Below are 72,089 nucleotides of genomic sequence, written 5' to 3'. Positions count from 1 at the left end.
GGTGATAGTTAGGTAGAAAATGCTGGTGATAGTTAGGTAGAAAATGCAAACACCTGATAGTTCAGGTAGGAAACTCTAAAAAAAAGTGATACTCCAGGTGTGTTTTTTTAATCATTATCTCTTAATTTTTATTTTTTTTAAATTTCAATTAATGCCTTTAATTATCTGCGTGGAGTGTCAGTTGGCACCATTTTTAAACAAAAAAAAGTGGAAAAAATTTCATAAATATACGATTGGGTCACTTACATTATAAAAAAATAGCCCAAAACTTACATTGCAAAGCTCTAACCCAAAACTCCCCTCTTCTCCCCTCTCTCTCCACTGCCTCCTTCTTTTTCGCTTTTTTTTTTTTATTATTTTTTTTATTTATTTTTTTATTTTTCTTTTGTTGGAGTTCGCCACTGCCTCCTTTTTAATTTTTTTTTAAAATGTTTTATTTTTTTTAATTTTTTTAATAGAGTATTATAATTCATATACCCATATACACCCATACACTCATATACAATATCATACAACATTATAATCCATATATTCATATACAATATTATGCACTCATATACAATATTATACAAAAATTATAATCCATATACCCATATACATTCATATTGTTACACCTCGAAAAATTTTCCGTTGATGCACAGTGAATAGATTAACGAAGAGCACGAAGTGTACGGTATTTCAATAAGTAAGGAATGACATTTGATGACCCTAATTAAGATTTCAAAGACATTCGAGGTAAGAGAAGAAAGTTTGCCAAGAGAAGGCAAGGCATACGATATGTATCGAAAAGGATTTACGAGTAACAAGTCAATGATGATACAATGATGCTTTGGAGAAGAGTTATAACGTCCCTTGGATTGTTAATGAGGTGATAAACTAGTGTCAAGAAGGTTCCATAAGGATTGGAGATCAAACGAGTCGACGAGAATGAGTTCGGAAGAACTGGGCATTATACGGTCCAAAATACTGGCCGTATAAATTATACTGGCCGTATGTTTGGCCGTATAATCAGCCCAGATGGCCAGCATCACTGGACCAAATCTACGGCCAGACATACGGTCAGTATAATTTATACGGACCGTATGTTGGTCCGTAGATTTAGCGGGGAACAATTTGAGCATTATTAATAAAGCTATCAAGTTCATTTCATTTCATTTCCCTTTCACACCCCTTCTCTCTAAAATATTACTCCACACTTCTCCCACAAGAATTCAAGAGATATTAGTGATCAACTTCACCAAACCAAGTGAATCAAGTGTAAGAAACTCATTAAAGTTCATCCAAAACAAGGAATCCAAGTGAAGGTGAAACTAGGGTTTTGCTCAAGTGAAGTGTTTCCACCCAAGGGTAATTCCTACACCATCTAAGGTAAGTTTTATGGTATTTCCATGTTGTTTAAGGTATTGAGAAGTTGAAACACTTGGATTGTAGAAGAATATAGAAAATGGGCCATGAATGTGGGAATAGTGTCATTTTTTAGTAAAAGCTTGGATTGAGTCATGATTCTTGATGTGTTGTGATTATGATTATGTTATAAATGATGTTAAGAACATGGGATAGACATTGTATATGAGTGAATGAAATAGTGTGCTATGACTATGGATATGGATGACTTGAAGTGAATTGAGGAATATGGATAATGTAGGAGAATGAAGACTATTGTTATGATGTTGTGAACGTTATTATTGATGTTTGGGAGTTGATATATGTTATGGAGGAAGTCGTATAAATAAAGGAGATGCTGTCCAATTTTCTCTAGCTTTAGTCATGTATGCCAGCTATCGATTTTCTAATGTTAGTATAACTCTAATGAAGGTAGAAACGTGAGCATTGAAGGAGAACGTGCAAGTGTTAGTTGAACGAAAAGGTATGTAAGGCTAACCCTTCTTTCATAAGGCATGGTTCCTTGGCCAAATATCTATTCTTCTATGAGCCTATGATGTCCTCCAAATGATTCTATCTTTAAAAGCTACTAAGCTCATGATTCTCGATATGTTACGATTGTACTAAATTTCTCCTATGATGAGTAATCCCCTAGGGATAGATGTAATGAACGACGATAGTAATGATGCTAAAGGTGCTTATGAGCTTTTATGTATATGTGCCTATGTATGGCTATTATGAAACCCCGAGCTTATATGGCCGGGTAGAATAAATATATATATATATATTGCGCGCGCACCACTGCAGTTGGGTACGGATAACCTTGAGCCTTGGTAGGGCCATCTATGTATGACCCTGACCCTTGGTAGGGCTAGGTATGTGAAACACCGAACCTTCATGGTCGAGTATGCTATGTATATGATATGAATATGAATATGTAAATGAATACGAGTATGAATGGAAATATGACTACGAATACGAATATGGATATGGAATGTAAATGAGTTCGGATACGGATATGGATGTATGTACACAATCACGCATTAGAAATGGAAGTCCCTATGAAAAGCAAGTAAGTGTTATGACGATGATACTATTATCTCCCCTCCTATGCTCTTTCTTATGTTGTCTATTATGCTTTCATAATGATGTTGATCATGCTTTACATACTCAGTACATTTTTCGTACTGACGTTCTTTTGTTTGTGGACGCTGCGTCATGCCTGCAGGTGGCCAGGGAGATAGGCTTGATCCATAGCTTTATTACTCAGGGATTGTATAGCGGAGCTCTATTTCATTCGGAGCTACAGCTTTTGGTACTTATCTTTTTGTGTACATATTTATGGGCATGGCGGGGTCCTGTCCCGCCTATATGATATGACATACTGTCCTTAGAGGCTCGTAGACATGTGTATATGGTTAGATGTGTTTGGCCTTGTCGGCCTATATTTGGATATCATTTTGTTAGCCTCGTCGGCTTATGTATATCTATATGGGCATTGTTATTGATGATGAGATATATGTGTTGTTGCCCAATGGAATTAGTATGAGTAATGGATGTAAAGTATGATTTAGTTATGTGGCTCACCTAGATGTAAATGAGAAAGTATGATAAGAGGTGCCCGGGTGGGTTAGCACCGGGTGCCCGTTGCGGCCCTCCGGTTGGGTCGTGACAAAAGTGGTATCGAAGCGATTCCGCCCCTAGGCGTGTGTCTACGAGCTGTGTCCAGTAGAGTCTTGGTTATGGGTGTGTTGCGCGCCACACTTAAAAACAAGAGGCTGCGGGCATTTTAGGAATGAATGACCTTCTTTCTTCATAAAATCGTGCGATAGAGCTATGGTATAAGAACTTCCTTCTCCTTAACTGTGTGTTATGTATTTCAGAGATGCCTATAAAGAGAAAGGCTACGGCAGCACAAAAGGGCAAGACAATGGCAGAAAAGCGGGCTGAAAGAGTACCGCCAACGGTTGTAGAGGAGGGCGAGTCCCAGAATGCGGCTCAATCTCAATCCTCTCATTCAATGCCTAATTTCTGAGGAGCGTGAGGGAGCCTCAGCCCCAGCTCCAGCACCTCTAGTTCCTCCACCGGATGCTTCAGGCTAAGATGTAAAAGAGGCCATTCATTTGCTTACTCAATTGGTTACTGCCCAGACTTAGCGGCAAAGTACAGGGCAAGGTGATAGGGCTGTTAGTGCAAGGGCCCGTGATTTTATTAGCTTGAACCCTCCGGAATTCTTTGGATCAAAGCCGGATGAGGACCCTCAGAATTTTATTGATGGTATGTTGAGGACACTTCGGTTGATACATGCTTCGGACACCGAATCGGTAGAGCTAGCATCCTACATATTGAGGGATATTGCGGTTCATTGGTACACGGTTTGGATGGCTTCACGGGGAGCCAATGCGCCTCCCCCGGTATGGCAAGAATTTGTGGATGCCTTCCTCTGACATTATTTGCCTCTAAAGATTCGGCGAGCTAGAGCCGATAAGTTCTTGAATTTGAGGCAAGGAAGCATGAGTGCTTTAGAGTATAGTCTCCGCTTCAATTCTTTGGCTAGGTATGCTTTGGCCATGGTAGCGGATATGGGTGACCGAGTGCACCGATTTGTGAAGGGCCTAGGGCCACATTTGATGGATAGGTGCTTGACTGCGTCCCTTCAGGACAACATGGATATTTTACGCATTCAGGCCCATGCTCAGAATTTAGAAGAAAGCCTACAACAACAAAGGAGTGAGCGCGAGCATGATAGAGGGCATAACAAGCGGGCTAGATCTTCGGGTCCGATGAGTGAGTTTAGAGGCGGGCACAGGCAGCAGTTTTCTAGGCATTCAGGCCATTCTATGACTAGTGCGCCTCCACGATTTTCGGGCCAGAGATTTGATAGATCTACTCATTCCGGGCCGAATCAGAGCTTTTCGGGATCTTAGTTCAGGGGTGATTCGGGTCAGGCGAGGCCACCCGTGCCACGATGTTCCCAGTGTGAGAAATTACATTGGGGTCAGTGCCGATTGGGTTCAGAGGTTTGCTATTCATGTGATCGACCAAGCCATATTATGCGTGATTGCCCCTTAGTTGGTGGTAGAGGTAGGACCCAGCCTTCAGGGTCGATAGCCGGATCTTCATCATCCATATGCCCTATGGGGCCAGGTTCACATGCGCCAGTCGGCCATGGTAGAGGCATAGGGAGAGTCCCCAGTTCTAACGGTCCCCAGCACCGTATTTATGCTTTGGCTGAACGCCAAGATCTTGAGTCTTCTCCAGATGTTGTCACAGGTATATTATCGGTATTTTCTCATGATGTATATGCTTTGATAGATCCGGGCTCCACATTGTCATATGTTACTCCGTATATTTCGAGTTGATTTAGAGTCAAACCAGAGTCGATCAAACCTAGTGAGGTGTCTACACCCGTGGGCGAATCGGTAATAGCTAGCCGAGTATATAGAAGTTGTATAGTTGTGATTTGTGACCATCATACTATGGTTGACTTACATGAGTTAAAAATGGTGGATTTTGATGTTATTATGGGCATGGATTGGTTGGCTTCTTGCTATGCTAATGTTGATTGTAGAATGAAAACAGTTCGCTTCCAATTTTCGGGAGAACCAGTTTTAGTATGGAAAGGAAATACTGCGTCACCAAAAGGTAGGTTTATTTCCTATCTTAAGGCAAGAAAAATGATCACAAAGGGTTGCATTTATCATCTAGTTCGGGTTCAAGATGTAGAAGCTAAACCGCCGACTCTTCGGTCGATTCCGTAGTGAATGAGTTTGGATGTATTCCGGAAGAGCTTCCAGGCCTCCCTCCTGAGCGGGAGATTGATTTTGCTATTGATGTGTTGTCAGACACCAAGCCTATATCAATTCCACCTTATAGAATGTCTCCCGCAGAGTTGAAAAAGTTGAAGGAGCAATTGAAAGACTTGCTTGAGAAAGGCTTTATTAGGCCTAGTTCATCCCCGTGGGGAGCACCCGTATTGTTTGTCCAAAAGAAATATGGATCCTTGAGAATGTGCATTGACTATCGGCAACTGAATAAGGTGACGATTAAGAATAAATATCCTCTTCCGAGGATTGATGACTTATTTGACCAATTACAAGGCGCCAAATGGTTTTCGAAGATAGATTTGAGATCCGGGTATCATCAAGTGAGAGTTAGGGAGAAAGATATCCCTAAGACAGCCTTCAGAACAAGATATGGCCATTTTGAGTTCCGCGTAATGTCATTTGGGCTAACTAATGCACCGACAGTATTTATGGATTTGATGAACGATGTGTTCAGGCCCTTCCTAGATTTATTTGTGATTGTGTTCATCGACGATATCCTGGTGTATTCCAGATCCGAGACAGAACATGCGGAACATTTGCGTACTGTCCTTAGAGTTCTTCAAAGTCGAGAGTTGTTTGTAAAATTTTCTAAGTGTGAGTTTTGGTTGAACTCAGTGATATTTACGGGCACATTGTTTCAGCCGATGGTATTCGGGTAGATAACCAAAAGATTGAGGCCGTGAAGACTTGGCCAAGGCCCACAACTTTTATGGAGGTTCGTAGCTTTCTAGGCTTAGCAGGATATTACAGGAGATTCGTTGAAGGTTTTTCTTCTATTTCTACACCACTCACAAAGCTGACCCAGAAATCAGCAAAGTTTCAATAGACAAATGCTTGTGAACGTAGTTTGCAAGAGCTAAAAGATAGATTGACTTCTGCCCCAGTTCTGACACTTCCAGAGGGATTGGAAGGTTATGTTATTTATTGTGATGCTTCAGGCATTAGGCTAGGCTGTGTGTTGATGCAACATGGTAAGGTGATTGCGTATGCTTCAAGGCAATTACGAAAACATGAGAAAAATTACCCAACCCATGACCTTGAATTGACTGTAGTGATTCATGCATTAAAAATATGGAGACATTACTTGTATGGCGTTCATGTGGATATTTATACAGATCATAAGAGCCTTCAGTATATCTTCAAGCAAAAAGAGTTGAATTTGCGGCAACGACGATGGTTGAAATTGCTAAAAGATTATGATGTTGACATCACCTATATCACCCGTAAGGCAAATGTTGTGGTGATGCTCTTAGCCGTAGATCTATGGGAAGTTTGTGTGATGTACGACCGGAGAGAAAGGGAAATGGCTCGTGAGCTCCGGTAGTTAGCTAGCCTAGGAGTTCGAGTAGTGGACTCGGTAGCGGGGAACTACCATTCGAATTCGGCGGCTCGTCGCTAGTAGTGGAAGCGAAAGAGCGACAATACGAAGATCCCATGCTAATGCATTACGAGAGATACACTCCCTCGAAGGAGAAGTCATCATTTGAGATTGCGGAGACGGAGTTCTCCGATGCTTGAGGCGTTATGTGTTCCTGATGTGGCAGGACTACGCCACCAAATATTGAGAGAAGCCCATTGCTCCCGTTATTCTGTCCACCCCGGAGCAACGAAAATGTATCATGATCTTAAATCTATATATTGGTGGAATGGGATGAAGAAGGATATAGCGGAATTTGTAGCTCAATGTCCCAACTGTCAACAAGTGAAAATCGAGCACCAAAAGCCGGGCAGATTGTTGCAAGCTATAGAAATTCCAAGTTGGAAGTGGGAAGTAATTAACATGGACTTCATTACAGGCTCGCCCCGTTCTCGACGTAAGTATGACTCTATATGGGTGATTGTGGATAGACTCACAAAGTCAGCTCATTTCTTACCAGTCAGAACTACATATGTGGCAGAAGATTATGCAAAGCTTTATGTTAAAGAGATAGTGCGACTTCACGGTGTTCCAGTATCTATTATCTCTGATAGAGGAACTCAGTTTACAGCTAATTTTTGGAAGTCCTTCTAAGAGGGTTTGGGGACTCATGTGAGCCTTAGCACGGCATTTCATCCACAGACAGATGGACAAGATGAACGTAGTATTCAGACCCTTGAGGATATGCTACAGGCATGTATGATGGATTTTGGAGGTAATTGGGATGATCACTTACCACTTATTGAGTTTGCTTATAACAATAGTTATCATTCTAGCATCCAAATGGCACCGTATGAGGCTTTATATGGGCGAAAGTGTAGATCCCCAATTGGGTGGTTTGAAGTAGGAGAGACTAAATTGATAGGACCAGATTTGATCCAGCAAGCCATAGAAAAATTTAAGCTCATACAAAATCAGTTATTAGCAGCCTAAAGTCGTCAAAAGTCCTATGCAGATAATCGTCGCAGGGACTTAGAGTTTCAAGTTAAAGATTGGGTGTTCTTAAAAGTGTCACCAATGAAAGGTGTAATGAGATTTGGCAAAAAGGGGAAGCTTAGTCCCTGGTACATTGGGCCTTATGAGATTGTGCGCAAGGTAGGCAAAGTGGCTTACAAGTTAGGTCTACCTCCTGACTTGGAGTCAGTTCACCCATTTTTCCATATTTCGATGCTTCGTAAATATGTTGGAGATCCTACTAGGATCGTGCCAGTAAATGAAGTTCAAGTGACAGAAAATTTGACTTATGAAGAGGTACCCATTGCCATATTAGATAGGCAAGTACGGAGGCTTAGAAAAAAAGAAGTGGCCTCAGTTAAGGTTTTGTGGAGAAACAATAACCGAGAAGAGATGACATGGGAAGCGGAAGAAATTATGAAATCCAAGTACCCGCACTTATTTTAGCCCCCGGAAGATATCCAAGATGAGACATCAAGATCATAAGGTATGTATGTTTTTCCTTTTTATGCATTTGGGTCGTGTGTGGCCAAACTCTATTGCTATTATGTTGTGGCCCTGTGAGGCATTGTTATTATGGGTGACGGGATGGTAGTGCCATATTACGGGAAACTGCGCGAAATTTTTATAGAATCCCCGAGGACTTAATATTCGAGGACGAATGTTCTTAAGGGGGGGAGAATGTTACACCTCGAAAAATTTTCCGTTGATGCACAGTGAATAGATTAACGAAGAGCACGAAGTGTACGGTATTTTAATAAGTAAGGAATGACATTTGATGACCCTAATTAAGATTTCAAAGACATTCGAAGTAAGAGAAGAAAGTTTGCCAAGAGAAGGCAAGGCATACGATATGTATCGGAAAGGATTTACGAGTAACAAGTCAATGATGATATAATGATGCTTTAAAGAAGAGTTATAATGTCCCTTGGATTGTTAATGAGGTGATAAACTAGTGTCAAGAAGGTTCCATAAGGATTGGAGATCAAACGAGTCGACGAGAATGAGTTCGGAAGAACTGGGCATTATACGGCCCAACATACGGCCGTATAAATTATGCGACCGTATGTTTGGCCGTATAATCAGCCCAGATGGCCAGCCTCACTGGACCAAATCTATGGCCAGACATACGGTCAGTAAAATTTATACGGACCGTATGTTGGTCCGTAGATTTGGGGCGGGACAGATTTAAGCATTATTAATAAAGCTATCAAGTTCATTTCATTTCATTTCCCTTTCACACCCCTTCTCTCTAGAATATTACTCCACACTTCTCCCACAAGAATTCAAGAGATATTAGTGATCAACTTCACCAAACCAAGTGAATCAAGTGTAAGAAACTCATTAAAGTTCATCCAAGACAAGGAATCCAAGTGAAGGTGAAACTAGGGTTTCGCTCAAGTGAAATATTTCCACCCAAGGGTCATTCCTACACCATCTAAGGTAAGTTTTATGGTATTTCCATGTTTTTTAAGATATTGAGAAGTTGAAACACTTGGATTGTAGAAGAATATAGAAAATGGGCCATGAATGTGGGAATAGTGTCATTTTTTAGTAAAAGCTTGGATTGAGTCATGATTCTTGATGTGTTGTGATTATGATTATGTTATAAATGATATTAAGAGCATGGGATAGACATTGTATATGAGTGAATGAAATAGTGTGCTATGACCATGGATATGGATGACTTGAAGTGAATTGAGGAATATGGATAATGTAGGAGAATGAAGACTATTGTTATGATGTTGTGAACGTTATTATTGATGTTTGAGAGTTGATATATGTTATGGAGGAAGTCGTATAAATAAAGGAGATGCTGTCCAATTTTCTCTAGCTTTAGTCATGTATGCTAGCTATCGATTTTCTAATGTTAGTATAACTCTAATGAAGGTAGAAACGTGAGCATTGAAGGAGAACATGCAAGTGATAGAATAGTTGAACAAAAAGGTATGTAAGGCTAACCCTTCTTTCATAAGGCATGGTTCCTTGGCCAAATATCTATTCTTCTATGAGCCTATGATATCCTCCAAATGATTCTATCTTTAAAAGCTACTAAGCTCATGATTCTCGATATGTTACGATTGTACTAAATTTCTCCTATGATGAGTAATCCCCTAGGGACAGATGTAATGAACGACGATAGTAATGATGTTAAAGGTGCTTATGAGCTTTTATGTATATGTGCCTATGTATGGCTATTATGAAACCCCGAGCTTATATGGCCGGGTAGAATATATATATATATTGCGCGCGCACCACTGCAGTTGGGTACGGATAACCCTGAGCCTTGGTAGGGCTAGGTATGTATGACCCTGAGCCTTGGTAGGGCTAGGTATGTATGACCCTAAGCCTTAGTAGGGCCAGGTATGTGAAACACCGAACCTTCATGGTCGGGTATGCTATGTATATAATATGTATATGATATGAATATGAATATGAATATGAATATGTAAATGAATACGAGTATGAATAGAAATATGACTACGAATACGAATATGGATATGGAATGTAAACGAGTTTGGATACGGATATGGATGTATGTACAAAATCACGCATTAGAAATGGAAGTCCCTATGAAAAGCAAGTAAGTGTTATGACGATGATACTATTATCTCCCATCCACACCTGCTCTTTCTTTTGTTGTCTATTATGCTTTCATAATGATGTTGATCATACTTTACATACTCGGTACATTTTTCATGCGACGTCCTTTTGTTTGTGAATGACGCGTACGTCATGCCCGCAGTGGCCGGGGATATAGGCTTGATCCATAGCTTTATTACTCGGGGGCCCTATAGCGGAGCTCCATTTCATTCGGAGCTACAGCTTTTGGTACTTATTTTTTTGTGTATATATTTATGGGCATGGCGGGGTCCTGTCCCGCCTATATGATATGACATACTCTCCTTAGAGGCTCGTAGACATGTGTATATGGTTAGATGTGTTTGGCCTTGTCGGCCTATATTTGGATTTCATTTTGTTAGCCTCGTCGGCTTATGTACATCTATATGGGCATTGTTATTGATGATGAGATATATGTGTTGTTGCCCAATGGAATTAGTATGAGTAATGGATGTAAAGTATGATTTAGTTATGTGGCTCACCTAGATGTAAATGAGAAAGTATGATAAGAGGTGCCGGGTGGGTTAGCACGGTGCCGTGTGCGTCCAACTGGTGGGTCGTGACACATATACACCTATATACAAATATTATACACCCATATACAATATTATAACCCTTATATCCATATACACCCATATACGCCCGTATGCAATATTATACACCCATATACATTCATATACAATATTAAACACCCATATACAATAGTATACAATATTATAACTCATATATCCATATACATCCATATACACTCATATACAACATTATACAATATTATACACCCATATACAATATTATACATTATTATAACCCATATATCCATATACACCCATATACACTCATATACACCCATATATAGTCATAATGGGAGTTAGTTCTCCGGCGTATACACCCATATACACCAACATACAATATTATACACTCATATACACCCATATACAGTCATCGCCGGAGTTCTGTTCTCCGGCGAACTCCAACACCACCACCAGAACCAACTGTTCAAACATTAAAGATCCGACGTGACTGAGAGAGGGGAAATAAAAAAATTAAAACAAAATTAAAAAAAAAAAAAAAAAAAAAAAAAAAAAAAACTAAAGATCCGGCGTGACAGAGGGAGATGGGAAATTAAAAAAAAAACTAAAAAATTAAAAATAATAATAATAAAAAAATTAAAATTAAAAAAAGGAGGCAGTGGCGAACTCCAAAAAAATAAAAATTTAAATTTAAATTAAAAAAAAAGAGGCAGTGGCGAACTCCAAAAAAAAAATTAAAAAAAAAAAACGAAAAAGAAGGAGGCAGTGGAGAGAGAGGGGGAGGAAGAGGGGAATGGGTCATTTCTTGAAAAGTAATTTTTGTTTAAACTGAAGATGGGCTACTGTGGGCAAGAAACTCAAATATGGGCTAAATTTGGTAGCATTGGTACCTAGGGGTGGGCGTTCGGTTTTTCGGTTCGGTTTTTTCAAAGTTCGGTTCGGTTTTTCGGTTTCGGTTTTTTGAAAGTGGACACCGAACACCGCACCGAATTAGTTCGGTTCGGTTCGGTTTTTTGAAGTTCGGTTCGGTTCGGTTTCGGTTTTTTAATTCGGTTTTTTTAGCAATTACACATCTCTTCATTTATTTCCATTTTTCCTTCTTGATTGCTTCGAGTTATGGAGGTTTACGCTAGACTAAATGTTTGAAGGTTTGATGACTTTAGAATCCAACCATTGTGATCATCCACACATACAAGATAATATCTTCTATATACAAAATATAATGTATTATATAACGTATAATAAAATCATACGACGTATATAAAATTTTATATAGTGTATAATCAAATTATGTGAGTTATATCTAATTTATTATAATAGGTGAAATAAATTATATGAATATTATTCTATGTATAACATTTTTATTATACTATATATAATAAAAATCAACACTAAAATTATTAGTATACTTGTATTCAATATCCCGTAGTGTTAAATGAAAACTGAGATTTTATTTTTTATGGAACAATGAAAGAAGTTGAGAATAAGGAGGAAGTAGAAAAGGTAAGAAAAAAGCGGCGGAAAAAAAAATCTTGCAGAATAAGGAGGAAGTATGAAATTGTATAAAAGCAGTTATACTATGAACAACAAATAGGTATTGGAGTTATTCACGTCTGAAGGGTTTCCTTATACATAGCAATTTGATTTACTATAAAACATTTAACTTGTCATGTAATGTTTAATAACATTTAGTCGCTAAGAGTATGTAAATATTATAATATTATCGTCTACTTATGTTTTTTTCCCAAAAAAAAATTGTATTCATGTAGTAAATTTTCAAAAAAAAAAAAAAAAAAAAAAAAAAATTTAAATTCGGTTTAACCGAAAAACCGAAAAACCGGTGAACCGGAACCGAACACCGAAATTTTTATTAAAAAAAACCGAAAACCGAACCGAAATACCGAAAAACCGAAACCGAAAAACCGAATTAATTCGGTTCGGTCCGGTTTTTCGGTTTTCGGTGTTTATGCCCACCCCTATTGGTACCCCAATTGATACTGAGTGTAATTATCTCAAAAAAGTGTGTATACCACACACCATCAGATACTAGTCGAGGTGTGTTTTGATAAATAGTTGGTGGTAGTTCAGGTAGGAAGCACAAATACCTGATAGTTCAGGTGTATTTTGATAAATAGTTGGTGATAGTTCAGGTAGAAAACACAAATACCTGATAGTTCAAGTGTGCTTTTGATCATCTTCTCTTAAATTTTTTACAAGTGAAACTCTATCATACTTTACTGGAGTTTGAAATTTCCTTACAGGTTAAAACTTAGCACAATGTGTTGGAATTTGGAACTTTTAAAACAAAAACTCCAATGTATTATGCTAGAGTTCCAACTCAAACTTTAAAAAGAAAATACATACCTTAGCCCCCTAAACTTCTCTACAAAACTCACTTAAATACTTAAACTTTGCGGATTGTATGTACTTTCTTTACCTCTTTATTTTATTTGAAGTGAAATCATTACCCCCCTTAATTGATGATGTGACAGTGGGAAAAAAATTCTAGTGGCACGTGGGAGGCAAATTCTGAATTATATCAAGTTTTAATTTGAAAATCAATTAATTAAATTTAATATTTTGTATCTGATCGTCTCCTAATTTCATCTGCCATATGCATCCACACCTTTAGCCATACATTGCACGTCAGAACAACTGAGAATTCACAAAATCAAAATATAAAAGGGTCACTCGTATAAAATAATATTGTTTTATCTGTGAATGATGAAATTTAGCAATCTATCTAATTGAATATTAGAAAGAAAAGTGTCAATGAGAAAGAGATTAGTTAGAAGGTGAAGATGGGCGAAAATGGCGTAGATCCATCTCTCACATTTCTTTCTCTCTCAAGTCCCTCTTGATAACTCCGACTGTATTGGCCTCCCGAATTAAAAGAAGTATTTTTTGGGTGGGGGGGGGGGGGGGGGTGTTGAGCCTTTCAGATCTCCAAAAAGTTCATGGAAGGAAGAAAAGAATGTCGAGCTGGGGTTAAGACTTTTACATCATCTCTAGCGAAGAAAATCTTATTTTACTAAATAAATTGTTATTAGTTAGAAAAGTTTCAATATTTTAATTTTGAAAACATTGTTGTAATTGCAACATAACTTATTGAAATAAATATTTTAAGCATCAAGTATAACTTGATCATTAGTCTGTCTTTGAGTAATTAAACAAGTTAAAAAAGATTGATGTAACAAAAAGAAGGAGAAGGAGAACGGAGAAGAATGAGATAATTTGTTATTAATATGAATATGTATACACTTTCAATTCAAATTTATCAAGATTTATAACGAGCAATCTATAATGGTTGCTCATATGAACTACGTTAGCTAAGGTCACATTAGTAAAATAGAGTACATGAAAGAACGTCCCTGAAATATATAGTTCATATCTATATGCACTAGCAAGGCAAGCCCGTGCTAGTTAATAAGATTATTTTTTTGAGCTAGTCTTTGAGAATTATTATAAAAACACATACAAAAGGTATATCACGTATCACCACTTCAATAATATATACAAAAGGTATTTCACGTATCATCACTTCAATTGTAATTACACAAACTTAGCAGTTTGAGAACTACATAATACACCTTCTAAAGTTATGCCAAGTCCGTATTGATCCATTTTAAGCCATCTCCATTTGAAATCTCAAAAGCATGTAATTTGAAGCCGCCGAGAATGGAAAGTTGAACTTTTTCTCCTGTGACATGCAACCTGCAAATATAAATTATAAGATTTTAAAACCAATTTCAAATATCAACGATCATGAAATTTTCTTGCTCAGAGATGTAGAATACCAAGTAAAAGCATAAAATTCAGTTTGAAACATACACAATTTCTTTTATCAGTTATACACACATAGTGTAACGACCCGTTTGGTCGTTATAGTCTCTCCCGCATTTTCGTCCATTTATGAGCATTTATTAGCTCACTTTTGACCCGAAGGGACGTTGACACACTTCCCGAGGTGTCTAGACCGGATTCGGGAAAATTTTGTGAAAAATACAGGCTTAAAGTGAAAAATGATTGACCCAAAGTTGATTTTTGGGCAAACGGACCTTTTTCGAAATTCCGTCAATTCCGAGAGGTCCGGATGGTCGTTTAGAACTTGTATGTATATTTAGTTCAGTTCCCAATGCACTTAGACGCATTTCAGGACTTGGGATGGGAAATTAGAATTAAGGCATCGGCGGTTGACTCGGTCAACGAGATCCCCGTTGGAAATTTCGAGACCACGAGCGCGTTCGCAGCGTATTTTTCAGTGGGTCTGTGTGTTTGGTTTGAGAGCAAATGGCCTCGGGAATAACCCGAGATTTCGATTGAAGACTTAGAAAAATGGGGGATCCTGGTGTCTGGTGCCCGCAATGGCGGCACCGCTGCTGCGGTGAGCCAGCGGCCATATATATTGTTGGCCATAAGCTGTGGCGGTCTCCCAACCGCCGTAGCGGCATCTCTACCCCCATGGCGGTGACGGGCAGTTATTTTTCATTAAATGTGTTTCAAATAAGTCTTAGACCCTCATTATTTCCCATCTCGATATTTGAGCTTAAGAAAACTATTCTTGGAGATGTCGGAGACAACATGTGATGTCGGAGATAGTTGTGATCCTTCGGGTATGAAGTTGGGTTAGATATTGCCTTAGGTTGGGCCCTGTTGTGTGTTGGGACTAGCCACCCCGTTATGTGTGTTTGATTGTTCTATTATGATGGTTTGATGCCATGAGTAGTTGGTAGATATCAGAATATGTGTTATTGTCTTGACTGAGATAGGATTGACATACCGTTGTTGGTATTTGAACTATGCTGCATTTTTGGCGTACCCGTTGTTGGTACTTGTGATATTGATATATTGTTGGCGTACCCCTTTGTTGATACTTGTGATATTGATATATTGTTGGTATACCCCTTTGTTGGTACTTGTGATATTGATATACTGTTGGCATACCACTGTTGGTATTGTGATATGATACATTGTTGGCGTGCTCCTTTGTTGGTATTTGCGATATTGAACTTGGCGGTGGATAATTGATATACGCATTGCACGCATTCTCACACATTCATGATGCATGGCCGATACCCGGTGATGATCCGTTATCGTTGATTGAGCAAACTGATATTTCGATAAGCTCTTTACTTGAGTGATTATGAAAAAGCCGATGTCCGAAGATAAATTCCGGAATCGTTGATTGTGTGGAAGTGATATTTGATAAACTCTTTTACTTGAGTGATTGTGAGAGGGCCGATGTCCGAGGTTCAATTCCGGAATCGTTGATTCTGTGAGACTGGTATCTGATAGACTCTTTACTTGAGTAATTGTGAGATGGCCGATATCCGATGATCTATTCTGGCATCGTTGTTGCATGGCCGATTTTGATGATATACAGGAATCGTTGTTAGTGCATGGACTCCACGGGTCCCCCAGAGTGGTGCCGGTGAGACCCCCCCTGTAAGCAATTAGCCAGGGTCGCGTCTGTCTGTTCGGTAAAGATTCGGGATGGGTGACACTTAGACTTCGCGAGTCACGCTGGATTGTGCTACCGAGACGTTAATATTTCCGTCCGGAGTACATGTGTACACCTCATCTGCATGGCATTACATTGCATTCATTCCATCATTGCACTGCATTGAATTGTGACTTGATTGAGATTGTTCTTGGTGATTGGATTGTGATAATTGGATTGGATCAGATATATTTGGACTTGACATATTTGGGTTTAGATGCTTTACATAGGCGATGGCGGATACTTGGTTGTGATCATATTGTCTTATACTTGTTAGATTCCTTGTCTTATCTTTGTGTTAAATATGCTTGTTTGTCCGGCTAGTACCCGTTTGTACACTTGCACTTGCTGCATTCTTTTATGAATGTAGAGTACCATGTCAGATCTACTGCTTTGACCAGTGGTTGATCGACCCTTAAGCTTCCTCTCAAGTTTCCAGGGTGAGCATGGCGTTCGCTGACCTTGAAGACTTTCCTATCATATGTCTTACTTTTATTTCAGAGACATAGACATTTATGTATTAGTATTCCAGATTGTACTATTCACCTTAGATGCTCTTGTATTATTCAAACTAGACCCTGGGGGTATTTACTGTCTTCTGCACTTTTACTACTACTTATATATAGATATATCGTGAGACTTACATATTTGTTCTACTCTGCTATTTTAAATTCATTCTTCGTGTATTCATTCATTGTTGGGTTGAGGGTTCGCTTACCGAGGTGGGAAGGTAAGTGCCCGCACAGCCAAAGCAAAATGTGTCGTGACAAGTTGGTATCAGAGCCTGAGGTTACCCGGTTTTTAATACAAGAGTGTATCTAGTAGAGTCTCGCGAATCGGTACGATGAGCTCCGTACTTATTTGCGGGAGGCTATAGGACATTTAGGAAATCTCACTTTCTTTCTTTCCGTCGTGCTACTTTATTCAAATTGGTATCTGGTAAGATCAAATTGGTATCTGAATCTTATCTCTTCTCTCACAGATGGTGAGGACTCGAGCTACTATGGCCCGAGGTCAGGTGCCAGAGCCCGCAGCTACGGTTGGCACCCGAGGGCGAGCGACAGCCAGAGGGCGCGGGGCTGCCCCAGCTAGGGGTAGAGCTCCGACGGTAGGATAGCGCCGAGAGAGATCTCGGTTCCCTGAGCCCGAGGATGTGGCTCCATCTCAGACACAGCCTGAGCTTACTTCTGATCAGGCCATGCATAACACTATGGCCAGAGTGTTGCTTCATATTGATGCCCAGCAGGCGAAGGCGGTGTTAATACATCCGGAGGGGGTTCACAGACTAGGGTTGGGGCGCAGACCCCCGAGCAGGGACCTATGCGGGCAGCACATCCCGCTGCAGCTATAGCTCCTCGCATGGATGTGATACCCGCTCCTGGTGATGAGATTAGGCCCATGGAGGGCGTTGACCGCTTCGATCGGGGAGGCGGTTGGGAGATTCGGGAAGTTGAGCCATCGAGGGTTTGCTAGTACCTCATCTGAGGATGCCTATGAGTTTATTCTTGATATGCATGAGTTGCTGCACCATATGGGGATAGTGGAGACCCACGACGTTGATTATGCGTCCTACCAGTTTCGCGGCGACGTGCAGACCTGAGGGTTCTTCTCCTTTGATTTAGACTCAGTTCTACCAAGCTTTCCTTGAGAAGTATGTGCCCCGGTCTTTGAGAGAGGCGCGTAGGGAACAATTTTTACACCTTGAGTAGAGGGGCATTCCTTGGAGTCCTATGTGACTCGTTTCCTTTATTTGGCCCGTTACTCTACGCCGTTGATCCCTACTGAGGCCGATAGGATCATGCGCTTTGTTGGAGGACTAGTGGGCTCTCTACAGATTTCTTGCTTTTAGATGGAGTCTATGAGGGCTTCCTTCCAGTCCATTATTGAGCATGCTTCTACGGTTGAGGACGCTAAGGCCCGTGCTTTTGGTGGTGGTAACAAGAGGCCAAGTCAGACTGGCAATTTTAGAGGTTCTGGTACGAGGGGCGCCGATCAGTTTTCGAGGACACCTCAGCCCTATTCCGGTCGTCTCATGCATTCAGCATTATCGGCTTTCTCTGGTGAGCCACCTAGGCAGAGAGCTCCTGAGAGTTCGTTCTCTAGACCATTGGACATGGTTGTTTCATCCGGGTCTTCAGCTTCCGCATTTCAGCACTTGACTCCTCTTACCTGTTACTATTGTGGAGAGGTTGGGCATGTTTCCAGGAGATGTCCCCGACCTAGGCGGGATGATCAGCCGTCGAGGACTCGTATCATCGGGGTGATCGGTGGGACTTCTCGAGAGGTGGCGCGCGGTCGCCGCGGTTTCCCGGTTCTAGAGGCCGGGTACCGGCCCAGTGGTGGTACTTAGAGTGTGAGCGGGGGATCCCAGGCCCAGGCGTCGTGGAGCCCATTGTTACTCGTTCTGTGCGGCCCGAGAGCGAGGCCTCAAATGCGTGATCTCGGTACCATTTATGTCCGTCATAGAACGCAAAGATTCGTGTTATTTGATCCTGAATCCACTTATTCGTATGTATCTGCATTTCATGCGGTTGGTTGGGATTTGCCTTGTGATAGCATAGATATACCTGTTCATGTGTCTACTCCGATCGGAGATTCTGTGGTTGTTGATCCAGTCTACTGGTCTTGTTTGGTTACTTTTATGGGGTATGACACTTGGGTAGATTTGATGATTCTTGATATGGTGGACTTTGATACTATATTGGGTATGTCCTGGATTTCTCCTTATCATGCGATCTTGGACTGTCACGCCAAGACGGTCACCTTAGTCATGCCGGGCATACCTAGGCTTGAGTGGAGAGGTACTCCTAGTCCCGCTCCGAAGAAGATCATTTCCTTCCTTCGGGCGAAGAAGTTAGTAAGTAAGGGATGTTTAGCGTGTTTGGCGCACGTTCGTGATATGACTGTTGCATCTCCACCCCTTGAGTCTATCCCTATTGTGAGCGAGTTCGCGGAGGTATTCCCGTCAGACTTGCCGGGTATGCCACCCGATCGCGATATTGATTTCTGTATCGATGTGGACCCGGGCACTCGTCCCATTTCCATCCCACCATATCGGATGGCACCTGCTGAGTTGAGGGAACTTAAGGAGCAATTGCAGGATTTATTGAGCAAGGGGTTCATTAGACCGAGCGTCTCCTCTTAAGGTGCTCCTGTGTTGTTTGTGAAAAAAGAAAGATGGGACTATGAGGATGTGTATTGATTACCGCCAATTGAACAAGGTCACTATTTGGAACAATTGCCCTATGCCTCGTATTGATGATCTGTTTGACCAGCTTCAGGGTGCTTCGGTGTTTTCGAAGATTAATTTGCGTTCCGGCTATCACCACTTTAAGATTAGGGAGGAGGATATTCCGAAGACAGCATTTCGGACGAGATATGGCCACTATGAGTTTTTAGTGATGTCTTTTGGGCTTACCAATGCCCCAGCTGCATTTATGACCTTGATGAATGACATTTTTAGGCCGTTCCTTGATTCTTTTATGATTGTGTTTATTGATGACATCTTGGTGTATTCCAAGAGTAGAGTGGAGCATGAGAGCCATCTTCGTACCGTTCTTGGGTTATTAAAGAAACATAGCTTGTTTGCTAAATTTTCCAAGTGTGAGTTCTGGTTGGAGTCTGTAGCATTCTTGGGCCATGTGGTGTCCAAGGAGGGGATTATGGTTGATCCACAGAAGATTGAGGCTGTGAGGGGTTGGGCGAGGCCCACTACGGTTACTGAGATTCGTAGCTCTGTGGGTTTGGCCAGTTATTACCATCGCTTTGTGAAGGGTTTCGCTGCTATGGCTTCATCCTTGACCCGATTGACTAAAAAAGATGTTCCCTTCCAGTGGACGGATGATTGTGAGGAGAGCTTTCAAAAGCTCAAGCTTCTTTTGACTACAGCCCCGATCCTAGCCTTTCACGTGGAAGGTAAGGATTTCGCTGTCTATTGTGATGCTTCCCGAATGGGTTTGGGTGCGGTGTTGATGCAGAAGGGTAGAGTGATATCTTATGCTTCCCGTTAGTTAAAAGTTCATGAGAAGAATTACCCTACCCATGATTTGGAGTTGTTGGCCGTAATCTTCGCCTTGAAGTTTTGGAGGCACTACTTGTATGGTGTCCATTATGAGGTTTTTACCGATCACCGTAGCCTTCAGCATGTGTTTACCCAGAGAGATCTTAATTCCAGGCAGCACCGATGGATGGAGCTCCTGAAGGACTACGACATCTCTATTCTATATTATCCCGGAAGGGCCAATGTGGTGGCTGAAGCCTTGAGTCGCAAGGCAGTAAGTATGGGGAGTTTAGCTCGATTGATTGTTTCCAAGTGTCCGTTGGCCATGGAGGTTCAGACTCTGGCCAACAGTTTCGTCCGCCTTGATATTTCAGCCCCGGGCAGGATTTTGGCCTGTATAGAGGCGAGGTCATCTTTATTGGATCAGATCAGGGCTTATCAGTTTGAGGATGCTCAGTTGAGCAAGATTCAAGATATGGTTTCGAGAGGTGAGGCCAAGAAGGCCGTGATTGATTCTGAGGGCATTCTGAGGATTAGAGAACACGTGTGCGTTCCTCGTGTTGGTGATATGATTCGGTTAGTTTTATCTGAGGCCTATAGCTCTCGCTATTCCATCTATCCGGGAGCGACTAAGATGTACCGTGACTTGAGACAGCACTATTGGTGGCGTTGTATGAAGAGAGATATAGTTAATTTTTGTGGCTAAGTGTGGAAATTGTCAGCAGGTAAAATATGAGCACCAGTGGCCCGGTGGGGTGCTTCAGAGGATGCCCATTCCCGAGTGGAAGTGGGAGAGGATTATCATGGATTTTGTCACGGGTCTTCCGAAGACCCTTGGCAAGTTTGATTCTATTTGGGTGATAGTGGATCGGTTGACTAAGTCCGCTCACTTTGTTCCCGTTCAGGTTTCCTATACCGCGGAGAACTTAGCTAAGATGTATATTCGGGATATCGTGAGATTACATGGCGTCCCTATTTCTATTGTATCTGATCGGGGTACTATCTTCACCTTCCGATTTTGGAGGGCATTTCATGAGGAGTTGGGTACTCGATTGGATCTTAGTACAACCTTCCATCCCCAGACCGATGGCCAGTCCGAGCGGACCATCCAGGTGCTCGAGGACATGTTGAGAGCGTGTGTTATTGACTTTGGTGGTCATTGGGATCAATACTTGCCCTTGGTAGAGTTTGCGTATAATAACAGTTATCATTCGAGTATTGGTATGACTCCTTTTGAGGCCTTGTATGGTAGGAGGTGTAGATCTCCGATTGGTTGGTTCGATGGGTTCGAGGTTCGACCTTGGAGCACGGATCTATTGAGAGAGTCCCTTGATAGAGTGTGAGTTATTCAGGCCAAGCTTGTGGCAGCTCAGAGTCGACAAAAGATGTATGCGGACCGGAAGGTCCGGGATTTGAAGTTTTCTATTGGTGATCAGGTTCTATTGAAGGTTTCACCCATGAAGGGTGTTATGAGGTTTGGTAAGAGGGGCAAGTTGAGCCCCAGGTACATTGGTCCGTTTGAGATTGTGGATTATATCGGCGATGTAGCTTATGAGATAGCATTGACGCCAGGTTTGGCGGGAGTTCATCCGGTCTTTCATGTTTCGATGCTGAAGAAATACTATGCCGACGGTACCTACATTTTTCGTTGGGATTCTATATTGCTTGATGAGAATTTGACTTATGAAGAGGAGCTTATCGCGATCTTGGATAGGTAGGTTCGAAAGTTGAGGTCAAAGGAGATTACTTCTGTGAAGATGCAATGGAAGCACTGCCCCGTGAAAGAGGCTACTTGGGAGACTGAGTCCGATATGCGTAGCCGATATCCCCAGTTGTTCACTGATTCAGGTATTTCCCTACTTTTCTTCTTTCTCGCTCGAGGACGAGCAACGGTTCAATTGGTATCTGATGTAACGACCCGTTTGGTCGTTATAGTCTCTCCGGCATTTTCGAGCATTTATTAGCTCTCTTTTGACCCAAAGGGATGTTGACACACTTCCCGAGGTGTCTAGACCGGATTCGAGCAACTTTTGTGAAATATAGGCTTAGAGTGAAAAATGGTTGACCCAAAGTTAACTTTTGGGCAACCGGACCTTTTTTGAAATTTCGTCAATTCCAAGAGGTCCGGATGGTCGTTTAGAACTTGTATGTGTATTTGGTTCGGTTCTCAATGTACTCGGATGCATTTCGAGACTTGGGATAGGAAATTGGAATTAAGGCATTGGGAGTTGACTCGGTCAACAAGACCCCCATTGGAAATTACGAGACCACGAGCGCGTTCACAACGTATTTTTGTGTGGGTCTGTGTGTTTGGTTTGAGAGCAGATGGCCTCGGGAATAACCCAGGATTTCGATTGAAGACTTAGAAAAATGGGGGATTCTGGTGTCTCGTGCCCGCAATGGCAGCACCGCTGCTGCGGTGAGTTGGCTGCTGGGGCGGCCATGTATATTGTTGGCCATACCACTGTGGCGGTCTCCCGAGGCATTTTTGGCTCCGCCGTATGTGGCATCCATCGCCGTGGCGGTGATGGGCAGTTATATTTCATTAAATGTGTTTCAAATAAGTCTTAGACCCTTATTATTTCCCATCTCGATATTTGAGCTTGAGGAAACTGTTCTTGGAGATAAATTTGGAGAAATTCTTGGAGGTAAACCTTGCCTAATCCTTTACTCTTCCTTAATCACAATCATCTTGGATTTCCCCCTTCTCTTTAGCAATCCCTTAGAGATGGAATTTGAATGAGGGTTTTAATGAACTTTCCCTTAGGCTCATGTATGAGGAAATTAATGATGTTTATGTTAAAATTTGATGAATTTAAGCTTATTAATCATATATCTTTCACTCTTAGCGTTGAATTCGGAATCAAAGGCTTAGGGTTTACACCTAATTTGGGGGTTTTGCTTGAAATCAGAAATTAGGCTAATCCTTGGGCTAAATCAACAATTAATGGTTGAATTATGATTGCCTAGTACTTAATTTGGTATTTTCCCCCCGAATTTCCCGTTTTGCCCTTGTGGGCCCGTTTCCCCAATTTCTATGGTTAAAAGGGACCGAATTGAAATAGTAGCAATATTAGTATCACTCTTCATGATTTCTAATATAGAATTCTATTATGCTTAGACTACTTTGGTTCCGAGGTTCAACGGAAGGGCAAAGCAAAGGAGTGAGTTGTTGGTGTTGCGGTTCGGCAGTCCAGGTAGGTTATGTCTTACCTTTGGTGAGACTTCGTATGGCCAAGCACATATTTAGATTATGATGTCGGAGACAGCATGTGAACCTTTGGGTATGAAGTTAGGTTGTATATTGTTTTAGGTTGGGCCCTATTGTGTGTTGGGACTGTAGCGGTTCGATATTTTTTCCGATTTGCATTTGCACTTGCCTCATTTAAAAAGGAAAGTGTCCCGGGGAAGTACGGTTGTCAATCGTAAATGCGGAAAAAGGAAAAAATATACTTCTACATAATGGTACTCTAAATGGACTTATTTTTAGAGTCGCTACCTAATTTTAGGAAATTAGGAAAAATCGAGTAAAAAAGGGTTCATTTAAAACAATTATGATAATTTTAAAAGAAACCTAATCTGCATAGAGTCTAGGTAAGGGTTCTGGTGATCCCCCGGGGAAGGTGTTAGGCATCCCGGTATTAAGGATCCGCTTAATCGCGGTTTACCTATGGGTTCTAATAATATGTTCATATAGATATAAATTGGTTTGTGATAGAAAATAGTTTTGTTTAATACTTCCGCAAATAAATATTAGTCATTTATGCAAAAATAGCGCGTTTCAAGAATCAAAAGTGGTAGATGTTTGCCCAAAATTGGGCATTTGGGGGTGTCGGACTAGAACATTTAGGCTAATACCCGAAGGCTATTAGCCTAAGTAGGACCCTACGTAAGTCCACCCAAAATAGTTTTGAAAAAAAAGTGTATTAAGTATAGAAAATATTTTTTATACGAAAAACAGTTTTCGTACATAATGTATAATTATACCAAGTCATTTATATTAGGTTATCCAATTTTATTCCAACTTTTATCCCATTTTTTATCCGTTTTATGCAAGTTTTTATACAAGTTTAAGAATATCGAAATCGGTCCAACAATTCCAAAGCGGTCCATGTCATCCCAAGTCCTTCAATTTTTAAAACGTCAGTTTCAGTCCCAAGGTCTTCTAGATTAAACAGATTCAGTCCTTTTAAAATTCAAACAGTCAGTTTTTTCTAACTTTATACCATGCTTATGTTGATTAGTTTATGAAAATTGTTTTTTGGGCAATTCTAATAAGTGGTTTAATCATGTGGGTTCCAATATGAAATTTAAAATGCATGTAATGATAATATAAAGCATGAATTGCAAAGTTTAAGGGAGTTACCACCAAGCCCAACAGAAAAAATACTCGTCAAAATTCTAAGTCCATTCCAAATCCCGCTCCAAATGCTTTGCTTGTCCATGATTCGTGTTTGACTCGATCTATACGCATTGGTGGGCCTCGTGGAAGCCCACCAACGGGTTTTGAGAGGTATGAAATGCAAAGGGTATGTTTAACATTAGTATACATCCACAATTTAAACTAGGGATAACTACATGACATAACAAACATACAGTGGGTATTGACATTTAGTAGCTATAGTTTAACTTAATTACTTCTCATAGCGAACATTTGTCTATTAATGACATTTAGTAACTATATATATATATATATATATATATATACACACACAAAGTTGACACACTATTCACTTCTAACCCAAACCTCCCATCTCTCTCTAGATCTCCCTTCTCCCCCACTGTTCCGCCGCCATGGCTGCAGCCATCGCCGGAGAAGTCGCCGGAGCTTACTTCTCCGGCGAACCACAGCAACAAAACCACAACCATTCTTCTCACCACAGCAACAACACCAACCACAGCCATTCTTCTCCTCTTCACTGGCAACAGCAACAACAGCAACCATCGCTGGAGAAGTCGCCGGAGCTTACTTCTCCGGCAAACCACAAAGAACAACACCAACCACAGCCAACCGGAGCTTACTTTCCTTTCAGTGAAGATTTTTTCAGATCTGAAGGTGACAATAATGATGACGGAGAAAAGAAGGTGAACGAGAAGAAGGTGTACACAGATTTGATCCGAATTTTTGATCGGAAGTTTTTTTCCAGATCTGTGTATACATACAGTGTATACATAAAATGTATACATATTTTTTGGAAGTTTTTTTTTTTCCAGATCTGTGTATACATACGGTGTATACATACACGGTATATAATATTTTTCGCGTTTTTCGAAAAAGATCTTTTTGTATACAAATGAATAGAGTGAATTAACGCCTGTATACAAATGAATACAATCAATTTTATTTTTTGTATTCAATATTTTGAGTGTCTTCGTTTTTTTTTTTTGGTGTACATATGTTGTATACAGTGTTTTTCGCCTGTTTTTGTTAATATTTTTGGTGTATCTATGTTGTATACTCCTGTATTTGTTGTATACATACCGAAAAATATTGTTTGTTAATTTTTGGCAAATTTTAACTCGCTGTATACACGAATACAGCGCTGTATTCATGTATACAGCGAAAAAACAAAATTTGTATACACGCGCTTTATTGCTGATTGTTGCTACCAAATGTAATTGGTGAAACATATGCTATGTGGCTTGAGTTAAGCCCAGAACTTTGTCATTTATGTAGTTTCCCCTTTAAACTAAGTACAAAATAAAGAGGTTTAACAATTATTACAAAGCAAAATGAATTACAATTTGTTGGGCCTAGCCCACTAATGATCCATGACATCAAATAATCAGACGGCCCAGATGTGGAACAGGCCCAAAAAGTAATAGCAGTGACAAGTCTAGTATGGGAACACAAATGACAGGCCCAATCAATAAGCCCAGACCCTTCTCTTCCTAAAATTTTTCTAAGTGCTAAGGGGTGATATTCATGATATACTTCTGGTATACTCCCTATTTTTCTCAAATTTTTCTGAGTGTGGAAATTCTGATATACATGATATAATGCCAATATACCCCTCAAACAAAAGAAATTCTAGTATCAAGACTGCGTATACAAAATATACCATCAGTATACTTTCTAGAATGAAGAGCAAAAACCATTGAAGGGCATACCCTTCATATACACTCACTAATATACTATATAGTCATCTAAACCACCACACACAAATCACATAAAGCTTCAAATTTTTTCCAGAAATCCCCACATCTCAAAATTGGGTATGCCACTGCCAATCAAGGCTAGCTAGACAAAAAGGCCAAAACTCTATAGTATGCAATCTCAAAACCAATTATCAATACATTTAGAGCAAGAATGCCACAGGAGGACATGACTAATGCAAGAGGAAGAGAACCAAGTAGTTTTCAAACAAGGCCTGTCATGTCAAATGCTACAACTTCTGAAAGCAATCAGAGGATAACCAAGAGGGAATAGCACATCCTTTAGGTCATGAAGCAAGTAATGTTAACCGTGAAAGGAGTGGTGAAGCATATTTTAGCTCAAGCAAGCAAGTAAGAGTAGGAATCAGATATAGGAGAAACTCAGAAATTCCCAAGCAAACCACAAGATGGGCACAAGTATGCAAATGATATATCTGCCTCCTTAAAGCCATTTTAGTTTCAGTTAGCATTGTATTCAGCAAAGTCCAGTTTTAGCAAATTCATAGTATGACTTCAAAAGGGAAGTTTTGACCAAAGGTTCAGTTCTTAAACTAGAATGCAAGTCAAGGCACAAGCTCAAGTTATAATAAGTATCGCAAGCTCTAAACACTTTAGGTAACCTTTTAAAGGACAGCTTGGTCATAAACCAGCTCCCAAGAACTTAGCATGATTTAATAATTCCAAACAGAACCCAGGTATAGTTTGTAACAAGCACACTATTAATGATGAGGCAAAAATGGCTCAGTGTTCATATGGTAAACAAAAAAGGTACATCCTACCCCTCCTAGGTCAAATGATGGTGTGTTTAGAAACAATATGAACAAAATAGTGAGTAGGGAATAGTGTATGCAAGCTCCAAGATCAATCACCCAAAAAAAGAAAGGAGGACCTAAGTTATCATTATACTTAGTCTCAGGCACCCTTTTAGGTTCGGTTTTAGTTCTATGTGTCTTTAACTTCTATATGATCAAACAGGTAAGAGTATTTAAAATCTAATTAATCAAGGCAACCTCAGCAGGGGATGTTCTTTAATCTAGACAAGCGAGGCACGTACATAAGACCAAATAAGACTCACACCATTCTAAATAGATTAACAAGACAAGTTACAGATTCATCAAGTCCCTATTTTGAACAAATTCTCAGTTTTAGAGGCTTCAAATCCACACTTAACAATTTTCAAGATCCATAAAGCAAATTGGGTGAATGATTTTTACCTTTCCAAGTGCTTAGAAAGGTCTAAGGATGACAAAATGTATACAAGTGAACCCAAGCAATCACATAAACACATGGATCTTCTTCTTGTTGTCTTAACATCCATTTAGTAAAGAATAGAAAAATCAAAGGTTTAAAACTTTTAAAGGTTCATAAGATTTTATAGACAAACTAATGGTCTAGGGATTTGAAAGCCATTTTTTGCAAACCTTTTGAAGAGAATCAATCTTAAAAGAGTAAGAACAAGTTCATAGACAAAACAAACAGGCCAAAGACCTAAATACCTTCTTAGTTCCATATAGGTAGACAATACAAGATCAAACATCATATTTCAGATTTTTCAAGTTTGTTTTTAAATCTGTATTGGTCATGGGGGTCATATAAGTCTAAAACAAGTGACAAACCTCACAAACTTCAAAAGTTATACTCCAACAGACCACTACAAGGGAAGACAAATACTTAAACTTATTTTAACTCAAGTGTATGTAACCATACAGAACAGGTAATACATTTCAAAATTCCAAGGTGATTTTTAAGTCAAAACTGATCTTAGAGGATCACACAGAGTTCAGACATATGGAATATATCAACAATCTCAAGAATATACTCAAACAAACAACTTTAAAACACAGATGAGGCTCGAAGTCATTTTCAGAGCCAGTTTTTATTCAAAGGATCCTTTACTATTTCTTGGTCCTTTTAGGATGTCTTTTATACTAAGTCCCCATTATTATCAATAAACATGAGAACACAAGCTATTTTTCAATATTCCACACAGCCTCTAGATGATAATCAAAGATAACTACCTATAAATCAAGTCAAGTGGTCTAGCACCCATCAACAAACTTGAAATGAACTTAACGCAAACAAAACAAGACCATGGTTGTACAAGAATCATACAACCAATGCCCAAGTAGTTCCAAAATGACCAGATGACACTCCAACCCTCTAAACCACAAATGAAACAGTAAACCAAAACCAACACACACAGAAAAAGAAAAGAACAAACCAAACTAATATCTACTTCATTTTAAACTTCATTTCTACATTAAACCCACTAGTTAACATATAAGGGCCCTCTTATCCTTCCTCATTATAACACAGCAGCCTTAAACTCTTAAAGAAACAGTAGCCAAATAAGATTTGCACCAAATGATCAAAGAAACAATCTCATATGAATAGGCACCACATTAAATTCTTTGAAAGCAATCTTAACAATTTTAGAATCACATAAAGGCAAGCAATGCATTAAACAAATTGAAATAATGATTATAAGAAGGTTAGGATAAGTTAGTACCTTTCTATGGGGCAATCAAAAGATCAAAGGGGGGATTGGGGTCCAAAACTTCAACACTAACCAAGACCTTAAACTTTTCTTCAATCTTTCTAGAAAATATGGTATATTTTTTAGTAGTGTAGGATATATAGTAAAGTATATTAGCATTTGTATATTGTATATTATAGTATATCTAGGGTATATTGTAGGAATGTAGTGATGTATAGGTTAGTATACTTAGTATTTTTTCTAGGGTATCCCCGAAAAGAGAGTCCCTCTATAATGAACAAAACTTTCTATTTATAGGCAAATCCTTCAGCTAGGGGTAAAAAATATATCAAACGGAATTCCCCACCCCTCCCCTCCCCCACCCCAAAAAAAAACCCCAGATTTTTGTCTCTACCCCTGAAATTCGAATTTTCCATAAATAAGACAACAAAAGTGACAACTAATTGTACGCTAAAATCTACGAAAAATATAATAAAAATCAGAAATACCAAAATAGTACAAATACAACAAATTTTGTACAATCTAACGGTACAACTGTACCAAATCGTAAAATGAGGATAAAATCCCCAAATTCATACCTTAACCGTGAAATACCTAGGAGGTTTCCCCTAGATTCTTTATCTTAATGCATATGGTGCACAAGATGGTCAAGGGCTCAAGGCTCTACCCATGGCAACCATAAGCACATAAAGAATCTGAGTAACAAACCTAGCATGATTCAATTTAGGCATAAATACGAAATTCAAATGAAAATAAACCTGGAAATCATGAGTAACCATGATTAAGAGTAAAACCACTCAAGAAATTGGCCGAGAAAGACCCCGAATCGCCATGAATAAGGCACAGTTAAGGGAACCCTAAAAAGGATCGCAAATCGCCTCATCCAGGAGACGAAGGAGTCGGGTGAAAATGAAATAAAAGGTGGGGGTGTGAAGTTTGTTAAATAAACACCCCCCCCCCCCCTTTTTAACATTAACCCCCATTAATTTTTTTTAAAAATAATAAATAAAACCCCCTCCCTAATTTAAATCAATTAGAAACTACATATTATAAATACGCGTATTACTAAGCAAAAATAGTTATTCAGGCTAATTAAAATTTTAAAATTCTCAAATTTAGAAAATTAGTTTCAAAACGAGCCTAATCTTGATATAGTTCCGGATAATTTTTAGGAATGTAAAAAATGCGGTCAAAATGGGCCGCAATTCATTCGTCATTTTAATTAATAATTTTCTCAAGTTAGACGGAGTGGGATATGTATCTTCTTTTCAAATAACGTTTGTGAAAGTAAATAACTCGTAATTTCTTGTAATTGTTAACTTTTGTGAAAAATAATAATTAAACGTCAATTTTGCAATTTTCTCGGGATTTTAAATTTTTTAAGGGCATCCTTACTCCGTCTTGGACTTGGAAAATATGAAAATTAAAATATATGTTTTATGAGGTAAAAATTAGGTGTCAACAGGGACCAACCACCCCGTTATGTGTATTTGATAGTTCTATTGTGATGGTTTGATACCATGAGTAATTGGTCGATATCAAAATATGTGTTATTGTCTTGACTGAGATAGGATTGATATACCGTTGTTGGTATTTGAACTATGCTGCATTGTTGGCGTACCCGTTGTTGGTACTTGTGATATTGATATATTGTTGGCGTACCCCTTTGTTGGTACTTGTGATATTGATATACTGTTGGCATACCACTGTTGGTATTGTGATATGATACATTGTTGGCGTACCCCTTTGTTGGTACTTGCGATATTGAACTTGGCTGTGCATAATTGATATACGCATTGCACGCATTCTCACACATTCATGATGCATGGCCGATACCCGGTGATGATCCGGTATCGTTGATTGAGCAAACTGATATTTCGATAAACTCTTCACTTGAGTGATTGTGAAAAGGCCGATGTCCGAAAATAAATTCCGGAATCGTTGATTGTATGGAAGTGATATTTGATAAACTCTTTCACTTGAGTGATTCTGAGAAGGCTGATGTCCGAGGTTTAATTCCGGAATCGTTGATGTTGTGATACTGATATCTGACAGACTCTTTTACTTGAGTGATTGTGAGATGGCCAATGTCCGATGATCTATTCCGACATCGTTGTTGCATGGCCGATTCCGATGATATACAGGAATTGTTGTTAGTGCATGGACTCCGCGGGTCCCCCAGGGTGGTGCCGTTGAGACTCCCCCTGTGAGCAATTAGCCAGGGTCCCGTCTGTCTGTTGGGCAAAGATCCGAGATGGGTGGCACTTAGACTTCACAAGTCACGCTGGGTTATGCTACCGAGACGTCGATATTTCCGTCCGGAGTACATATGTACACCTCATCTGCATGGAATTACATTGCATTCATTCCATCATTGCACTACATTGCATTATGACTAATTGAGATTCTTGGTGATTGGATTGTGATGATTGGATTGGATCGGATATATTCGGACTTGACGTATTTGGGTTTAGATGCTTTAAATAGGCGATGAAGGATACTTGGTTGTGATCATATTGTCTTATACTTGTTAGATTCCTTGCTTATCTGCTTTATTTTCTGAATTGTGTTAACTATGCTTAGTCGGCCGATGATGCCTACCAGTACTGTTGTTTGTACTGACCTGCACTTGCTGCATTCTTTTATGAATGCAGAGTACCAGGTCGGATCTACTTCTTTGACCTGTGGCTGATCGACCCTTCAGCTTCCTCTCGAGTTTTCAGGGTGAGCATGGCGTCTGCTGACCTTGAAGACTTTCCTATCATATGTCTTACTTTTATTTCAGAGACAGACATTTATGTATTAGTATTCCAGATTATACTATTCACCTTAGATGCTTTTGTATTATTCAGACTAGACCCTGGAGGTATTTATTGTCTTCCACACTTTTACTACTACTTATATATAGATATATCGTGAGACTTACGTATTTGTTCTATTCCGCTATTTTAAATTCATTCTTTGTGTATTTATTCATTGTTGGGTTGAGGGTTCGTTTACCGAGGTGGAAAAGTAAGTGCCCGCACGGCCAAAGCAAAATAGGTCATGACACATAGTTATATGATCAAAATGTATGGACCATGAAACTGATCTCTCTGTTGTCATTTTTCCATGAGCTTAGCCTGTCCTCATTCCTAATTGACACGCCATAGCTCCTGCCATAAATTGTACCAATTAAACAAATCTTATCAGTCATAGGGAATACCAAATCAAACTTAGTTCTCATATTTATAAAAAGAAAAAAGAAATGATTAAAAATGAATCTTAATTTTCCTTATAAGTATAAAAAGGACTATATGTAAGTTGGATAAATGAATACTAACATGAATCATAAAGTTTCAACTTCACAATAGCTCAAATATAAGGAGATTATAGAAAGTTAACAGAAATGATATTCTGGAAAACAACAATGCATAAGGGGAATAATAAAAAATAAGGGAAATTTCCAGTTTTACTGTCTACAATACTTTTGTGCATTACATCCTAACATTATCTATTAGGGAGTCAATTTCACATTTTATGCTTATTTTCTGTCAATAGATTTAATACTTTAGCTAACATCAGTATGACTTTACATTTCTGAACCAATATTACACAATTCCTTTTGGATCACTTCCTTTATTCAAGTTTTGCAAATGTGTCATTAGATAATCAGTATTGCTTCATGGCTGGTAATATTTACTCGTTCCTCTAATATAGATTCCAACCATGTATCTTATGTGAAATTTTAAAATGTACATAATGATACTACAATTCTAGACCCGGTTCTTTTGAATTCCTTGTTCTAGTCTGCTGCTCTAGTTCAATTATTCTTCTATTAAAAGGCTACAACCTTGTACTTAGTCCTCCAATTAACTTTTCATCTATTTCTCATCCAGGACAACTAAGGAATTATGAATCAGTTCTCAAATACAAAGAAAATTTTATCATATTAACCAAAAACCTCCTAAACCTTGCAAGAAGATTAAGAACTAAGAAGTATATAAACCAAGAATTTAACTCCTCAATGATACATGCTGAAGCATGTCAAATAAGCATATCCCCTTGCTTTCAACAATAAAATTACAAGGTTTACTGGAAAGAAGGATAACAGAAGAGATTGAACATTTTTTAACAACCAGAGATAGAATAATTGGACCACCCTGAGATTCAGAACGGCCACTTCATCATATCAACAATCTTGATAGTGGACTTTTGCATTACAGACTACATTACAGTATTTGAGACAAAAAGAATAACACCCAAATTAAAAACCAGTGCGATCAAAGGAAGAAAGTAACGAAATGAAGAAAATTTCCATATGACATCTTGATTTTTACTCAAGATAGTCCGAATACACGACGGAAGACTTTGATGTAACAACATGAAATCACAATGCTGCAGTATAAACATTTATTCTATGCAGGTAAAGTTCTCCCGACATGGAGAAATTGTCCACCCAATGTATTACATCACAACTTCCTGGATAAAGAAAATTTAAGAGAAGTTAAATTACATATTCATTACCATACTTTCAGAAACACTCATGCATAAGGACATTATGTCACACCCCAACCTGGGGGGTGTGGCCGGCACCTGGCACTCGAAGGGCCGAGCGAACCAACTGTGATATCTGAACTCTGTAACATGAATCGTAGGCCGACGAGGCCGCTGAATAACAATTGTAAGAAGTATATTACGTCAACGTGCAAGCAGAAAAGGCCCAACAACACATATATGCATAACCAGGGTCAACAAGGCCGCAACCAAGAAAGACAACTAGTCAGAAGGCCGGCAAGGCCAAACACAACACTTGTACACTGACTGATAGTCTGTAAGCCTCTAAGAGCACTAATATGCATCAACTGGACGGGGCAGGGCCCCAACTTACCCATAGCCATACTCATAATATATATACATGCATGCATTCCTACTCAAGACTTTGACCAACAGCTCCGGAGAAATGGAGTGCAACAACCAACCACTGAACATCTGATACCCTACCAAGAAAGGTACACCAATCCATTTACCAGTACCTGTGGGCATGATCACAGTGTCCCCAAACAAAAGGACATCAGTACGAATAATGTACTGAGTATGTAAGGCATGAATAACAACATAATGAAAGCATGGAAGGAACATGAGATAGGAAAAGTAACCTGTATATCTGATTGCCTCTTAAAGAGGATATCATGAATGCTTAGCTTTATTTTTTAAAAAAACATGCTCATACATATATAATATAAGTGTTAGTGCTAAGGAACGTTTAGCCCGGTCCATAAATGTTAGTGCTGTGAAATGTGAAGCCCGATCCATAAATGTTAGTGCTGTGGAACGTGCAGCCCGATCCATATATCATATCATACCGCGTCGGGCATCCCGAGTCCGGGGTATCATCATAACCTGCTCACTGCAGTGGTGTGCACAATAGGTGTCGTACCCGGCCGACTATAGCATGGCTCGGTAATGAAAATAAAAACATATATATATATATATGTGTGTGTGCGCGCGTAATGCAAGACTGACCTCAGAAGAGATATCATAAGAAGAGTCGGAGTGACCCATCGTCGTTACCCTCCGGTTATCGTTATTGTCGCTACGTTCTTTATCTGTTCAATTCAAGAAACAACACATGAAGAATAGGCGATATACTTCAATAATGATTATATAAGTGATAAAGATTGGCTCAACTGAATAAAATACCATTAGCTCAACCTCAACATGAAGAATAACATAGTGAACAATCTTTTTCCAATCGACAAGAAAGTGCGGGAAAGAACTACTACGCAAGCCATATTTAAATCAAGGAAACAAGCTTCACCATTAGGGAGTGAAATCAACTCAACTTTAATGGGCAAAGTACCACGATGAACATTATACTTATCTCGGTAAACAAGAAGGATAAGGAATGTGAGAAAATAATTCAATGTGAACTATTCATGAGAAGAAGTAAGGTTAATCATTTTGGAACAACCTCGATACATGTTTAATTGAAGACCTCTCAAATGATAACCAAGCGGAATATGGAAGCATAGATAGTTCTTTTATACAAGTCATATAGGAAGTAGAGATTAGCTCATTCATTCTTGGATATGATCGACACAAATTAACGGGATAACATTTCAAAAAAACGCATTTGAATTCTAGTAATGCCAAGAAAAGAAGAGAAAAGCCCTACATACCTCGTCGATGAACTTATACAGGTTTCCCGAGTCCTCAAATGCTTTACGAACGATCACCTACATCATACGACTAATTTGGGATCAATTCCAAGTTCATAGCTTATGGAAATACTCATTGAGGCATTTCGTCGAACAATTTGCGGGAGTAAGTTCGTAGGATCTTTTGTAGTTCAATTTCTTCATTCAAGACTACCATTTTTATTCTCCCTTACTCCTATTCCTCATTAACATTCCATCCATAACTCCATAACTTCAAACAATGCATTAAAACCATGTAAACCAGCCCAAACAACCAAGTGTATTCATAAGAGTTTCTTAGAGTTAATAAAGACTTGTCCTATGGGATTTCTCCTCCAATTTCTAGGTTAATTACTTGTAGAAGCTTAAGAGAACCATGAGAAGGGTAGAACATACCTTCAACTTCAATAATCACTCTAAAATAGAGATTACTTCAAGTTGAAGATTTCTTCCGAAAAGTGAAACAACGAAGAAACGACGATTCTACGATTACCACGTGATTCCTTACGTTAAAGTTACTTGATTAGCCTTTGGATATGCTTATGATTGATGGAGAAATTTTTAAGAGAGTATAGAGAGTTTTTAGGGTTTTTTATCTTAGAGAAAATGAAGGTCCAAGACGATTTGGGGGTCTTTTATACAGAAGGGAATAAGCTGCCACCGACCATGCACTCTGTCCCGCGGCAGTTTACATCCTTGAACGGAAATGTGAATATCTCTCTACTCTGAGGTCATATCAATGAACAGTAAAATGATATGGAAACTAGACTCATAGCCGTTCCATTTGGTGGGTGGATCACTCCATAACTCCAAGTATATTAAGAGAAAAGCTCTGCAACATCTGACCCATGTTTCAGTGAAATTTACAAACTTAACTTGCGACGCCCTTTGTCAACTTTCGTATTGCAACTCGTTTTACTTTCAAACTTAATAAGCGACCATTATACGATTCAAATACTTCATATCATTACTTGCTTAGCATGTGAAGCACTCCTAATCTCACCCAAAAGTACAAGTTATCGTATTCCCTACTTGCCAACTTTTGACGAAACTCATCCTTCTTTGATTCTTTCACCCCCCAAACCTTCCGCCGCTTGCTAATATTATTTATAGACTCTTATAACCATTCATATTAATAAGCTCAATCCCTTTTAACCTCAAAATAATTTCTTTTGAACTTGCGTTGACTAACTCATGATGCGACTTTAACATGCGAAAATTCGGGGTGTAACACACTCCCAGAACATTCGTCCTCGAATGTTGAGGGATATTCTAACTCTTGAAGTTTCCAAAAATTTTGACAGATTTTCCTCTGTAAATAGGACTATCCAAAAACTGTCAAACAACCCAAACGAATGCCCAAAGCCACACAGGGCCACACAACAGCGTAACAATATCAATTTGGTCCCCCACAACTGTCTATTTATACAAAAGTCATAATAGGTTAGCCATAACTTACCTCAATCGTCCTTTGCTGGAGTCTACAACATACTGGCCTTATCTGTCTCAACAATAAAATCTAACAAGATATATAAAAATTCAATATATATAACTGTAAAGGAGGTATCTTAACACACGAGTGTCGGTATAAATCTGAAGTCTGAAACAGGTTGGAGGGGAGGGAGGGGTATCCAGCCTTCACATCTTCCTTGTCTCCTTATGTCGGTTCCTCCATATTATCCTATTGGCAATGCATTTTTTTTCAACTTTGCAGCTTGTAAATGATGATTTCGAGGATCAGGGGTAGTGATGGGGTACTTATGATATTTAGATGTGCAGAACACCGGATAAACTACTTTAAATTTCTTAAGCACACCAAACTTATCAACCACTTAGCCGGTCCCACTGCAAGGTAAGTCTACCTTTCTCGATGAGTCTCAATAGGCCTTTCATTGGTGGTGATTACAGTGAAATTCCAAAGTTGGGATGCCGGTTACTCGAATAGAATTTCTGTCAGCTTTGAGAAACTTGTCAATATCGCTAAGATGTTTAAAGGAGACTGTGATGTTTAGTCCTTCATCCTTTTTCATTCCTTATTACTATTTGCTGTACCAAATTATGACTCCATCTTCTTGTTAAGAGTTACATATTCGAATGGTGACGATTACTACGGATGAACTCAAACCACCTATGTTACCTGTAAGTTTAGTATGAGCACATATATCTTCTTGGAAGGGCCTTTACAATTGTGCACAAGTTTGGTAAGATAAGGACTGGAATCCTACGAGATTGAGTCATTTTATTTCTGTTTAATTTGGCAAAATCTTTCAACCATGAGCGTAGTTTGAACAGACCAGAACTAGTTCTACTCACGATTTCTCAAGGAAACTAAACTCCCGATGGGCGTTGCCTAATCCTGAAATAACACTCCGTATTATAGCTTACACCCTCCAACCCAAACTGAGTGTAATGGCTTATTTTTCTAACAACTTGTCGGTCTTATTTCTTAGATGCCTTGCATAGTTAAGTGACATATTTCATCTATATCCTAAGCATATAACGGGCCAATGGTTCAATCCTTGTCGATACTCTTCATACCTTGTTGTCATATCCATTTTCACTTCTAGTTCCTTTCATCTACTAATACCTTTGGTCCGGTTCGTATCATCTTATTATTAGCAACGTTACTTATCTTTTTCTTCGGGACTTAATGCACCGACATCCTTAGCTTGAATAACGAATCTGTCTTACAATGGTTACATCGTGTTCATGCCTCCACTTCCCCAGTGCTCTGTATATTAAATACAACTATGTCTCTTCTCAATTTGCTTTTATTTGTCTTCATTATTTGGTCTTTATCTGAAATTTCTATTTGCTTTCTCAAACCTGAACTTGCTTGCAATTATCGCTACTCCCTCTACATTAATCTTCTCTTCGATGACTGTCCCCTTTTTCATTCACGTAACTTTCCCTGACGTCTTCTAATTACCGGGTACATTAGACTTCCTTTGATAGCTTCCCCCCTTATTGAGCATCGTTCCTTCAATATTTTCCAAAGACTTTACTTTATTACAACTTCTGTTCCTATCGTCTTATTCTTTCCAAAAAAATAAAAAAAATTCCTTGTGTGTCAACTTACTTTCCTTCACCACATCCCTCGTATCGAAGAAATTTTTTGCTTTACCCTTTCATGTCGAGATAGAATCCATGTCTTTTAACATTTTGTCCTCAGTTAATTATCCTTCGTAGTCAACCTCTTACTGCAAGAACTCCCCACATTCATATATATGCCGATATATTTTCTCTCGTACCCGTTGGTGACTATTATTAGCTTTGCGATACTTTTCACTTCCCTTTTTGGTTTTATCCCTTATTATCAAAACACTCCTTTACTTTAAGCTTTCATGCAAGGTATTATCTTGGATGAGTCACACTTTTTCTTATTCCTTTGTTGCTATTCGCCCTCACGTCTATATAATTTACAAGCTATCTATCAATTTCTTATCCGTTTTACAGAATCTCTTATGCTTCAATTTCTTCTTAAGATATCTTGTAATGTTGATTTTTCTTCCATAAAGCTCACCTTTCTTCCAGAGGCATTTCGTTTTCTAACCTAATCTCATTAGGCTTCCAAGTCCACCGATTAGGATTATGTAGCTCGCCACCTTGCTAGTTGGATTCTTACCGTTATCATCCTTTTTGTCCAGCTTCTTGTCGTTATATTTTATCATATCTAGCCTGTTCCCTTTCTATCTTTCTATTAACCTTAATCCTTTATTTACTCCAGGAATCTTATTCAAACACCATATCGTCACCCATTTCCTCTATGTTTATAATCCCTTCATGTCATGGTCTCCTTCGTATTCCTATTAATCAATAATTGTTTTGTTATAACATCTCTTCCTGCCAATCCCGTTTCTTTTCCTCACCACTCCTACTGAAGGCATCATCCACAAATTTCATAAGCGCATTAACACAGGTCTCCAAGTATAACTTAAGTGATCGTCATACAAGCCCCCAAATTAAAACACCGACCTTACTCCCTGTCAAGGTCTGCGATGCCACCTACGGCTCCGCACGTTCTGCCTGTGTCTCGCAGGTGGTGTCCTGGTGGCCGCAGGTTGTATCGGCCTGCGCTTCGATGCGGAACTTCCTTCGAAGCTTGCTTCCAATATTCCTACGAACCTAAAACTTTCCCGAAACAATTTAACTATTCCAACTTATAGATTCCTGTTATGGTAATAGCATTACCTTATATTCATAGAGTCATCGACTTTATTCTGCATCGCTCCTCTTTCACTTAATTTTATCAAGTCGTTGCCCGCTCTCTCTCATTCTTCCTTCACTTATTATTACCATAATGTCCTCCATCCCTGGGTAATTCCTTATAATTCAAATCTACAATAGAGAAGCAATACTATTCTCAACATAAAGAAGTCTATCAACTAGCCGACGAACGGTGAGCCTGCTTTAACATAGTTTTACGACATTAACCCTTTCTAACTCCCTTTTAAATTTTATTTTACACTATCAACCCTCGCATGAATACATATACGTCACATTTCCCGCCACTCAATATAACAAAACTCGCTCAACATATACACACGATACAACTATCAGTTCAAGTACACCATTTATTCGTTTCTCCCATCTTAGATTTATGACATCATCGAACCACACACATAAAGAGAAAAGGATATCTTACCTTGGAACATCTTCCACAATACCAAATCACAACCTAACAATATTTCTTATGACTCTGTATAACAAAAGTAAGCTCAACCTGTCAAGTTGTCATATAATACCTGTTTATAACACAACATCATCATCTATTTCTTCAACTCACAACTTGTATTAACTATATATATCTCAAAATATTACATAATCTCATCAACAGTCGGATACAAATTTTTAAATCTAATCAAGTCAAGGCAGCCCAAATACAATACAAACAACTTCAATAGTCGGGTTTACAAATTCTGATTGTTGCCTCGTACGTATTACCGGGGACATACCTTAGATACTCATACTAGCCCATCGAAAATCATTGACAAAAAATCATACCTTGACTGCCTTCGTTCAAACTCTTTACTTCTTTACTTCACTACAAGATAACCTCCGAAGCTCTTGGATTCACATTAGAAGATGGAAAGCGACTAATACCTTTTTCCAGCGTCCCTGTTATATTCTCTGCTAGCTTTACCTTTCTTCCATATCGGCATTACTGAAAAGAAAAACAAGGTGAGAAATAAAAGTTTAAATACTTATGACTCCGCTCTAACCGCACGATCTAGATTTCAAGGAAGGTAGCAACCTGCATGCCCTGTAGCCTCCTGATAATAAATGTGGCGTGCTACACATCCATAACCAAGACTATACTAGAAACAGCTTACAGACATCCCTAGGACAGACCTGCTCTGATACCAAGTTTGTCACACCCCAACCTGGGAGGTGTGGCCGGCACCCGGCACTCGAAGGGCCGAGCGAACCAACTATGATATCTGAACTTTGTAACATGAATCATAGGCCGATAAGGCCACTGAATAACAATTGTAAGAAGTATATTACGTCAACCAGCAAGCAGAAAAGGCCCAACAACACATATATGCATAACTAGAGCCGACCAGGCCGCAACCAAGAAAGACAACTAGTCAGAAGGCCGGCAAGGCCAAACACAACACCTGTACACTGACTGATAGTCTGTAAGCCTCTAAGAGCACTAATATGCATCAACTGGACAGGACAGGGCCCCGACGTACCCATAGCCATACTCATAATATATATACATGCATGCATTCCTACTCAAGACTCTGACCAACAACTCCGGAGAAATGGAGTGCAACAACCAACCGCTGAACATCTGGTACCCTACTAGCAAAGGTACACCAATCCGTCTACCTGTACTTGTGGGCATGATTACAGCGTCCCTAAACAAAAGGACGTCAGTATGAATAATGTACTGAGTATGTAAGGCATGAATAACAACATAATGAAAGTACGGAAGGAACATAAGATAGGAAAAGTAACTTGTATATCTGATTGCCTCTCAAAGCGAATATCATGCATGCTTAGCTTTTTTAAAAAAAAAAACATTTTCATACATATATAATATAAGTGTTAGCGCTGAGGAACTGTTACACCTCAGAAATTTGGGTTGTCGTACTGTGAGTAGACTAGAGTAAGCATAAGGTTAGCATGGAGCTCTTATGACCATAAAAAGGATATTTGGTAGCATTAAAAGTGTATGCGATAAGAATGTGGAGTTATATGAATTGGTGAGACTAAGTTCGTCAAAGGAAAGTGAAGTATAAGTTGTGTTTGGGAAAGGTTCTGTAACTATCGAGCTAACGATTATTTAGTAAGGTCTTGAGGATGAGTTATAAGGTTCCTTGAATTGTTAATGAAGTGTTAGACAAATGTTAAGAAGGTTCCATAAGGATCGGAGATCAAATGAATTGACGGGAGCATTTTCGGAAAAAAGGTGAGTTATACGACCAACTATACGGTCCGTATAACTTTATACGGTCCGTATAGTGGTCCGTATAATGGTCACAGAATGGACCAATATTTGATGGACTTATACGGTCACTTATATGGACCGTATAAAATTATACGGACCGTATAAGTGTCTGTATAAAATCATTACGGGTCAGATTTTTGCAACTATAAATATAAGTCCCAAGTTCTTATTTTTCATTTCTCACTTCCTCCACACCTCTTGAAGCCTCTAGAATATTCTATACACCATATCAACACAAATTCAAGGGAGATCAAAGATCAAATACCAAAAACTAGTAGAATCAAGTGCAAGGATACTAACTAGGGTTGATGGAAGCTAGAAATTTCCTTGGAAATGAAGTTGGGGTTTTCTCCAAGTGAAGTGTTCTTATCCAAAGCCCATTCCTACATAATCAAAGGTGAGTTTTATATTCATTCCATGTTATTAAGAACATTGAGTGGTTGAAAGACTTGGATGGAAGAAAGTAGAGTATGAAGTTCAAATATGGAAATAGTGGTATGTTTGATTATTAACTTGACTTGAATCATAGTTCTTGATATGTAATGAGTATAATCTTGCTATGGATGATATTAAAGATGTTGTAGAAGCAATATATGTGAATGAATATGATGCTGTGTCATAATTATGGTTATGGATGACTTTGAAAGGGGATTTTAAGAATTAAATAATGTCTAGCTTGATGAAGTTGTTGATTATGATATTGTGGGTGTTGTTATTGAAGTTCGGGAGTTTTTATTATATGAAGGAAGTTGTCGAAACAAAGGAGATGCTGCCCAATTTTCGTTAGCCTTTTAGTCTCTCTAGTCTAGATTTAAGCATGTTCTCAATGAGCTAATTTAGTACGAATTCTCTTGAACGTAGAGTCATGAGCTTGGGAGGAGAGAGTTCAGTGGTCAAGAAGATGTGAAGGTATGTTAAGTCTAGTCCTCTCTCTTTCAAAGGCATGACTCCTATATTATGATTTTCCCTCTATACTTCTATGACCTTCTTACATTCCAAAGTTGAAAGTCTAAGATTATTAAGAGTCCTTCATGAATTAGAAACAAGGTATGTTCTATGATAATGATGGTGATGATGATTCTATTTTTTTCAGAGATTCCGGAGCTTATGAGATGATGCTATTACGAGTTAACAATCTTATTTCATGAATTCATTAATGTTATTTATTGTTGTTGTCTCACCTTATGATATTAGCTCCTTCAAGGTGAGACATAGTGATGATGAATTACGTCACTCCGATATGATTGTAGCTTTGATTAGGCTCACATGCATGCTTATTTTTACATATATGATTATACCGGGCCTAATTGGCCTGGCAGACACCACTATGTTGGGCGTAAGTGAACAGCTTATGGATGATGATAGTTACATCGGGCCTAATTGGTCGGGCAGTCACCACTAGTGGGCAGCGTGAGATGACTATCCCGGATGCGGGATACCCGGATGCGGGCTAGTAATGATATATGACTCAGACAGCTTATATATATATATATATATATACACATGTTGGGAGATTCAGAAATTGGGTTATGACAAGTCCTATGTCGAAAATGATAGTTGTCAGGTTGGGTATGATAGATAGCATTGTGAGTGGTGCTCGGTAGCCAGCTCCGAGTACCCGTCACGGCCCACTAGTTGGGTCGTGACAGGAACGTGCAGCCCAGTCCATAAATGTTAGTGTTGCAGAACGTGCAGCCTGATCCATAAATGTTAGTGCTGCGGAACGTGCAGCCCGATCCACATATCATATCATCCCGCGTCTGGGGCATCCTACATTCGGGGTATCATCATAACCTGCCCACTGCAGTAGTGTGCACAATAGGTGCCGTACTCGACCGACTATATCATGGCTCGGTAATGAAAATAAATACATATATATATGTGCAATGCAAGACTGACCTCAGAAGAGATATCATAAAAAGAGTCGGAGTGACCTGTCGTCGTTACCCTCTGACTATCGTTAATGTCGCTACGTTCTTTATCTTTTCAGTTCAAGAAACAACACGTGGAGAATAGGAGATATGCTTCAATAATGATTTTATAAGTGATAAAGATCGGCTCAACTGAATAAAATGCCATTAGCTCAACCTCAACATGAAGAATAACATAGTGAACAACCTTTTTCCAATCGACAAGAAAGATACGAGGTGCGGGAAAGTACAACTACACAAGCCATATTTAAATCAAGGAAACAAGCTTCAACATTAGGGAGTGAAATCAACTCAACTTTAATGGGAAAAGTACCACGATGAACATTATACTTCTCTCGGTAAACAAGAAGGATAAGGAATGTGAGAAAATATTTCAATGTGAACTATTCATGAGAAGAAGTAAGGTTAATCATTTTGGAATAACCTTGATACATGTTTAATTGAAGACCTCTCAAATGATAACCAAATGGAATATTGAATCATAGAGAGTTATTTTATACAATTCATATAGGAAGTAGAGATTAGCTCATTCATTCTTGGATATGATTGATACAAGTTAACGGGATAACATTTCAAAAAAACACATTTGAATTCTAGCCATGCTAAGAAAAGAAGAGAAAAGCCCTACATACCTCGTCGATGAAGTTATACAGGTTTCTCGAGTCCTCAAATGCTTTACGAATGATCACGTACATCATACGATGAATTTGGGATCAATTCCAAGTTCATAGCTTATGGAAATACTCATTGAGGCATTTCGTCGAACAATTTGCGGGAGTAAGTTGGTAGGATCTTTTGTAGTTCAATTTCTTCATTCAAGACTACTATTTTTATTCTCCCTTACTCCTATTTCTCATTAACATTCCATCCATAACTCCACAACTTCAAAAAATGCATTAAAACCATGTAAACCAGCCCAAACAACCAAGTGTATTCATAAGAGTTTCTTAGAGTTAATAAAGACTTGTCCTATGGGATTTCTCCTCCAATTTCTAGGTTAATTACTTGTAGAAGCTTAAGAGAACCATGAGAAGGGTAGAACATACCTTCAACTTCAAGAATCACTCAAAAACATAGATTACTTCAAGTTGAAGGTTTCTTCCGAAAAGCGAAACAACGAAGAAACGACGATTCTACGATTACCACGTGATTCCTTACGTTAAAGTTACTTGATTAGCCTTTGGATATGCTTATGATTGATGGAGAAATGTTTGAGAGATTATAGGGATTTTTTAGGGTTTGTATCTTAGAGAAAAATGAAGGTCCCAGACGATTTGGGGGTCTTTTATACAAAAGGGAATAAGCTGCCACCGACCATGCACTCTGTCCCGTGGCAGTTTACATCCTTGGACGGAAATGCGAATATCTCTCTACTCTGAGGTCATATCGACAAACGGTAAAATGATATGGAAACTAGACTCATAGACCTTCAATTTGGCAGGTGGATCACCCCATAAATCCGAGTATATTGAGAGAAAAGCTCCGCGACATCTGACCTATATTTCAGTGAAATTTACAAACTTAACTTGCGACGCCCTTTGTCAACTTTCGTATCGCAACTCGTTTGACTTCCAAATTTAATAAGCGACCATTATATGATTAAAATACTTCATATCATTACTTGCTTCGCATGTGAAATACTTCTAATCTCACCCAAAAGTACAAGTTATCGTATTCCCTACTTGCCAACTTTTGACGAAACTCATCCTTCTTTGATTCATTCACCCTCCAAACCTTCCGCCACTTACTTATCTTATTTGTAGACTCTTATAACCATTCATATTAATAAACTCAATCCCTTCTAAACTCAGGATTATTTCTTTTGAACTTGCATCGACTAACTCATGATGCGACTTTAACGTGCGAAAATCCGGGGTGTAACACATTAGCATCCCTTTAAGGTAACAAAATAATATAGCACACTCACAGAGCTGCAATAAGATTTAAATTTTTACAGATTTTGAATTCACCAATTAAATTCTTAAGTGTTTAAGGAATTATTTGCTCTCGGCTTTTCACTTTCCTTCAAGCAACTTCCACCCCACATTAGAAATATTATCTATTCTTAGCCATGAGGTGAAAATCATTATTAAGGAGCATAATACTTCACAACATTTGCAAAGGTCAAACTCACATCAGCAGCAAATCTGTCAACATCGAAGTACACATTGTCATCCAATTTAGCTTTGACGTCCCATATTCATTGATTTTGTCCTTAATGTTGCAACTGGAACTTAACATCAGTAACTGAATAGTTGTAAATATTCATTGTGAGGTTATAAAACATGCCTCTAACTGTTCCAGCAAACCAACCAATTCAAAGTTTTTACTAAATAGTTTTGCAAATCAACAACTCCAAATGTACATATTCCTAAAGACTTGTATTTGTTCTTTTTTATACTTAAAAAAATAAACATTCAGCACATAAAATGTTAGGGACCTGCAAGGTAACACATTACTTTTACGGTAGAAATCACTAACTTTGAAAGTGAGACTTAAGCATTTTCTTGAAAAACTAAAAAGGTTTTATTTTCCCGTAGCATCCTTAAGAAAATCCACTTCCTGCCATTAAAAGACACAAATTAGGGAGAAAAAACAAAACAATAATAAACCACAGAGAATGGAGAAGGAACCTGATAATCAATATCCATCATGACACTATTCTCATACCTTGCACATACCACAATTACCATGTCTATCAATTTTTTATATCCACCAAACATTGGAGTTGATCTAGAAAATGACCACCTGATTTAAAACATTTTTCGCTAAAAATACTTTCATGGAAACAGTTTTCTCTGTACAAAATGCACCTTTAGAAAATACACTTTCTTCTTTAAAGGCGTGAACACAGTAATTGCCTGCTCTTCCTATTGCTGCCTAACTATCGGCAATTGATTGTTCACTTTCATCAGCTATTGAACAACTTACCTTAAGTCAACAACTCCAAAATGATAAAAGAGCTCTTCATTGTTTGTGATAGCCTCGATAGAGCATTTGGTGCCAACAACTTGCTCAAACACACTGTCAATTCCCCTGTTAAATGAAGTTCTGACCATCTATCAGAGAAAAAAAAATGAAGGGATGATTAATCATCTGCTTCTCACGTTCCGTGAATATCCGGGACATTGAGGAATATCCAGAAAGGAATTTCAGGAATTGGCAATGAAGCAAGAGCATTTTTATTCATCCTCAATCAATCTTTTAATAGTTGACTATAATCCGTAGGACTGAGAAGCACAAGTTTCTTGACTTCAGTTAAAAAACTTGTTTTAACTAACTGGACAGCTGCCAAAATGCTATTTAAGCTCTCCTCATAAAAGATGAAAGTTAACTCGACGCACTCATCTTTTAGTTTTTAGTTGTCTTATATTCACAATGTTGTATATGTGATGCAACTCAAGAAAGACGATGATGCTTAATTTGAAACAGATCCAAGAAAGAGACATTTCTTTTCCACCTGTAAATCTTGCTTCAACTACAAAGCAACAAGGAAATATGTAGCACAACATAATTACTTAAAAGGAAAACCCTTTGAAATCAGTCTACATGAATGGAGTTGGGGAGAATAACCTTAAGAAGAGGAGAAAATGTGTATCCACTTGCAACCTATCAATATTTGTTGCTCGTCAAAAGTCATTAAACCTGCATAAACCAAAGAAAACCATCAAGGTATAGCAAATAGGACCAAGACTTGCAACAATCAAGGGAACAGAACTCAGCGTCGCGGTTGTGTTATACTAAGAATGAAGGCAAAAATTGTAGAAATGAAGAGTGGAGATTTGATCACCACTTATTTTTCAAACAAACCACAATCTTACAGTGGTCAACAAAGAGAAAAAGAGGAGAATAGAAAGGAAAAATTGATAACCTAATAAATGAAATATCATGAGCATCGATACGAAAAATAAAAGCCGCCACAAAAATTTTGATAGCATTCTCAGGAAGTGAAAATTCAATTACTTACCTCCCTATATGAGCCGCTCATAGCTCGAGCAGCTTTATTGTAGTCTTCTACCATTTGTTTCCCTTGAACTCCAACTAACACTATCTGCATTTGGAGATCAACAAAATTACCCCTAATTTCAAAACTTTCATTTGAATTCTAAAAAACCTCAATTTAAAAGTTTTTTTTTTTTTCAGTTTAAATTTCCAGAAGGCATGCCTTCTGGTTTTCCATTAATCAAAAGAGTCTTCTATATTAAAAAATAGAGAATAAAACTTGAACCAGCTTGATGAGTAACTCACACAAGATGGTTTTACACTATGATAATGAAAATAACTCCTATAGCTATATATCCTTCTAAGCATGCTGAATCTTCCTTGTTTTGATCCTCAATGATGGAATTTGTGACTTGTCCATGTTTATAATCTTCCTTCCCATGGCTGGTAGCTCCTGAAAGCTATGAAACTCCAGCAACTCATCATGTTGAAGAGCAATGTTTGCCAAGAAATCTGCTAATTGATTGCCTTCTCTGAAAACATGCTTGATGTCCATGTTCAGGTGCCTCATTCTGTGCTGCATCACCTCTACCCTCTCCACTAGCTGCCAAGGTATTTTCCATACATCCTGAATAATGTTCTTCAATGCCAGTGAATCAGTTTCAACCTGAATATGTTGCAAATTGTTAGAGTAACAATAATGAATAGCCTCCTGTATTGCTGTTGTCTCAGCTTCGATGTTGGTAGCTGTGCCTAGTTTCTTGGCCTGTGCATACACAAGATCCCCTCTATCATCTCTGATGCAAAATGCATATGCACTAAGTCCTGGATTCCCTTGAGAAGCTCCATCAATATTGCATTTGAAGCCATGCTGTGGCAATTCCCATACCATTTTATGAACATGAAGCCTTGGCTTACATTGTGTGAACATCTCCACTATAGAAGGCCAGTTGGTGGAAGCCTCCTCATCCATGGATATTTCACTTGAACCAGCTGGTATAGTCTGCTGAATTTGATACACCATTCTACTATATGTAGTATTTCTGCCATGCTTAATAGAATTTCTCCTTTTCCATATTTCCCATACTAGGATAGCAGGAGTGGCTTGAAAGATGGTATGCAACTTGTGTGACGCAGGAGCTGTCCACCAAAGTGTAATGACTTCTTTGCGGTGTGCGGCCTTCTATGTTTAAACCTGCACAAGAAGCAAACTGTTTCCAAAGCTTAAAAGCTGTTGGAGATGTTAGAAATAAATGAGACATGGTCTCTTGCTTATGATCCTCACAACACCAGCATCTTGATACAAGACTGATATGCATCCACTTAGGATTATCATCAGTAGCAATTCTCCTTTTCTACAGTCTCTACAAGAACAAACTGATCTTTATTGGCATGCCCTTCAACCATATGAATTTATACACTGATGTAGTTTCTTGTTTTTGCCTTACCTATTTCCATGCACTCTTAATAGAGAATTGACCACTGTTTTCCCCCATCCACCAGGCCTTATCATTATCAGCCTCCACCAAAGCAAGACTGATATTTTTCACAATGTAATCCACTATTTCACTTGACAAAACTGAGGTTAATTTACGATCCCATTCTCCATTCAGAATATATTTCTTAACTTCAGTCTCATCTTCCTAATTATGCTCATTATCCAAAAAAAATAATGCCCCTTGTCTTGTCCAGTTATTAAACCAGAAAGTAGATGTGCCTGTCTTGATCTGCCACCATATATTGTGCTCAATGTCTTCCTTACCATTACCATTTTCTTCCATACATGAGATGCATCCCTGGCTTGTGCAATAACAAGATGAAGTTTTTTACAGTACTTGTTAGCCATGAAATGTCACGACCCGACTACGGGCCATGACGGTATCCGGGGCTAACCACCGAACACCACTCATTCTGGTACTTATCTGCTCTCATTCATAATATATATAACCGTAATCATAGAAAGCTATTAGCATTTGAAACATAATTGCTTTTATAAACGTAAGCCCTTCGGCTATCAAAATAAATATATATACATGCAATACATAAAGACTGTGAGACCATACTACCCACACATGCGTATCTACGAGCCTCTACTAGAGTACTAGACATATGGATGGGACAGGACCCCGTCGTGCCCAAAATATATATATATACACATATATACCAAAAGAATAGTCAACGGCACCTCCGGAAAAGTGGAGTGCCCTTAATCAACTAGTGGCTCCTATGAGTCTGGATCGCCTCCGTGTCTACCTGTGGGCATGAACACAGCGTTCAAAGAAAACAGACGTCAGTACAAATATTGTACTGAGTATGTAAGGCAGGAATGAAGTAAACATAATAAGGAAATCATAAGTCGTGAGATGAGGATACAACCTGTGTACTCTTTTAAGTATAGATACATTTCATATACATACATCATACATAAGCATATCATGTGCATTATCATAGCGTATGCCTTATCATATCACATATACATCATCATACCATACATGCATCATCATATCAATCATACATCATCATGTCGTTAACCCGCGTCCGGGTAACCATCATATGCAGCCCACTAGTGGTGATCATGTCCGGCCTTTTAGGCACGGTGGAATCATAGCAGCCCGCCGTAGCGGTGACATGTACGACCAATTAGGAACGGTGGAATCTCAAGCAGCCCGCCTTAGCGGTGACATGTCCGGCCAATTAGGCACGGTGGAATCGTATTATCGTACATACATGTCCGGCTAATTAGGCCGGTGGAATCATATTATCGTACATATCACACACTTATCATTATCATTCATTTCATAGACATATCATGGCTCTATCATAACTTCATATCATCATACATATACCATCACACATACATTAGAACTTGAAAGCAACTATAGCTGTGTCGGGGTGACGTAAGGTCGTAACCCCCGATTACGTTATGGAGTAGTCATAGTCGTTATATCTCACCTTGGAAGGACTACATTTTAAGGTGAGTGTACATGAGAAAGGCATTAATGGATCATAGTCAACATCATTAGCTTCGTAGGTATATCATATCATAATCTCTAGAATCCTTAGGCTTAACTTATCATTATCGTCATATTCTAGCGTATTTCTTATCTCATATGACTATTCATGAACATAGGCTCTTAGTCTTTCGGAATATAGGAATTTCATGAAGAAGAGGAAAATCATATATAGGATTCATGCCTTAGGAAGAAAGGGTTGAGCCTTACATACCTTTGTCGTTTAACTATTCTATCGCTTGCTCGTTCTCCTTTAATGCACACGTTTTTACCTTCAAGAGAATTCGTATCGACATTAGCTAAACAATCATAAGAACGTACTTACTAAAGCTAGAGAAAATTGGGCAGCATTTCCTTTGTTTATACTACTTTCCTCCATATTCCATATCAACTCCCAACATTCATAACAACAATCACAATATCACTAACAACAATCGTCATTCATTTACATTATTCGCATTTCACAATTTCACTCCAATTCTCCATAATCATGACCAAAGTCCATTATCGCGTTTCTTTCATATATATACTTATTCCATGTTCTAAATGTCATTTATAACGTATTTATAATCTCAACATATCCATTTTCATGATTCATTCCAACTACTACTCAACAATTAACACTATTCACCCATTTATGACCCATTTTCTATACTCTTCTACAATCCAAGTGTTTCAACTTATTAACACTTCAAACAACATGAAAATATCATGAAACTCACCTTATATGGTGGAGAATAAGCCTTGAATGGTAATACACCTTTTAGCACCAAAACCCTATTTCATCTTTCTTGAGATTTCTTGAGTTGGATGACTTTAATGAGGTTTCCTTCACTTGATTCACTTCAATTCTTGTTGTTGATCCTTGATTCCCTTTGTTTTCTTGTGGATGAAATATATGGAAGGTTCTAGAGGTCTTGAGAGATGGAAGAAGTTGGTGGAAATGAAATAAATGAAGTGAGAATCACATTTAAAGACTTGGAACATTTCAGTCGTCGGGAGTTCCACGGACTATTCCACGGTCCGTGGAACCTAGTGTTAGCCGTGGAACTGGTCGTGGTTCATGACCAGCCAGCCATATTCTCTGCTGGCAGTTCCACGGACACATCCACGGTCCGTGGATCATGATGCTATCCGTGGAACATGGTCGTGGAACTCACAGTTCCACCGAAGTTGTTCCCGTCGTTTCGTTTGATCTCCAATCCTTATGGAACCTTCTTAACACTTGTTTATCACTTCATTAGCAATCTAAGGGACGTTATAACTCTTCTCCAAAACATTATTAAGACATCATTAACTCGATACTCGTAATTTTACCCGACACACAACTTATAACTCGCTTTCCTTAACAACTTTCTTTCCTTAACTCGAATGTCTTTGGAAATCTTAATTAGGACCATCAAATACAATTTCTTACTTATCAAAATGTCGAATATGTTATGTCCTTCATTGGCCTATTCACTGTACGTTAACGGAAAATTTTTTGAGGTGTAACATTCGCCCCCCCTTTTGGAACATTCGTCCTCGAATGTTAAGTCATCGGGGATTCTAGAAAAATTTCGCCAGAGTTTCCCCTATAATATGGCATTACCATCCTATCACAACAACCCATAATATCATTGCCTCACAGGGCCACAACACAATAGCAATATAAATTGGCCACACACGACCCATATGCATAAAAGAAAAGTATACATACCTTATAATCTCGATGTTTCATCATATATCTCTTCCGGGGGCTGAAATAAATGCGGATATGTGGATTTCATCTTCTCTTCCGCTTCCCAAGTCATTTCTTCTCGGTTGTTATTTCGCCATAGGACCTTAATTGAAGCCACTTCCTTGTTCCGAAGTTTCCATACTTGCCTGTCTAGTATGGCAATAGGCACTTCTTCATAGGTTAGCTTTTCTGTAATCTGAACATCATTGACTGGCACAATCTTTGTGGGATCTCCAACACATTTGCGGAGCATTGAGACATGGAATATTGGATGAACTAATTCAAGCTCTGAAGGCAAGTCTAATTCATAAGCTACTTGACCCACCTTGCGGATGATTTTGTAGGGTCCAATATATCGAGGACTCAACTTTCCTTTCTTACCAAATCTCATCACCCCTTTCATTGGCGATACTTTCAGAAATACCCAATCATCGACTTGAAATTCTAGATCTCGCCGGCGGTTGTCCGCATAAGACTTTTGGCGACTTTGGGCTGTTAATAATCGATCTCGGATCACTTTGACTTTCTCTACCGCTTGTTGAATCAACTCGGGGCCTATTAATTGCACTTCTCCGACGTCAAACCATCCAATTGGAGATCTACACTTCCTTCCATATAAAGCTTCATACGGAGCCATTTGGATACTGGAATGGTAGCTATTGTTGTAGGCAAATTCGATTAGAGGTAAGTGGTCGTCCCAACTACCACCAAAATCTAGAACACATGCCCTTAGCATATCCTCCAAGGTCTGAATGGTACGCTCGGCTTGTCCATCAGTTTGCGGATGAAATGCCGTACTAAGCCTTACTTGAGTACCTAGACCTTCTTGGAAGGATTTCCAGAACTTGGCTGTAAACTGTGCTCCTCTGTCTGTAATAATGGATGTTGGGATACCATGGAGTCTCACAATTTCCTTGATATACAGCCTTGCATAATCTTCTGCTGAGTATGTAGTTCTGACTGGGAGAAAATGAGCTGCTTTCGTCAATCTATCCACGATCACCCATATAGAATCATACTTGCCTCGAGAACGGGGCAATCCTACAATAAAATCCATATTGATCACTTCCCATTTCCACGTAGGAATTTCCATCGCTTGCAATAATCCCCCTGGCTTTTGATGTTCTATCTTCACTTGCTGGCAATTTGGGCATTGTGCTACAAATTCTGCTATGTCTCTTTTCATGCCATCCCACCAATACATCAACTTAGATCATGATACATCTTTGTCGTTCTCCTGATGAATAGAATGCCGAGAATAATGGGCTTCTTCTAGAATTTGACGACGTAATTCCCCGCAACGTTTGGAACACACATAACCTGCCTCGGTATCTAAGAACTCCCTCTATAGAGGTTTCAAATGGAGACTTCTCTTTTTCATGACATGCATCTCTATAATGGCTCAATTGAGGATCTTCGTATTGCCGCTCTTTTACTTCCGCATTCAAGGAAGAAACTGTGGGATTATTAATACTAACTCCTGCATCACCTGAATCAATTAGACGTACTCCAAGATTAGCTAGTTGGTGGAGTTCATGAATCATCTCTTTCTTCTCCGAGGGCACTTCACATAGGCTACCCATAGATCGGCGGCTAAGCGCGTCAGCTACTACATTTGCTTTTCCAGGATGGTATAAGATATTCACGTCATAATCTTTCAATAATTCTAACCACCGCCTTTGCCGCAGGTTCAACTCCTTCTGTTTGAAAATATATTGAAGACTCTTGTGATCCGTATAGATATCAACGTGCACGCCATACAAGTAATGTCTCCACATTTTTAATGCATGAATAACTGCAGCCAATTCAAGATCATGGGTTGGGTAGTTCTTTTCATGTTTTCGTAGCTGTCTCGAAGCATAAGCAATGACTTTACCGTGCTGCATCAATACACATCCTAACCCCACGCCAGAAGCATCACAATACACAACATAGCCATCCGGCCCTTCTGGAAGTGTTAAGACTGGAGCTGAGGTTAATCTATCCTTCAACTCTTGGAAGCTACGCTCACAAGCGTCATTCCACTGAAATTTAACCGACTTCCGGTTAGCTTCGTCAATGGGGCCGAAATAGATGAAAAGCCCTCTACAAATCTTCTATAATAACACGCCAATCCCGAAAACTACGAACTTCCGTAGGCGTCGTAGGCCTTGGCCAAGTCTTCACAGCCTCAATTTTCTGAGTGTCAACTCTAATACCATCATCTGAAATAACATGGCCCAAGAATGTCACCGAATTTAGCCAAAACTCGCACTTTGAAAATTTTGCATACAATTCCCGAGTTCGAAGAATTCCAAGAACAATACGTAAATGATCGGCATGTTCTGATTCCGTGCGAGAATACACCAGAATATCATCAATAAATACTATTACGAACAGATCCAAGAGAGGCCTGAATACATTATTCATTAAATTCATGAACACTGCCGGAGCATTAGTTAACCCAAACGACATCACTCGAAATTCATAATGGCCATATCTCGTTCTGAAAGCTGTCTTGGGAATATCTTCTTCTCTAACTCTCACTTGATGATAACCCGATCTCAAGTCTATTTTAGAAAACCACTTGGCACCCTGTAGCTGATCAAATAAATCATCAATTCTCGAAGAGGATATCTGTTCTTTATCGTCACTTTATTCAAATGTCTATAATCAATGCACATTCATAGGGAGCCATCTTTCTTTCTCACAAATAGAACTGGTGCTCCCCACGGTGATGAACTGGGTCTAATAAATCCCTTCTCGAGCAAATCTTTCAACTGTGCCTTTAGCTCTTTCAATTCTGCCGGAGCCATTCGGTAAGGAGGAATAGAAATAGGCTTAGTGTCCGGCAACACATCAATGGCAAAATCAATTTCTCTTTCTGGAGGAAGGCCTGGAAGTTCATCTGGAAATACATCCGGAAATTCATTCACTACCGGAACAGATTGGAAAGTTGGTGACTTTGCTTCCGTATCATGAACTCGAACTAGATGATAAATATAGCCCTTAGCTATCATCTTTCTTGCCTTAAGGTAGGAAATAAACCTACCCCTTGGAGTTGCCGTATTACCTTTCCATTCAAGCACGGGCTCTCCCAGAAATTGAAATCGAACTACTTTCATTCGGCAATCAACATTAGCATAGCATGAGGCCAACCAATCCATACCCATAATAACATCAAAGTCTAACATTTCTAGCTCAACTAAATCAGCTTTGGTTTGGCGATCACATATCACAACTATACAATCTTTATACACTTGTTTAGCTATCACGGGATCACCAACCGGAGTAGACACCTCGAAAGGTTTGATTGGCTCGGGTTTCACCCCAATACGATTAGCAACATATGGAGTAATATAAGATAACGTAGATCCTGAATCTATCAATGCATACACATCATGAGAAAACACAGACAATGTACCTGTAACCACATCTGGGGACGACTCGAGATCCTGTCGTCCGGCTAAAGCATATAAGCGGGGCTGTGTGGCACCTGAAGTAGATGATCCCCCTCGGCCTCTACCTCGGCCTGCTGGAATCTGGGGAGTCTGCCCTGTAGGACGTACTGAAGAGGAACCGGCTGCTGACCCGGTGGACTGAACCCCACCTCTACCATACCTCGAAGGACAATCTCGCATCAAGTGTCCAGTCTGTCCACAAATATAACAAGCATCTGTGCCCTGGCGACATGGCCCTGAGTGCAATTTTCTGCACTGACTGCATCGGGGAACCGGTGGTCTTCCCTGACTGTAATCTCCCCTAAACTGAGAACCTGGGGCCCTCGAACTCTGGCCCTGTCCTGAACGGAAAGAGCGATCAAATCTCCTGCCTGTAAATCGGGGAGGTGCACTCGTCACTGACTGGCCTGAGTGCCTAGAATGTGTCTGCCTTGATCCCCCTCTATAATCACCACCTGTGCCCATAGATCTAGCCCTTTTGCTTTGCCCTCTATCAACATCACGATCACCCCTTTACGAAGGTTGTTGTCCTTCTAGATTTTGAGCATGGGCTTGAATACGAGAAATATCCATCCCATCTTGCAATGAAGCCGTCAAGCACTCTTTAAACAAATGTGGCCCTAAGCCACTCACAAATCTATGCACCCTATCGCCCATGTCGGCCACCATAGTCGGAGCATATCTAGCCAAAGAATTAAATTGAAGGCTATACTCCCGGGCGCTCATGTTCCCTTGCTTCAAATTTAGAAATCTATCCGCCCTAGCTCGGCGGACCTCGGGTGGCAAGTAGTGGCGAATGAAGGCATCTACAAATTCTTGCCAAACGGGAGGAGGCGCATTTTCTTTTCTTGACGCTATCCAATTATTGTACCATAGGACCGCCACATCTCGGAGTCTATATGATGCCAACTCCACGGATTCGGTCTCGGAAGCATGAATAATCCGCAATGTTCTCAACATTTCATCAATAAAACCTTGCGGGTCTTCATCCGGCTTTGACCCAAAGAATTCCGGAGGATTTAAACTCATAAAGTCACGGGCTCTAGTACTAGCTGAACGATCACTTGGGCCCGCATTTTGCCGTTGTGCCTGGGCGGCAACCAACTGTGTCAATAAATGAATGGCCTCGGTCACTTGTTGACCCGAAGTAGCCGGTGGAGGAACTGGAGGCATAGGAGCTGGAGCTGAAGCCCCTTCTTGCTCTTCCGTAATAGGCGGAGTAGTGGAGGCATTAGATGGAGCCTCGTGGTGTGATTCTCCCTCATCTACATTCATAGGCGGCTCTCTTTCTGCCCGCCTTTTCATCGTAGTCTTTCCCTTCTCGGTGGCTTTAGCTTTTCCTTTTGGCGGCATTTCTGAAATCACAACACACTATTAGGGAGGATTAAATCTCATACTCAGCTCTATCGCACGATCTCATAAGAAGAAAGATGGTAATTTTCCTAAATGCCCTGTAGCCACTTGTTTATTAGCGTGGCGCGCAACACACCATAAACAAGACTCTACTAGACACGGCTCGTAGACACTTTCTAGGACTGAACTGCTCTGATATCACTTTTGTCACGACCCGACTACGGGCCATGACGGGTATCCGGGCTAACCACCGAACACCGCTCATTCTGTACTTATCTACTCTCATTCATAATATATATAACTCATAATCATAGAAAACTATTAGCATTTGAAACATATTTGCTTTTATAAACATAAGCCCTATATATATATATATATATATATATATATATATATATATATATATATATATATATATATATATATATATATATATATATATATATATAAGACATAAAGACGTGAGACCATACTACCCACACATGCGTATCTACGAGCCTCTACTAGAGTACTAGACATATGGATGGGACGAGACCCCGTCGTGCCCAAAATATATATATATATATATATGTACCAAAAGAATAATCAACGGCACCTCCGGAAAATGGAGTGCTCTCAATCAACTAGTGGCTCCTATGAGTCCGGATCTCCTCCCCGCTACCCGTGGGCATGAACACAAATCTAAAGAAAACGGACGTCAGTACGAACATTGTACTGAGTATGTAAGGCAGGAATGAAGTAAACATAATAAGGAAATCATAAGTCATGAGATGAGGATACAACCTGTGTACTCTTTTAGGTATAGATACATTTCATATACATACATCATACATAAGCATATCATGTGCATTATCATAGCGTGTGCCTTATCATATCACATATACATCATCATACTATACATGCATCATCATACCAATCATACATCATCATGTCGTTAACCCGCATCCGGGTAACCATCATATGCAGCCCACTAGTGGTGATCGTGTCCGGCCTTTTAGGCGTGGGTGTAAACATAGCAGCCCGCCGTAGCGGTGACATGTCCGGCCATTTAGGCACGGTGGAATCTCATGCGCCGCCTAGCGGTGACATGTCCGGCCAATTAGGCGCGGTGGAATCATATTATCGTACATATAACACACTTATCATTATCATTCATTTCATTGACATATCATGGCTCTATCATAACTTAATATCATCATATATATACCATCACACATACATTAGAACTTGAAAGCAACTATAGCTGTGTCGGGGTGACGTAAGGTCGTAACCCCCGATTACGTTATGGAGTAGTCATAGTCATTATATCTTACCTTGGAAGGACTACATTTTAAGGTGAGTGTACATGAGGAAGGCATTAATGGATCGTAGTCAACATCATTAGCTTCGTAGGTACATCATATCATAATCTCCAGAATCCTTAGGCTTGAACTTAGCATTTTCATCATATTCTTAACATATTCTTATCTCATATGACTATTCATGGACATAGGCTCTTAGTCTTTCAGAATATAGGAATTTCCTGAAGAAGGAGGAAAATCATACATAGGATTCATGCCTTAGGAAGAAAGGTTGAGCCGTACATACCTTTGTCGTTTAACTACTCTATTGCTTGCTCGTTCTCCTTTAATGATCACGTCTTTACCTTCAAGAGAGTTCGTATCGACATTAGCTAAACAATCATAAGAACGTACTTGCTAAGGCTAGAGAAAATTGGGCAGCATTTCCTTTGTTTATACTACTTTCCGCCATATTCCGTATCATCTCCCAACATGCATAACATCAATCACAATATTACCAACAACAATCGTCATTCATTTACATTATTTGCATTTCTCAATTTCACTCCAATTCGCCATAATCATGACCAAGGTTCACTATCGTATTCTTTCATATCCAATACTTATTCTATGTCCTAAATGTCATTTATAACGTATTTATAATCTCAACATATCCATTTTTATGATTCATTCCAACTACTACTCAACAATAGCACTATTCACCCATTTTATGACCCATTTTCTATACTCTTCTACAATCCAAGTGTTTCAACTTATTAACACTTCAAACATCATGAAAATACCATGAAACTCACCTTAGATAACGTAGAAACAAGCCTTGAGCGGAAGTATTCTTCTAGCACCAAAACGCTATTTCACCTTTCTTGAGATTTCTTGAGTTGGATGACTTTAATGAGGTTTCCTTCACTTGATTCACTTCAATTCTTGTTGTTGATCCTTGATTCCCTTTGTTTTATTGTGGATGAAATATATGGAAGGTTCTAGAGGTCTTGAGAGGTTGAAGAAGTTGGTGGAAATGAAATAAATGAAGTGGAGATTACATTTAAAGACTTGAAACATTTCAGTCGTCGGGAGTTCCACGGACTGTTCCACGGTCCGTGGAACCTTGTGTTGGCCGTGGAACTGGTCGTGGTTCATGACCAGCCAGCCACCATTTCTGCTGGCAGTTCCACAGACACATCCACGGTCCGTGGATCATAGTGCTGTCCGTGGAACATGGTCGTGGAACTCACAGTTCCACTGAAGTTGTTCCCGTCGTTTCGTTTGATCTCCAATCCTTATGGCACCTTCTTAACACTTGTTTATCATTTCATTAGCAATCTAAGGGACATTATAACTCTTCTCCAAAACATTGTCAAGACATCATTAACTCGATACTCGTAATTTTGCCCGACACACAACTTATAACTCGCTTTCCTTAACAACTTTCTTTCCTTAACTCGAATGTCTTTGGAAATCTTAATTAGGACCATCAAATACTATTTCTTACTTATCAAAATGTCGTATATGTCATGTCCTTCATTGGCCTATTCACTGTACGTTAACGAAAAATTTTCCGAGGTGTAACATGAAAGCACCCCATAATGACACTGATGTTCTAAAATTCCACCAGAGTTTTGCGAAAAGAGCTTTTGAGATATCATGTAGAGATCTGAATGCAATACCTCCCTCCTCCTTTGGTAAACACATCTTCTCCCATGCAACCCAGTGTTTTTCTTTAACTCCTGTAGTATTACTCTAAAAGAATTTGGCAAAAATCTTGTGCCGCTGCTCAATCACCTCTTTTAATGGGTCATAGTAGATGGCAGACAAACTGACATAGTCTGCAGAACATGAGAAATCAAAATATACCTTCCACCAAATGACAGTAGCCTGTTTTGCCAAGACATTACTCTATTCATCACCTTTTTGATTAAACCTTCATAATACACTCTCTTTCTTCTTCCATAGAATACTGGACATCCCAAGTATGTGAATGGAAAAGTTCCTTTCCTCATCTCAGTCTTCCTTTTTACTCTCAACACTTGCTGGGACCTTCTCATGCAAGTAGAAAGAGCGCGTCTCATTGTTTACCAGTTGACCTGACACTTTCTCATAGTTTCTTAGCACCTTCATCATCTTTCTCAAAGAAATAGGATTTGCTGAGCCAAATAAGATTGTGTCATCTGCATATGATAGATGATTTATCTGAGGACTCCACTTTGGCATACCATAGCCCTTGAATGTTGGATCATCATGCAAGTCATTCAAATTTCTGGCCAAAACCTCAGCAGCTATTATGATCAGTGTTGGAGAGAGTGGATCACCTTGATTCAAACCCCTTGATGACTTAAAAAAGCCATGAGATTGCCCATTAATCAATACTGAGTACCAGTTGTTTGATACCAATCTCCAAACCATATCTATGATAATTTCAGAGAAACCAAACTGTCTAAGCACTTTAGTTATATATATCCATGCAACTCTATCATAAGCTTTTGCCATGTCAAGCTTTACCACCACATTGTGTAGTTTGTTTCTCTTATTAATATCCCTGGTGATCTCTTGGGCCAATAGTACTTTCTCCACAATGCTCCTACCTTTAACAAAACCAGTCTGAGTGGTTGATATTATAGCAGGCAACAATGGAACGATTCTTTCATGCAGAACTCTAGAGATGATTTTATTAGCAAAACTGCTTAAACTGATAGGTCTCAAATCAGCAAAGGTGTTTATATTTTCCTTTTTTGGAATCAACACAAGATTTGTGTAAGTGATGCATCTTGGCAGTTCTTGACCACAGAAGAAGGCCCTTACCATATTAGTTACATCTCTACCTATGATATTCCAGCATGTTTGAACGAAATGGCCTAAAAAAACCATCTGGACCCCCAGTACTATCCCCATTTAATCCAAACACTGCATTCTTGACTTCTTCATCACTAGGTAAAGCAGTCAAGTCCTCATTATGTGCATTAGTGATCACCTTAGGAATCTTCTTAAGCATCTCATAATCACCTGATGTTGCTTTTTGTCTGAACTGGTGTTGATAGAAAGAAACAGCTTCCTGTCCAATATCAGCATTTGTGTTTAACCAATCCCCTTGCCTGTTTTGTATAGTATGAACTGCCAACTTTCTCCTTCTTTTTTTTACATAATTATGAAAAAACTTGGTATTTCTGTCTCCATCCTTGAACCACCTCATGCCAGATTTTTGTTTCTAGTATTCCTCCTCCAAGCATAAATATCTATTAAGATCAGCCTGAGCTTTGTGCAAAGCTTCTCTATTCAGACTTGAGGGATTCAATTCAAACTACAACTCCTTGACTTTGATCATATCCTCCATTGTGGAAATCTATTGGAATATATTGCCATATGTTTCCCTACTCCATATTGCCAAGGCCTGCTTCACCTTTTTCATTTTAGCCTGCAACTCAATGAAAGGATTAGCTGCAAAATCCAAACACCAGTTGTTTTCCACCACTTCCATGAACTTTGGATGAGAAGTCCAAAAATTCAGGAATTTAAAAAGCTTAACTACCACTTCAGTCTGAGAATCACACATTACATGGAGAGGAGCATGGTCAGAACCATGTCTAATCTAATGAACAACTTCAGCTGATGGGAATAAATCCATGAACTCCTGATTGCCCAGAACTTTATCAAGTGTCTTAAATATGCAATCTTCCTCTATTCTGCCACTCTACCAAGTGTATCTACTCCCAGAGAATTTCAGCTCCAAAAAACCATAATTATTAACAAAATGAGCAAATTCAGCAGTTTCAGAGTGATGAACTGGAAGGCCTCCGAATTTTCCTCAGGTTTGAGAATAACATTAAAGTCACCCCCAACTATCCATGGCACATGAACATTAAGAGCCACCTGTCCAATTGAGTCCCATGATTCCTGCCTCTCTGCACCACTGCATTTAGCATACACAACAGTGACATATGCTTCATACTGCATATTTATATGAGATAGCTTAAGAGTAACATGCTGTACTGAGTCAACTATAACTTGTGCTTGCCATTCCTCAGTCCAGAATAACCAGATCTTCTTTGACCCATTAACCATTGCATTTTGTATACCTAACCTTCTCCTGTATTCTTCAATCACCTCAGGCTCTTAGAAAGGTTCCATAATTGCTATAACTGCATAGTGATGCCTCCTATGTAAATCAGTCAACCTCTGAAAAGAATTCTGAGAGTTCTTGATCTAATATTCCAAAATAATAGTTTGTCTATCATTGAGAACTGAGAGGCTTGTTTTTATTACTCCTTGTAGTAACTTGAAGTGGCACAACATTTTGCTTTGTCCTCTTACCACTTTTTAAGCTACTAGTCTGCCTAGGAGATAAATCTCCATCTCTTGAAATCTGCTCTATATTAGGATCCAATGACTCATCCTCCATTGTGGCTCTTTGCTCATCATTGTCTGCCTCATCAGATTCTACCTTTTCAGTATGCAGCACTTGCAGTAAAGAATTCCTGGATCTAAAGTATTAGGATCCTCTTATTTATCAACATCCTCTCCTTTACTCTCCACTTCAAGCTGATCAAAAGATGCTTCCTCCACTACCAAAGGCTTATCAGGAATCATATTTGTGGACACATAACTAGAATGTTCTGTGCAGCTTTCCACATCTTCTTCATTACCAGTTTTTCCACCCAAAGGATCCTGCCATTTCAATAATTCTGAACCAGCCACTTGTTTTTCTGGACCAACCTCTTGAGTATCAGTGGATTTCACTTCACCATTAAGTAATGTCTCTTGACCTGTCACTTGATTATCAGGAAAAACCTTTCCCAAACTCTGCTTACCTCCTTTTTGACTTTTTTGAATTTGCTCCCCAAAAGATGCCTCTACCCATGGCTTCTTGTCTCTTTCTCTTTTGATGTTGTTATCTTAACAGTCTCAGTGTTAAGATCATCACGTTCCTCACCATCATTAGCAGCCAAAGCACCAAACATATTGTTAGTAGCAACACCTGTTTTATTCCAATCATTGTTAGCCTTGACCCCATTATCTCTATTATCTGCTATTGCTTTCCATCCCTGAACCGGTTTGTTATACCCCCTTTTATATCTTTTTCTTCTTGGGAGCTGTTCCTTTTGATTTCTGTCTTCTTTTGTATTCTTTTTCTCCTCCACCTTCTTTGAGACCTCTCCAGTATGTTGTCCCAATTTGTGATCATTCTTCTCCATAGAATTATCAATATTATCAGTCTCTTGTTTCTTGTTCGTACTTCCTTTCTTGTTACTATCATCCTTCACCTCTTCTCCCTCATCTACTGGATACAATTCAGGATGAAGCTTGAAACACTCAACTTCATTATGTCCCTGTAACTTACATGTTTTGTAATATTTTGGGAGGTGATCATAATTAATCTCAATCCATTTATCAATAATCTCACCAGTGATCTTCTTCCTCATCCCAATATTTACCCTTTGAGGTAAATCTTTCAATAAGTCCACTTCTACTTTAACTCTTGCACAACTAGGCCTGGTTTGATTCTTTGTTGCCATATCCACTTGCAATGGCTTCCCTACTGCCGAGGCTAAAGTAAAAACAGCTTCTTTGACAAAGAAGTTTGGAGGCAAATAAGGGAAAGATATCCATGCAATAGTAATGCTTGTTTTAGCATCAGGATCAAACCAAGGATCCCACTTAAGGGTTCTCATCGGATACCACCAATTTTGATGATTGATATAAAAGGCAAGCTTCGATAGTATATTCACATAGTCTTCAACTAGGGTTGGACGAAGCAATACATACTTATTGCGTAGCAGACCTATAGGACACTCTCCCTTCAATTCACACTGCTTTGGTATAAGTTTATGAAGCTCTTTAATATCAGGCCAACCATATGAAAACTTTCCAACAATGGCATATTGGAGATTTTCTTGTTTTATCATTTGTTCTATTTCTTCTTCATCCCACAAAAATCTTGGTTGTCCATGGAAGTACGTGATTTTCTTTTGTGGTAATGGTGGAAAGTTTTGAACTGGTTGTATAGGTTTGTGGTTGCTGCGTAGGTTTGTGGTTGTACAAGCTGCATGGGTTGTTGTATAGTATTGGGTGGTGTTGCTGATAACTGGACAACCTCCAGTGGAGGCTGCCCAGTGGCCGTGGTGGCCATGGTGGCTGGAAAAAAGGATGGAAAATATTAGGGTTTTGCTAGGGTTAGGGTTTCTCTAGAGAGAGTTTTCCCTCGGCACTATTATATTCAATTTAAAAGTTAGGTTAAAATATTAATTTTTTTATTTAGTATTACTGCGATATATAATTGGCAAAGAGTTATATGAACACATTATTTACCTACATGCAACACTTGAGGAATGCAAATTAACATTAACTTTCAAGTACTAACTTAGCAAGCAGAACTGTCCAATCAAGAATAAACATGTGGAATGAGAGATCAATTCCCACTCTTAAACCCCTAATTTTCAAACCCAAAATTAAAATATGAAATTCCTAAACGAAAAGAATTTTTATACATGCAACACTTTAGGAATGCAAAGAAGCAGCACTAAACAAATTCAGAAGTGAGAAAAACAGATAATACATCTAGCATTAGGTAGGCCTCATACAATAACTGTCCTAGCTCTACCATATCTTTTGTTTCATTTCTTCTGGAACAATCACAAACACTTGCAAAAGAAGGAGAATCCCACAACCTACCTTTTTTCAACTCATATAGAGCATAATAAGAACCTCAATAAACAAAGCTGAGGAGAAAGTCTCGCCGTAAAACACCATGAGAGAAGCCGCTCAGCAAAATATATGGATCCTAATTGTGAAAAAGTGAAGAAGAAAATCGGGACACTCCAAAGAAATTTGCAGATAGTAGTTAAGAAGAAAGAGAATTAGAGCCCGTTTGGATTGTCTTATAAGTTGGTCAAACCAGTTTATAAGCCAGTTTATAAACCAGTTTTAACTTTTATTTGGGTGTTTGGTAAAATAGAAAACAGCTTAAATTAAGTTAAAAAGTGCTTAAAATAAGCCAAAATCAAGAAGTTGCTCAATCCCAACTTATTTTTTTTTTTGGCTTTGACCAATAACTTTACCCTTTTATCCCTTATATTTTTTGTTAATTCCAATACTACCCTTACTTCTAAAAACCCTTTAAGCACTTTTGTCCAAACACGTAATTATTTATTTATAAAATAAATTTCAGCACTTAAAAAGTACTTTAAGCACTTATGCTTAAAAGTCACTTTTTTCGGCTAATCCAAATGGGCTCTTAGTTTGAATGTAAGTGAGGAGCTAGTGCACTGCTCTATGACCAAAAGTTGTACACTATTTGAAGGTAGGTGTACTACTCGTGTCCATTCACCAAAAAGGGAAGACCAAGTTTTATTGTACAACTTCCAATGCTTTTAGTACAATTAAAAGATGTTGTGTTCATACTTGTCTTGTACACTTCTAAATTTCTATTATATATATAAGTGCCAAAGGAGAACCAACACAACATTAACAAATTGTACATAGAGCATTCCATATTGTACCTTATTTCACTGGTGAAGGACACGTTAGATTGTACTATAAATTTTTCCAATTTCATTAATGATGAATGGACACGTGTTTGTACAAAAAGTTTAGTAAATTGTACACTTTAACCAAATTTCTTTTTCATCCCACTTGGACATATGTCATGGTACTGAATATTTATTCTCTTGTCCTATATACACGTGTATGCACTTCATTCTAATCCTCCTCTTTTGAGTGACACATATTTACACTCTCCGATTCGAAATAATTATCTACTTAGCCTTTTTCACATTTCTTAAGAAAACATTAGCTTCTACAAAAAAAAAAAAAAAAAAAAAAAAAAAGGTATTTTGACTAAACTATCCGTAATTAATAAAATTCTTGCTTATTTATTGTCTTCAGTAAATAGAGGCAAATCTGGAAGAATACAATTAATTCCATGATTATGTAAGTTAGCACTTATTTTGAACCACAGTAAAAAGGCTAAGTGGACACTTATTTTGAACGGGGTACCTTTTTATTCCCTTTTTCCTTCTTTGACATTACAACAAATTGTACCAAAAGTCTTATAGATTGTACTATAAATTTTGCCAATTTCATTAATGATGAATGGACATGTGTTTGTACCAAAAGTTTAGCAAATTGTACACTTTAACCAAATTTATTTTTCATCTCACTTGGACATATGTCATGGTACTAAATATTTATTCTCTTGTCCTATACACACATGTATGCACTTCATTCTAATCCTCCTCTTTTGACTGACACATATTTACACTCTGCGATTCGAATAATTATTTACTTAGCCTTTTTGACATCTCTTAAGAAAACATTAGCTTTTACTGAGGTATTTTGACTAAACTATCCTTAATTAATAAAATTCTTGCTTATTTATTGTCTTCAGTAAATAGAGGCAAATCTGAAAGAATACAATTAATTCCTTGATTATGTAGGTTAACACTTATTTTGAACCACAATAAAAAGGCTAAGTGGGCACTTATTTTGAACAGAGTACTTTTTTATTCCCTTTTTCCTTCTTTGATATTACTTTACTTATTTTTATTCTCATGTGTGTTCTCTAATTATTGTTTCTTTACATTTATAAAATTTAAAATTTATTACTTTATATTTTCATTTAGGAATTTGATAATTTTACTTATGGATTAAAACTCTATGATTTACAATATTATGTCTATCTCTCTAATTTTGATTTTTGTTTAATCAATTTTAAAAATATTTTATTAGTTTTTCTTTTATGAAATCCAATGAATCATGCGTAAAAAGGCTAAGTGGATACTTATTTTGAATGGAGTACCTTTTTATTCCCTTTTTCCTTCTTTGACATTACTTTACTTATTTTTATGGTAAACTTATTCAAATGACTACCTTATTAGAGCTTCCTACCATTTGTAGCTATCCTTTTAAATATTACCATTTGTAGCTACATTTTGGCAAAATAGTATATGTTTTCGCATATATTTGTTGCCAACAAATACATGAGAACAAGGTAAAAAAAAAAAATAGAATCCTTGATTTTAGCCTTTAACGATGGAGCTATTAAATTAGATATTAATATTTTTTTTTGATGTATTTTAGTGATTTTTTTTTTTTTTTTTGCTTTGATGTATTTCAGTGATTTTTTTTTTTGCTATAATGTATTTCTGAATCTTTTTTTTTTTTTTATGTATTTCAGTGATTTTTTTTTTTTGATGTATTTTATTGTTTTTTTTTGTTTTTGTTTTTGATGTATTTCAGTGGCTTTTTTTGATGTATTTTAAATACACTGTGTACATTCCAACTACATATGAAGCCAAATATATTCAAATTTTCATGTATTTGAATGGATTTCAACAAATACATTCAGATACAAGACAAAAAATTCAAATACATGACAAATACATTCAAAAACAGTGTGTTTGGCTATTAACAAAATACACTAAAAAATACAAAGACAAATACATTAAAAAACAGTGTATTTGTGAGATGTAGATTTTTGAATGTATTTGTATTTGGCTTTTAACAAATACATACGGCCATATCTGAGACACTACCACCACCAAAAACTCTAATCTCTCTACCACCACCAAAATCCTAATCTGAGACACCACCACCACCAAAAACCCAAATCCGAGACACCACCACCGCCACGAAAAAACCCTAATCTTTCCACCACCAACAAAACCCTAATCTCTCCACCTCCACATCATCTTCTCCGCCGCCATCTCAAAATCAGTCAATCGCCGCCGCCACAACCAATACACACGGCCAGATCTGTGCCATCGCCACCGGATAGAGTGAAAAGAGAGAGAGAGAGAGGTGAGCACAGAGGGAGAGGGAGAAGGGAGAGAGGGGTGGCAGAGAGAGAGAGGGGTGACCACAGAGGGAGAGGGAGAAGAGAGAGAGGGGTGAGCACAGAGGGAGAGGGAGAGGGAGAAAAGAGAGAGGGGCGGCGCGGCCATGGTGGTGGTGGTTGAGAGAAGGGGAGAGAGATTTTTTAGGGTTTTGAGAAATGAAAAATCTGAAATGGGTAGTGATTGGAAAAAAAGAAAGATATATGTGATTGGGTATGTATTTTTTGATATAACTACCATTTGTAATTTAGAAAAGTTAATTAGTTACTAAATATAATTAAATAAAAGGGTAGTTAATATTAACAATGAGTAAAAATTCCTATTTTTATTCTCCTTTGTATTCTCTGATTATTGGTTCTTTTATATTTATAAAATTTATTACTTTATATTTTCATTTAGGAATTTGATAGTTTTACTTATGGATTAAAACTCTATGATTTACGGTATTATGTCTATCTTTCTAATTTTGATTTCTTTCTAAAAATTCTTTTAATCTATAGTTGTTAATATAAGAAATTCTAATGTAACTGATTTACCCCTTATTAACTTATTTTTTGTTTAATTAATTTTAAAAATATTTGATTATTTTTTCTTTTATGAAATCCAAAATATACAACAATGTTTCTTATGTTCAGATATAAACAATTAGTCAATAGCGGTGGATATCAACTTGTCGGGATACATATTAGATACTAAAAAAATTAAAAGAAAAAAACTAGAATCAAAATATTAATTTTTCCTCAAATTCTTAATAATTTTCTTTTTCCCATCGATGAACAACTTTCATTGGTATGACAACGAGGAAATAGTGCAACTCTTTCCATCTCAAAGACTTAATTCTATCATATATGTTTGAGATTTCAAAAGAAAATGATTTAAAACACATGAAACTTATTTGCATTAATGTTAGAAGATATATTTAATTTTTAAATTCTAGTTTTCAACTTTAACTAAAGTGATGGTACGTTAACAAACCTTAAAGACTAGGTAAAGTGAATAACCAAATTAACTATGTTGGGCACCTTGCATCGCACAAGCATACTTTTGTAACGACCCTTCCGATCGTTATGGGAATTTAGGACTCCATTGGAAATTTTGAGGCCGCAGGTGGATTCGTAGGGCGTCTTTTTGTATGTATGCATGTTTTGTGTTGTGTTTTGAGGCCTTGGATGAAATGTGGGGTGATAGGGGGAAAACTGGACAAAAAGCCGACCTCACTGCCCAAAATGGACCGCTGCAGCGGTGGGACTACCTCTGCTGCGGTCGAACGTTGGACCGCTATGGCGGTACCGCTATATCGGTGAACCGACCGCCATAGCGGTCAGGCGGGATAGTTAGGGACCGCTGCAGCGGCGGAGCGATCGCCGCAGCGGTCGACGGGAAACAGTAGCCGGGTTTTTAATGCCTTAGTTTTATTTTCTCATTCATAACACCCCACACTTCCCAACAAAAACATAGAGAGAAATTTCAAGCTAGGGCAAGACAACCTTGTGAGGTAAGTTCCATTACTTTTCATTCTATCATTCCTTTCCCTTCATTATTGTAATCATCTCCATGGGTCTTTAATGGTGAAATTGAAATAGAAACCCTAGAATATTAATAAACCTTCTAAACTTGATGGGTTATGGTTATTATCGCTTAGTTATCATCTAAATGCATTGGTTAGTTGCTCTTGATCATAAATTGAACAGTTAGAGACATAAACTAAGTGATTGGAGACCTAGGGTTCTATAAAAATGGTGTCTTTGCCATAGAAAACTGTTGTAATGGGAATGTTTGATAGAATGTGGTAGAAATTGATGGTTAATGAATATTAGGGGCTTTTGATAGGTTTTCTATCACCTAGGAAATCATCCACCCTTAGAATGGGGAGAGGGAAGGGTATTTCTTGCCTTGGAATTTGCAAATTGAGCAATGTGACTCATTGAGTATTCTATTTCTAGACCGTGAATGTATTGAGGCTTTGAGGAAAGGAAAGGTTGTGGCAGAGTGACAGGCATTGTTCCAGCTCTACTCTGAGATTGGTTACGGTTTACTTGAGTTACACTTTGGTAGTTGAATGTATGTTTGTAATTTCATTAGGAGAAAGCATGTCTAGTATTCATTACATGATATTGTGTGGTTAAGCTCCTATGTGATTGTGATTGAATGTTGTGTAGGCTTCATGCCATTATTCATGAGTGATTTAATCTGCAGTGGATAAATTGTGATGAAAAGTTAATATAGTCTTCTCGAGGATATTGTGACATGAAATGATGAGGTGGATATGGATATTGAGAAGGTAAGAAACACTGTTCTATAAAAGGTATGACAAGGCACACATGTGGCCTAGATTATGTTAAGGATCACAAACACGTCAACCACAACGGAGAATTTACCACTATACCCCCACTCGCTGTACCCACATGCTATCTGATGTCATAGCTCAGCAGTATGTTATGGGGGCACGGATGACTATTTGATTGACAGTTGTATGTCGATGGCTTCTCAGCCTGGCATGGATATTGCCAGAGTACAGGCATATGCCCAGGGCATGGAGGAGCGACACAGGGGGCGCCAGCCCGACAGGGATTACGATAGGGGCCAGCCCAAGAGGGCTAGATCGGCGGCATATTCGGGGGAGTTTCGAGGCGGGCAGCCTCAGCAGCGTACGGGGTATTCGTCCCAGCCGGCCCAGAGTGCACCCCCGCGGTTCCCGGCGGGGAGGTTTGACGAAGACAGGGGTATTCGGGAGCCGGTCCAAGTTCCGAGCCGGGGGTCACGGTCGAGCGGGTCGGAGTCGGACGAGGCCATCTATGCCTCGTGCCTCGGTGCGGCCCGGCGCCTCCGGGGGGGAGTGCCGTCGCGTCACGGCGCTTGCTTCGCGGCCGTTACGGCCATGTTATGAGGGATTGCCCATATCGGGATGGTTTAGGTGGTGCCGATCCGGCCCTCTTTGGGTCGGTCGGCCGGTTCGTCCTCTTCGGCGGCGCGCCTCCCACGCGGGGTATGCCGACACGCAGCCGTGGTGGTAGGCCGCGGCGGGTCCCGAGTTCCGGCGGTCCTTCGAACCGCGTATTTGCTTTGACGAGGAGGCGGGATCAGGAGGCACCACCGGATGCGGCTACAGGTACATGAACCCTCACTAGAATTTATATTCTTATATGTGCGTATCTGTCATATAATTGTTGCATAATAGCGGTAGATGGAAACCTGATGGCTAGCAACCTAGTATTTACAAACAATGGTAATTAAGGTGTGTTTATTGTTATTACGGGCCCGGGAGTCTAGGATGGAAAGTGGTAATATCCATAAAGTGACGATCAATAGGAAAAATCGAGAGAGGGCAAAACGGTAATTGTGCTACGAGGGCGTCAGGAATCTACTGTGACTTTATTTCACTCCAAATTACGTGACGAAGGTCCCGTGGTGAGCCGAGCGCGATTATGCTAGAGTTAGTACCGTATTTCATTGAAGTTCCGAAGCGAAGCGTCTTACAGAGTAAAGAAATTCCAGGATGGGTGACCCGGGAAGTTCCCCGAAAGTTTCACAACTTTAGTCATAAGAAGCAATGGAAAGCTAGAGTAGTCTAAAGGATCTAGAATATCCCGAGTAGGCGAGAATCTTAAGAGGTCGCGTAGAGCGGAGCGGACTAGATCGGTAAAGAAATGAAGGTGCCTCGCGACTAAAGTTAGGGTCGGGCTGAGTAGTGTTTGGGAGATCTTTCGTGAGTGAGATGCTGACAGTTATATATATGTACCGAAAGTGTGTGATACTCTGTGCATGACTAGGTTAGCGGGTGAACGCATTCCGATAATTAACGTGACAGGGTACGGGAGGCATTAATCGGACAGAACAACAGAGTTCAAGTGAAAAGAAAAAAAATGAATGGCATGAATGTCGTAAGGTAATTTGATATCGTTTCAGCTTTAGGGTAGACTTGGGAAGTACTGGCATAGTGATATCGAAAAGAGAAAGGAAGTGAGCGGATAAATAGTAAGAGGGGTCGGAACATCGAAACAGAAGTGCGGTCTGACCAAGGGGACCCAACCACGTAGGCCGTGAC

The 72,089-nt window shown here is 39.0% G+C and overlaps 1 long non-coding RNA gene across 1 annotated transcript; it reads right to left on the bottom strand.

The window, feature by feature from the left end:
- Window positions 1-45,673: 45,673 nt before the first annotated feature.
- Window positions 45,674-65,020, bottom strand: LOC132044078 (uncharacterized). Its single transcript, XR_009412021.1, has 3 exons — window positions 64,884-65,020; window positions 47,424-47,507; window positions 45,674-47,101 (listed from the first exon to the last, which is right to left on the bottom strand). It is a non-coding gene; the product is annotated as an uncharacterized LOC132044078 (long non-coding RNA).
- Between the last annotated feature and the right edge of the window lie 7,069 nt (window positions 65,021-72,089).

Source organism: Lycium ferocissimum, unplaced genomic scaffold (assembly GCF_029784015.1).
Source record: "Lycium ferocissimum isolate CSIRO_LF1 unplaced genomic scaffold, AGI_CSIRO_Lferr_CH_V1 ctg3470, whole genome shotgun sequence".
Taxonomy (NCBI): Eukaryota; Viridiplantae; Streptophyta; class Magnoliopsida; order Solanales; family Solanaceae; genus Lycium; species Lycium ferocissimum.
Note: the sequence above shows the minus strand (reverse complement) of the source record. Positions and strands in the feature narration are given on the sequence as shown.